At 40.0% G+C, this 72,089-nt stretch overlaps 1 protein-coding gene and 1 non-coding gene across 18 annotated transcripts; both read right to left on the bottom strand.

The window, feature by feature from the left end:
• Window positions 1-16,838: 16,838 nt before the first annotated feature.
• LOC109680839 (protein transport protein Sec24B-like) lies at window positions 16,839-61,345 on the bottom strand. 17 transcript variants are annotated; one of them, XR_012442492.1, is made up of 10 exons: window positions 61,098-61,345; window positions 56,396-56,502; window positions 48,540-48,616; window positions 44,908-45,013; window positions 44,045-44,115; window positions 42,940-43,043; window positions 30,059-30,303; window positions 25,174-25,768; window positions 24,058-24,261; window positions 16,839-21,207 (listed from the first exon to the last, which is right to left on the bottom strand). XR_012442492.1 is itself a non-coding variant. In XM_074057128.1 (8 exons), exons 2-5 carry the CDS (start codon window positions 56,423-56,425, stop codon window positions 48,599-48,601), a joined length of 237 nt encoding a protein of 78 aa, XP_073913229.1. In that variant the 5' UTR covers window positions 56,426-56,502; window positions 61,098-61,342; the 3' UTR covers window positions 41,688-43,046; window positions 44,049-44,115; window positions 44,908-45,013; window positions 48,540-48,598. The 17 variants fall into 17 exon arrangements, 7 of the variants coding, with proteins under 7 accessions (XP_073913229.1, XP_073913228.1, XP_073913224.1 ...); XR_012442491.1 differs by having other exon boundaries at window positions 16,842-21,207; window positions 44,049-44,115; window positions 61,098-61,344; XR_012442486.1 differs by having other exon boundaries at window positions 16,845-21,207; window positions 30,007-30,303; window positions 42,940-43,046; window positions 44,049-44,115; window positions 61,098-61,344.
• Window positions 47,714-47,839, bottom strand: LOC141418392 (U6atac minor spliceosomal RNA). Its single transcript, XR_012443036.1, has one exon. It is a non-coding gene; the product is annotated as a U6atac minor spliceosomal RNA (small nuclear RNA).
• Window positions 61,346-72,089: the final 10,744 nt, after the last annotated feature.

Genomic DNA, 72,089 nt, shown 5'->3' with positions numbered 1-72,089 from the left:
AAAGAGAATGGCTTAGAGCACAGACAGATACAAAAATGAAGGACAGATGCCATGCTTTTCTCCTGCTATTAGTTAATTCATGGGCCCAAGAAGGAGTCAGTGCTTTTCAGCAAAAGCAGTTTGAATGCCTCTTGTAATTCCCCCCTTATGTTTGAACATTCCCCAATCTTAAGGGAATTAGGGTTTCTTGGGCAATGATAAGTTACAAAAGAAGGGGACAGATAGCTGTCACCAAAGTCAAAAGTATTTTTTAAGTCTAAAACTAGAAATGCCATTATAAAGTAGAATATAAAGTAAGTAAAAGTCAGAAAACATTTAATCAAATAAACTGTAGGGGAACTCATTTTAAAATAACTCCATGAGCATAGACTACTTAAAAGATACCTTTGGAGTCAGCAGTCATTTTTGTCTTTACTCAAATAGAAGGCCTTGGCCAAAAATATGAGTTTGCCTTTTGTCAAAGGTGTCTGTATGGGCTTGAATGCCCAGTAGCCATGTGTAAGAGCACTTCTTTAAAACCTCTTAGCTTTAGTAAATTTTGTGAGGTCTGGCACAAGTGACTCCATTTGAATTCTGACAGCTTTCCCTCCTTGTCTCCAAACTGTGTCTGAACAGTCTCCTCTGAAGATTTTGCCAATTAACCATTCTGGTAAAGCTCTTCCTGACCAGGGATAGCTTTTCCTGGTTTTTGGATCAGGTACAATGCTAGAGGGGAAGCAACAGGTAGTTTAGGTGGAAGTCAGTGCCAATAAGACCTGTTTGGCCAAATTATAAGCAACTAAGGTTTAGAAGAAGTGGCCCTTAGGCTGGCAAACATTTTTAATTTTTTCTGTCTTATAGATGATGTCCTCATATCTTAAAAATGCTGCAGAGTGTCACATGAGGTAAGCTAAAATTAGGGAAAGTTTGGGACTCATAAGAAAATATTACATCATAGATTAACCATGCTTTGGCTCAGAAACTGCCCTCACCTGGCCGGGAACCCCGCAGGCCCCTCCCCACTCATTGATTATTGCATGGGAATCACCTGGCCCAAAAAAGAGTCAGTGCTTTTCAGCAAAAGCAGTTTGAAGGCCTCTTCCACCACCGCCATGCCCAGCTTATTATTTCAGGTCTTGCTTTTTCCCACAGGCTGCCCTCAAGCCTTCACTCTGCTGATCTGCCTCCCATGTGTCTGAGATATGACTCACCACACCCAGCTCAGAGTATTAATTTCTAATGACACTTTTCTATGTGTATTTAGTAAGCTAGTTATGTGACTCTCTCTTATAATCACTTCATATTGATACACTCTCGTATGTTGCATTAAAATTACTTAGTATTGTTAGGAGCTGGCATGATTTTAGGCAGATAGGACTGGGGGCCTTTAAAGAAGTGATTAAAGTCAGCAAATATGTTACTGGAAAAGTAGCACTGGTAAACACCTCAGTTCTTGCATCCAGCAGAAGAATTCAAGCAAGATGCAAATATTATAATAAAAATAATAAAATTTATTAGGAAGGAAATACACTTTCAACACACTGGTTGCTTCAAGAGAGATAAGGACAGAATTAGGCTTTAAAGTAGAATGTTTGTTGAAGAAGTTTTAGCTTTGGGTTTATTCAGCCCGAGATGATTTCCTGGATTTGGGTCATTCATTGTCTTGTTAAATGAGAAAGAGATTGCCTGTGTAAACTACCAGTATCTGCTCTAATTGATAGAAGTTTCTGTTTGAAACTCCTAATCTCTGCTCTATCCAGCTCCTATGTCTGGGTCTTTGTTTTGTTAAATAACCTTGTGTAAACTCCCAGTGTGTGCCAGGCCTAGCTGGTGTTTAAGATGTAGATTACTCTTAAGAGTGGATTAAGTCAAGGTACTGGTGGCTCACACATGTAATCCTAGCTACTCAGGAGGCAGAAATCAGAAGGATTTCATGGTTCGAAGCCAGCCCCGGCAAATACTTTGGCAAGACCCTATCTCAAAAAACCCTTGACAAAGCTAGGGCTGGTGGAATGGCTCAAGGTGAAGGCTTGAGCTCAAGTCCCAGTACCAGAAAAAAAAAAAAAAAGAGTGGATTAAACTTTAGGTGAGTAGCTGACTTCAAAGCAGGCCCAGGACAGGGAGAAAGATGAGGACAGCTAAAATTTAAAGACCAGTGACAATCATGTTATCGGCAATTGTTGTTCTCAGAAGATCTTGGTCTTTGTGCTCCAAATGGAAGAATCCAAGCAGAATACATGGATGGGGTGAGGTAGGATAGCTTTATGAGTGTGTGTGGGGGGGGGTTGCGGGGGGAATTCACCCATTCTGTCAGCTGAGGAAAGGAAAGAAGAGGAAGAAGGGCTGGGGTCTCTTGGTAGGTCATTTTTATACCATCTTGAACTTGGAGGTGGGGAGACATGTCATCTCCTGGCTCCTCTCACCTGTGGACAAGGGGGAGGAGCCCTTGAGGCAAGAGGGGGAGCAGTCCCAGACTATGCCTAACCTAGCCTGCCTCAGTTAGGGGGAAGGGAAGAAAAGTGCACAAAACCTGTAAGGAGAAAATCAGGGGTCCACCTATGAGAAAGCTGTACCCAGGGACTTGCAAGTCCTGTCTTAAAAGCAAACCAAAACCTAGATAAAAAGTTTTTACACACAGCTGCCCTGGCTCAGTGTTTCTGAGTCCCACTGTGGGTATTTTTTTTTCTTTACTTCAATAAACTTCTTTTCTGCTTACCACTCACTCACAGTCCATGATTGTCATTCTTCGCCTAACCCTGGACAAGGACACAAAGAACTCAAAACCAATATCAGTATCTTTTTATAGTAACCTTACAGTTTTGTTTTGTTTCTTTGCTTGCTCTGTGTGTGTGTGTGTGTGTGTGTGTGTGTGTGACATCATGGTCTTGCTATGCATCCCAGATGGTCCTCAAACTTGCAAACATCCTGCCTCTGCCACCAAAGTGCTTTGATTATAGACATATGCCATCACACTTGGCTTGATCTAACAGCTTTTCAGAAATTATTGGAATTGCTTCTTGTTTTATAGAACATGTGAGATTAGAACCATATTTTCTTTTCATACTTGTAGACATTTTTCCCTTAAAGAATATGATCTTCTTAGTCACAGAATTGAAATAGCAATTTTGTCATATATGCCTGCAGACAGATCTGTAATGATTATGCTAAAGTTGTATGATTTTAACTCCTTTTGATTGACATTAGGGAACATCTGAGAAGCTGGGACCTATGAGCCTCAGGCGTCAGATAACTTGTGCTCATGTCTGCTTCACAAGCTTTGTGACCTTGCGCATGCTGGCGCCTCACCGTGCTTCCTTGGGGCCGGGTTTCCTGTGAAATGGCCTAGAAGTGTCTGCCACAGAGCTTGTAATGAGATGACTCCAATGCCTGGGAGTAATCTTTCAATAGGTGCTGGCCATCTTTGAGGAAGTAATGTTTCTCCTTTGAAATTAGTTCTTTTTCTGCTCCCTTTGGTTACTTTGTTCAAAGACTAACTGATATGGATGAGAGCTTGATATCTATTATACTTCTGTGTCAGAAGGACAGTCATTATTCAGGTGCAGTATGGGTTTTGGCCCATTGTTTCTCACTCCTGGAGTGTGAATTCTTTCTGTCTGCCTTGTGGTGAGTGGTCCAAGGTCAACATTCCCCACCCTACAGGTAAGCTGTGTTCTCCAGTTGCTCTGTCAGGACCTGTGAATGCAGTCCACTTCAGGGAGACACACAAGGAGAGAGAGCCCACTATGTCCCTAGATCCAAGTAGAGTTCTTAAAACTTTTGTCTTAACAAATAGGTACAGTATTATGTGCTAGTCCATAGTGGACCAGACCTTCAGGGACCAGACCCCTGAAGGACAGACTACAGAAGGTCCCAAAAGGTGATAATTAGCCAGGGAGACACTACTCCATCCCAGGAAACATCTGTTTGCACCAGAGAGACATCTCCACCCTTGGGCAATTAAAAAAAGGCTATAAAAACCCAATTTCCAACCTGACCCACAGGACCACTGGTTTCCAGGTCCTGCTGCATGCCCCTATGCAGCCTTTCTCTCCTCTTCTCTACAAATAAAATCTTTCTGATCTCTGCTGCTTGTGTCCACCTCTGCTTTCAATCTCGGAGCAGACCTAGAACCCCAACACCCAAAAATTCCCATGTGTCATCTGCAAATCATCTGGCAACTACGAAGGGACACTTCTTCACCTGAAGTTGGTACAAGTTGTGCCAAACTGAAGGGGACTGCCTCGGAAGTGGCCGTGATCATCCAGCACTCCAATGGAGTCTGTCCTCCAGGAGAGCACCCCCCTCCCATACACCATAGCTTAGCTACGGTGGATCTCTCAGGTCAACTTTCTCTCACTCTCTCTATCTCTCTCTCTCTCTGTCTCGCTAAGGAGGGTTTCTCCCTGGGGGGAAAAACTCCAAGCCCTCTACAGCTGTTAAGGCAGGTAACCCGAGAAATCAGGGGCCAGCCAGGCACTTATACAGGACTGCCAATGCTACATGGGCAGAGCTAAAACCTCAGTGCACCATGGCTTTATTTCCTCTCAACTCTCAGCTCCCTCCCTTCTTAAACTCTCTCCCTTTCAGATCTGACCAGCTAAACAGGAGGTCCAAAAACAGCTGGTGGAGAGAAGTTTCTCTTCAAGCTATAAAGGGTGCTCTGGCTGGGGCAACTCTCCGGTGAGACCGAAGGCTAAAGATGCAACTTCCTGACACACCCTGAGACTCCAAAGGTGGCTAAGTATAGGAACCCCTCCAGCCATGTCCACAGCAAACAGACAACCAGATCTCTACGCTTTCTTCACAGTTCCAATGGCCCAAGAGTGGAGGTCACCTCACTTCCAGTTCTCCAGTACTGCCTTGGTGGGATCGACTTGGACAGCAGTGATGACTAACAATCCCTCATGTGTTGAGCCTGGAAACTCTCTTTCCCCAAATCCTCAGCTTCTCCTTCTTCTTTCCCAAGTAGATCAGGATGAGTGCCCTCCCCTTTGTCCCAGAAAGAAGTGGGCTTCCTTCTTTAGCTGAGCTTGGGAATGACCCCTATATCCCCCATTCAAAACCTAATCCTTAGACTATGCCCTCAAGATCTCCCATGTCTCTTCTGCAGCACCCACTTCAGTTGAGGACACCAAAAAGTGTCCACAACTTGGGCTTAACTGTTTTTGTTGGGCATCTGGTTGATCTGGTTAAGTAGGTTCCCACAGTCTGCCCTCAGGGGAGAAAGAGTTAAGGGGATAGAGACCTCAAGGTCTTCTCCAGTTCTATCCCTTACTGCAGCAAAAAACAATGCCTTCAGATGCTCCCTCTCTTTTCATAGAAAAAATATGTCTCACAGGATATATATGGGGACAAAAAGTCTACCTCATCAAAAGTCTCCGTTCACACCTCCACAGGGGTTATCCCTCTGGCCATGCAAGCCCTCTTGGTTACTTTAGAGTCCATCACTGATAGAATTGTTTTTAAATTACAAGTCTTCAGCTGGTAGACGAAAACCAGGCACCTGGGTTGCAAGGCAAACAGGCAAAGCAAGACAAACAGGCAAAAAAATTGATCAGGGTCACTTTGGCTGGGTGGCTGCAGCTGGATGAACCTAAATGTCTTCCCTACGACTTTAGCCACAGGTGGCAGTGGTGGAAGAGCATGGGAGAGAGGGAGATCCTCTCCCATGTAGAGTATCTCCTCACCTGGGGATGCCTAGATAAAAGGAGAAAACCCCTGTTAAGGTAACCAATTTTCCCTTGCTTTTCTTTTTAGATGGGGAATTAAGCTTCCAGGAAGCCAGAAGGATCCCCCTTGCCTGCTTACATTGGAAAGACCTTGATCCAGAAAGTCCTCAAAGTGACTCAAGTTTTACTGCACCCAGGCTTGGCCATAATATCCTCAGGGAGATGGGGAAAAATGCCCAAAAGGAGGGAATGTTAATTATAATACTATTCTTCTATACTATTCTTAGATATGTTCTGTAAAAAAGAGGGAAAGTGGACTGAAGTCCTATATTTTCCTAAGAGACCACCCAAAATGGCTGAGCAAATGCAGACTAGATACCCAGACCATGGTGACCCTTTACAAAAAGCCCCCAATCTCCCTTGAGGAACCAGAACCTGAAAAACCACTGAATGCCCAAGGGCCCCCAACAATGTCAAAGGGGGCTTCCCTGGTGACAGAAATCAAATATCCTGGGGAGCCACAGGGGATATATCCCACCCTGAGAAAATTGGTTCATACCCCATCAGCTACCCCTCCACCCCCTTACCCAGCTACCCCACACTCCTGACATTGTCCCACAGGATTCTACCCCCTCCAGTTAATTCCTGAAGGAGATAGGGCTCATGTTCCTTTTAGATTAAATAAGCTTAAAGAAACAAAAAAGGACTTAGGAAATTACACAGAAAACCCAGATCAGTACATCCAGGCATTCAGAGAAGTCAGTCAAAACTTTAAACTGAGCTGGAAGGATATAATACTATTGTTATCTTAGATTCTTACTTCTCTGGAGAAACAGTGAGTATTAGATTAGGCAGCTGCAGATGGAGATGATTATCACTTAGATCTCAGACTGGGCCTTAGAGGAGGAAGAGGGGGAGGGGGAAGAAAGACAGAGACACTGGATGCCTAAAAGGGAATCCCAAATCCCAGTTCCCACAGGAGATCAGGCAGTACCTAGATATGATCCTAAGTGGGACCCTGAAAATGACAAGGATTAATGGGCCCATAACTAATTCATCCACTACATTCTTGAGAGTCTAAGGAGAGCCAAGATAAAACCCTTTAATTACTCCCAACTCATGGCTGTACAGCAAGGACCCTTAGAAACCCCAGTAACTTTCCTACAGAGACCTAAGGATGCTTTACAAAAGCATACCAACATTGTACTGGAGTCACAGGAGGAGGAAATCATCCTAAAAGACAAATTTCTAACACAGCCCCAGATATTCACAGAAAGCTTCAAAAGCTGGTGGCTGAAGGGAGCAGAGATCTAGACCAATTCATCCATGAAGCCACATCCATATACTACAATAGGGACTTAGAAAAAGAAAAGAAGGACATGGAGAGGGAAAAAGAAAGGACAAATGGCAGGAGGCTCTGATCACAGCACTCAGAGAGGTTCCCTCAGGGCAGAGTCCAAACCAGAGGACATGTTTTCAATGTGGACTGGCAGACCATTTTAGGAGGGAGTGCCCCTGGAGGAAGCCACCTCAGGACCCTGCCCCATTTGCCAGGGAAATCACTGGAAGGCACACTGTCCTTAGTTCCCAAGGGAAACCAGGCCAGAGCCTTCCACCCAATGACAGTTCCCAAAGCCTCCCATCCAGGCTCCTGTGAACACCATAAAAGCAGAGAAGCTCCGGGTGATACTTACTGTTGAAAAGTACAAGATCGGCCACCTTATCAATACTGGAGCTATCATTTCAGCTATTCCTTTCTCTTCAAGACTCAGGTCCTCTAAAATAATTCTAGTTCAGGACATATCAGGCCAGCCTGTAGAGTGTTAGCCTCAAGCCTCTAGCCTCTAGCCTCCTCCTGGGGAGATTTCCACCTTTGTCCTCCTTTTTAATTATCTCAGAAACCTCTGTTCCTCTACTAGGGCAAGACTTTCTATCTAAATTAGCGATTCAGCTCCTTTTACCCCCAGGGAAGTACTTTTGCTTGCCTCTAATAGAGGAACAAGTAGACCCCATGGTGTGGATGGATGGACATACCATGGGATGGGCATGAACAGCAGTCCCAGTTCTAATGCATCTCAAGGACCCCCTTCTTAGTTTCTCCATCAAAAACAATATCCTTTAAGACCAGAAGTTAGGGAGGGACTAATTCCCATAATCAAAGACTTAAAGAGACAGGGACTGCTAATAGAATGCTCCATCCCTTATAATATTCCTATTCTTGGTGTCAGGAAGGGACCTAACAAATGGAGGCTAATCCAAGATCTCTGCCTGATCAATGAAGCAGTAGTGCCTCTCTACCCTGTAGTTCCAAATTCCTGTACACTTTTAGCCCAAATACTCCCAGGTACCGATTACCACTCTGTCCTTAAAGGACAGCTTCTTTTGCATTCCCTTCTTTTAGGGTATAACTAAAAGTCAACCTATCTTTGCCTTTGAGGACCCCACATCAAAGGCTGGACAGGTCACCTGGACTGTCCTCCCCCAGGGACTCAGAGACAGCCCCCATCTCTTTGGGTCAGCTCTAACCCAAGACTTGGCAGAGTGGCAATATCCACAAGCTACTCTGCTACAATATGTAGTTGACCTCCTCTGTGGACTGAGCCTGTCATTTCATGAGCCACTGAATCCTTCCTAAACTTCTTAACTGAGAGAGGTTATAAGATCTCTAAAGAAAAGCCCAATTGTGTCAGTCTAGGGTTACATATTTAGGTCTTGTCCTGGAGAAAGAAATGAGGACTCTACGAGAAGCTAGGATCTATCTGATGTTTCCGTTTCCTCTACCCAAGACTCTGAAACAATTGAGGGCATTTTGGGGGGTGACAGGATACTATAGAATTTGGATCCCGGGCCATGCAGACCTAGCCAGTCCCTTATATCAGATCCTTATGGAAGCACAGAAGTATTCTCAGCCTTTTATTGAATGAGATGACAAGTCAGAAAATGCATTCCACCAGTTAAGAAAAGCTCTTATGGCACATGATAAAAGCGAGAGCACACAAGGGAGGGGTGAGGATAGGTAAGACACCTAAAAAATTAGCTAGCATTTGTTGCCCTTAACGCAGAGAAACTAAAGCAGATACCTTAAAAGCAACTGAGGCCAATAGGAAAAGGGGAATAGGTACTAGAGAGAAGGTTAGATCAAAAAGAATTAACCTAGAAGGTAACACCCACGCACAGGAAATCAATGTGAGTCAATGCCCTGTATAGCTATCCTTATCTCAACCAGCAAAAACCCTTGTCCCTTCCTGTTATTGCTTATACTCTCTCAACAACAAAATTAGAAATAAGGGCAAAATAGTTTCTGCTGGGTATTGAGGGGGTGGGGGGAGAGGGAGGGGGCAGAGTGGGTGGTAAGGGAGGGGGTGGGGGTAGGGGGGAGAAATGAACCAAGCCTTGTATGCACATATGAATAATAAAAGAAAAAGGAAAAAAAAAAAAAGAAAAGCTCTTATGATAGCTCCAGACCTGGGTCTCCTGGTACAGGACAAGTTTCAATTATATGTCTATGAAAAGAGAGGATTGGTCCTGGTAGAGGTGACACAGCTCTGGGGCATCACCCCCTGGAATTAGATCAAGTAGCCAAGGGATGGCCAGGATGTCTCCAAGCAGTCACTGCAGTTAGCCTTCTAGTGCCTAAAGCTCAAAAACTTGTCCTAAACCAGCCCCTGATAGTTTACACCCCACATGACCTAGGGAAAATTTCAAACTCAAAAGAGGTTACTGTTAATAGTTTTAGGGGTAACAACATTGATTACAGCCCTACCTAAAATAAGCTATGGGGTGATTGCCAATCATGTAACTGCAAAAACCTAACCAAAGTAGTAGAAGGTACCTCAGACAGGTAGGCCTTGCCATTAAGGAATGCAAAGGTCTTTGTCATCCCTTGCCTGTATGGTCATGGACCACTGCCTGGCCCTAGATTTTCTTTTGGCTAAACAAGGAGGGGTATGTGCCATTGCCTGTTATACATATATAAACACTTCAGTCATTGTAGAGGAACATGCAGACTACATTCTCCAACAGGCTAAGTGGCTCCAAGAACAGTCCCTCAAAACTCAGATATGCACACAGGTATGGTATCAAATAAAATCCTGGCTCCCCTCCAGGACATGGTACCTACCCTTTCTGGGGCCTATAGTTGCATGTTTGGGCCTTGCATTTTAAACTTACTTGTCAAGTTTGTTTCCTCTTGCATAGAATCCATTAAACTACAGATGCCCCTGATGGAGATAAAAATGACCTACTATTGAAGTCCCCCTCATGGTCATCCCTGATGCTGTAGGCCCCTTCATTGCCCCTGTCAGCAGGAAGTAGTCACTGAATAGACTGCATCATCCCTATTCTTAACAGCAGTTAGGGCAATCATTAAGAGGGGGGACTTGAAGGACAGGCTGCAGGAGGTCCCAAAATGTGATAATTAGCCAGGGAGACACTTCTTCCCAGGAAACATCTGTTTGCACCACAGAGACATCTCCACCCTCGGGCAATTAAAAAAAGGTTATAAAAACTCAATTTCCAGCCTGACCCATAGGACAACTGGTTTATGCATCCTGCTGCATGCCCCCATGCAGCCTTTCTCTTCTCTGCTCTACAAATAAAATCTTTCTGACCGCTGCTGCTTTGTCCACCTCTGCTTTCAATCTCAGAGCAGACCAAAAACCCCAACACCCAAAAATTCCTGTGTGTCATCTGTGTCTGTGTGTCATCTGTATATCACCTACTGTGGACACCTGCTACTTCCATCATATTCAATACATATACATAATTATGATGCAGTAGTTTAAATAATAACTACTAGTAAAAGAGAACAATTATGACAATATTCTGTAATAACAAGTATGCAAATGTGCTCTTTCAAAAATATCCCAATTCTCTAGTGTGCTATTGGTTATATTTTAAATCATGGTTAATTGAAACCTCAGAAATTGTAACTATGGCTAAGGGGTGACTATTGTACTGTATTAAAAGTCCTACCTGACTCCACCTATTTTTCAATTGGTTTAGAACATAACCAATTTTATGACTAATTATCCCAAAATATCTAGAGTTATTATGCAGGAAAATTTTTTTTGCTTTCCTAACATTTTTTAAAACCAAGAAGTAAGCTGGGTGCCACTGGCTTATGCCTGTAATCCTAGCTGCTCAGGAGGCAGAGAACAGGAGGATCACGGTTTGAAGCTCACCCGGACAAATCTTGAAAAACCCTTCACAAAAAATTGCTGGCCTGTTGGCTCAAGGTGTAGGCCCTGAGTTCAAGCCCCAGTACCAAAAAACCCGTCAAGAGGTAGCCAATCATGTCTCAAAAGTAAACTTTGACCTGCAGACAAATTAGGCTCAAGAAAGGATTTTTTTCCTTTGATCTTGGGTGGGGATTGAATCCTGTGCATGCTAAGCAAGTGCTCTACCTCTGAGGTACACTCCCAGCGCTGGATTTTTAATATTTTATTGCCTTTTGTAATTGTGAGATTTACTTTCTCCTATATTTGTCAGAGGAACAGGTGTGCTAATGTTTCAAGGAAGGAAGTATAGGCCAGAGAAGTTTTTGCTCCATAACATCAATTTTATGGACCCTAATAAACGACCCTTAATCCAGTACTACAGTCTCTATGGTAGTGTATGCTAACACTGTTCTAACAAGAGAATACTGAAATGGAGAGGTTAAGTGTTTTCCAATCAGATATTTCTCACCCCTGCAGCATATGTAATATTGTGTAGGAAACTGAATCTCATGTTTGGTCTTGTAAGGCAAATGTCTTTCCATTTCTGTCTAACTACTTTTTCTCATTTTATCTGACACAAAACAAAACAACAAAAACAACCTGAAAATTTCAATGATGTTTTGAAACCAAAAGAGGTTACTACCTTGTTCTCATGTTTAAAACCTTGTGTGAAAAAATAATTTTCAGTTTGCCTTATACTGTTTTGGTATCTCAATGAAGAATAAATGTTGGAAAAAAGTTGATAAGCCTGTATGTTTACTTTTCAAAACTGTCATTTTGAATAGGTAATTTATGGTATAAAATTCAAAGGCTATAAAAAGTCTCAAAATAGCTCTTATTATTCTCTATTTCCTGACACCAAGTTACTTGCTCTAAAGCCATCCACTATTTCCAGTTTCTTGTGTCTTAGAGATCTGCTATGCAAGGTTTCATGTACAGTCCTGTGCAAGTGTGCTTTAAGTACAAACATGTAAATTGCAGTACTGTCTCTTTGACCATCTTTGTAGTTTTCAATCTTGAAAAATTCTGCCAAATTGTTCTGTGGCCCTTCATCAAGATTGTCCCATTATATGTTCCTACCCACAGGTGTAATGTCTTACGTCTTTTGGTAACAATTGTCCCAAAATGGTGGTTATCAAACTACTTCGATTTTTGCCAGTAAGGGGGAAAAATACTTTATAGTTTAAAGTTGCATCTCTGTTAGTTTTGCAACAACATAAAATTGACATTGGGTATCTTTTTGAGATGAATTTAAAATTCTCTTTTCAGTTGATCTTTTGACTTGGTTCAAATTTAGTGCCATGAAAACTATTTTAAAATGTGTATCAATTCAGCAGTCAATTCTCCTATGGTTTTAATGTTTCTGTCACTTAAAAAGTCTTCCCCAAGTGGAAGTATAAAACAAAACTTCTCTTAAACACTTAAGGTCTGAACTATATGGAATTGTAGGATAAGTTTAGGAGGTAATCTGGTATTCTCTGAGACATCAATGATGACATATACCATACATATTATCATTTGGAAGAAAGACTTGCTATTACTTTATTTCTCTGTTTTAAGGAAGGTCACTGACAAACGTCACAGAATATTTACTTGCTTGTCTGTAGAAAACTTAGAAACACATTTTTGCAAAGGAAAAGGATCCACAATCCCAGCAACTTATTATGTGTAACTAAATTGTGATCACACTCATACTGTATATTTTTTCACTTGATTAAAACATAAACACAGATTTTTAAAAATATGCTGACTAGTTGCTGGGAGGGGAATTAGAAGTTTCAATTTTAAACTCTAGTACCTTTAAAGGAATTCACCACCTGAGTGTTTAGTCTTCCCTTAGACCTTGCATAATTCTGAAGATCCTTTTCTTTTCTTTCTTTTTTTTTGTGGTACTAGGGCTTGAACTCAGGGCCTTTACCTTGAGCCCCTCCACCAGTCATATTTTTGTGAAGGGTTTTTCAAGATAGGGTCTCTCAAACTATTTGCCCGGGCTGACTTCGAACTGCACTCCTCCTGATCTCTGCCTCCTGAGTAGCTAGGATTATAGGCATGACCCACTAGCACCTGGCTGAAGATCTTTTTCAGTTAGAGAACACCACCCAAACAAGCACCTCATGTTCTGTGGGTCTTAGCTGCATGTTGCCAACAGGGCACAGGCAGCCTGTCTTCTGGCAGAGTGGATTAGGGTTCTGATAGATCCAGTCACTAGTGCCTCACCCTTCTGCTGCATGCACTCCTTTTAATTATGAACACTTTGCCATGAAACCCCTTCAGCAGAGTGTCAGGCCTCTAATTCCCAGTGACATCCCAACTCTGAGGGTAGAATTGGACTCAGAGCACTGAGGACTCATGGCATTCAGACAGTGGTTGGCCCGTCAAGGAAGGGACACAGAAGGTGGAGACACTGTCTCCCTCCTATACCCTTATCATCCTGCATCAGGTTAGGTTAGGGAGACTCTCAGACTGCTCCCCCTCTTGACTCAAGAGCTCCCCCCTCTAGCCCACAGGTCAGAGGAGCCAGGTGATGATGTATTCTCTTCCCACCTCTAAGTTCAAGGTGATATAAAATGACCTACCAAAAGACCCCAGCCCTTTTTTCTCTTCTCTTCCCTCACCTGGCAGAACTGGTGACTCCCCTTCCCTTAATAAAGCTTTTCTACCTCACCCCATCCATGTGTCCTGCTTGGATTCTTGTATGCCAGAATGCAAGGACCAAGATCTTCTGAAAACACCATTTGCCAATAACAATCCTACTGTGGACCATATTGAGGAGTTTTGAACATTCAGTTTGTCATTCACCTAGACACCTGTGTTAATGCCTTGTCACAGCCCTTAAAATTTTTTGGTTTTTAAACTTTGGGATGTGGTCACCATGCTCCCTCCTCATATCTCTTCTCTCATCCAGCCCCACCTGCTCCCACTCTCTATCCAACCTTCCAGAGGTTATCAAAGGTGGGTGCAGAAGGGCACATGAGGCACCCACTTTCTGAAGTGCATCATCAATCCAGTGCCTGGGGAATGCCTGGCCTGCTGGCTAAGAGAGATCTTTCTAGGTTGAGATTGTGGATGGTACCTTTTAGGTGTGGCTGGTGTCTGGCACTGTCCTTCTCCCCCTACATCAGTCTGGCTTAGAGCAAATCTGAGTATTTGCATAAGTGTGACCCTTGTGTCTTTCCATCCAGGCTTGGTGTGTTTCTCCAACAAATGGAGCTAGCAAAATCCTCTGGTCCTATACACGGGATGCAAGTCAAGTGACTTGGGGGAAAAATAATCTTTCTCATTCCTTTGAGTGTTCACAGCCGCAGAAAATTTTTTTTAACTGAGATGACAAGGAAATAACCAACAGTTGTGTATGCTAAATTGCAGACAGGGAGGAGAGAGCTTAAATTTGGTGAATGGATGCCCCAGTAGAGACCTTTGTTTCTTGCCACTAAATCTGCTTAAAGTACTACAGATTTTACAAGCTGCCTGTGATTTTGCCACATTTTGAGCATAAGTATTCTAGCATGAGTAGTCATACTGCTGATTGATACTGTGGATAACTTTTTCATGGAGGATTTTTAGGTGATCATTTTTGGGGGTGGAAAAAGGGTGGAGTTTTTGGATATTAATGTTTATTATCATTCTTACACAATCTACTAGCCTCCAAACTTCATTTATACAACACAAGTTCACCTGACTCTCACCATGCAGAAACCTCTCATTGTTTCTGTCTTAATGGTAATTTGTCTTAATTGTGAGAAACCCACAGTAGTAACTCCAAGTTAAAAATAAATAGAAATCCTGACAACAGGTGTATAAACATATGTTTTGTTTTGTTCTATAGTTGCTAAATGGTAATTGTGAAGTAATTTTGAAAAGCAATTTTTCTTTTTCTTTTGGGTAGCATTCACATTTAAAAATTTTTAATTGTTCATACATTTATTCATATGTGCATACATTATTTGGGCCATCTCTCCACCTTGCCTCCTACTTCCCTTCCCTGCCTCCCCCCAACCTCCTTGCTTCCAGGCAGAACCTGTTCTGCCCTCTTCTCCAATTTTTTGAAGAGAAAACATAAGAGATAATAAGAAAGATGTAACATTTTTGCTAGATTAGACAAAGATGGGTATACAGAGATTCCTAGCATTGCTTCCATGCACATGTGTATTACAACCTGAACTGATTCATCTCTACCAGATCTCTTCACTACTTCCCGGTCACCCTCCCATAGTGGCCTCTGTCAGTTTAAGATTATTTTATTAGCTCCTCTACAGTAGGCTAATCAAACCTTTTCAAGCTTTAGGTTTCCTTCCTTTTCCCTATTTAAAAAAATAAAACTTCTCAACAAAGTGACTTTTTAGGATGTCATGTAAGCAAAAGTCATCTGGAAGTTTACATGAGGTCGGGAGCTAACCACCAAATGTATACTGCCAGTTGCTGAACTTTCTTGTGTAAAGGACATAAGGTTTTGTAATTAGAGGTTCCTTCAGACATCAAAACATATCATCATAAGTTATGGCCCACAGGTCTTATTTTATTTAACATAATTAAAGGCTATTTCTACTTTAAGAAATTTACCTATTTATCCACCAAATGAGCCAGGATATTTTGAAGCTACCTATTGTCACCCCTACCATTTGAAATTTGCACAGAAAAAAGAAAATTTTGATTTTATCTGAAAAGAATTATGTCATAAGATAGGAAACTTTTTAAAAGTAACTCAAAGGAAGGAAACTTACATTTTATCCATTTCAGATCACCTTTGTTTTGCCATTCTCTAGAGCAAAAAGAATATATCAAATGAATATTTTTTAGCATAGATAATTAACTTGAATATGAGAACTAAATATTTCTTTTTAATATATTGTAGCCTTTGCTCTTTTGAATAATCTAAAAGTGTTTACAAATAAAGTGGTGTTGGAAACTTATAACCTGCTGATTTTTCACAGCATTCTGGAAGCTGAGGCAAGGTGTAGTTTTTAAAATCCATGGTAATCAAACAGGCTTTTAAGAGATAAAAGGCCCTCCCAACATTTAAACATCTAGATTTGATATTCTAAAAGTTTGCCTTTTAGTTGTGCAATGAGTTATAAATGTGTAATGAGATTGTTTTTCCTAGTGGAAAGTTTGTGTGCAAGTACAGCTTGTTGTTTTTAAGGGATTGCACTGAGTTTAAACTCAGGTCCTTACATTTTCTAGGCAGATGGTCTACCACTTGAGTCACTCTTCTAGCCCTAAGAATGTTTTCTTAATTAAGGTAATTAAGATTAGATTTAGGTTATAGCATTGGTTGCTTTTTGAGGAAGTAGGGTCGGAGACAGAACTCAGGACATCATGCATGCTGACAGAGCTCTCCAGCACTGAGCTACATCCCCAGCCCAAATGTTTGTTGTTTACATTGACATTGTTTATCATAATATTTCTTCCACTTCTAAGGCAGGACCTTCCTTGAACTGTGTGGTTTACATCAACTTAATTTGATGCATTTGTTACCAAAATTTGGCCTAGCAGACCAGTTTAGTAGATTCAGTTTGTAGAATACACACACTTTTTAAAGTTTTATGCGGACTTTGGGCCACTCAATCTGATTATGGCTTACAGACATTGCTGCAAGGTAAATACGAAGCTCAAGGAAAAGTCTTTTTTCTTAAGATCTGACAAGTAATCACAGCTTGATGTTGGATGTGGAACTAAGGACAACTTTCACCTTTCAAGATTTTTAATAATTCAAAAAAAAGTTGAAAATATTCTTTCTTTTAAAAAGTAACAGTTTTGAAGCTGGCAGTATAGCTCCATAGTAGAACACTTGCCGAGCATGCTTAAAGCCCTATGTTGTATTCCTAACACTGCAAAAACCAAAATGTAACAAATATAGTTTCAGGCCATGTGTGGTTGTTCACACATGGTTATTGTGATCCCAGCAATCAGTAGGCTGAGGCAGGAGAATTGAGAGAATTGCGCCAGCCTGGGCCAAGTAATGAGATTTTGTGTAAAAAAAAAAAAAAAAAAAAAAGGGAAAAAAAGTTTCTTACAGAATTGAGTTCTTAAAATGTCTCGAAAATGTAACAAAAATCTTGTTTTTCACTATAGTGGTGTTTAGGACATACACATGTTTTGTTGTTATATAAAATCATAGTTTATATATTTGTTTTATGAGTGGCTTTTCTTGTGGTTTCTTTGCTTGTTTTGTTTTGAGACAGGGTTTTGCTGTGTAGCCCTGGGTGGCCTCCAACGTGCAGTCTTCCTGTCAATTTTTCATGAGTACTGTTAAATGTGTGTGCCCCATCCCCAGCTTCTGTTTCCTACAGTTTTGATGAAATAGTTTAAGTATGGGTTATTTGATTTCAGTTTGGATTGGTGATGCTCAAATACTTAAAACATCAAAGTGGAAACTGGTAAATTAGGTAAGCCTTTTTATTGCCTGCCTTATGAGAAGCGAAGCCAAATAAGAGAAATTTTTACCTTGCTTTGATCATTGTTCTTTCTGCCCTCATTCTGTCAAGATAATGCTAGGAGACTGAGAAGTAAAATGATTTCTATCCTACATGGGAATTCCAATCTCATTGTACTAGTTATGACTCTTCTCTCTGACCATTTAACAGGATAAAGGAGCAGGAGAAGCAAGGACAAGCAACATATCATTAAGACTGTGTCACTGAGAGTTAGAAAGTATATTTCTATTGGTTTGAACTTAGACCACATTCTTTTATTTAAATAATGTGAATTATTTTTCAATATGCTTGCTAGCAGTTCAAAATTAAGTAGAAAGTACTGCATTTGGGAGGAGGAACTTTAAACAAAAAACTGTATTCAATGGATTACCTAGGGCTAGCTGAAATGGTAGAGTGTCTGCCTAGAAAGCATGAGGCACTGAGTTCAAACCCCAGTACTACAAAAAAATTTTCAATGGATTACCTACGAGACAACGATCCAAAGAAATAAAATATATTTTTATTTGAATTTAATTTAGCAAAATTAAAAACATATTGGTAAGGGAGATTTTCCCCCTTGAGTATCCAACTGTATTAACTATAAATTTAAACAGAGATGGGGACTATTTCTTCTTCCTGGGCTATCTTAAATACGAGTGTGAAGATTTATGGCTATGTGTATTTGAGTACACCCGCTCCTTTTTCCACCTGCCAGTAGCAGGTCTTTTGTTACCCACAGGGCTAGGAAGCTAAAATTAATTTCTTCCTCTCAACTCTTTTTCCCTTTGTTTCAATTTTGAGCATATTTTCCCCCCACTGATTAGCCTGCTGTGGATTTTTATACTTTGTGTCAACCAAAAATGTATCCTCATTTGTCTTCCTAAATAAAATATTAGAACAACTTGTACTGTGTGGACTACTCAAGTTGACTGGAACATTACAGCCTATTGAGTTAATAGTGATATAAAAGTATACTGAATGTTGGACTGGAGAGTGTCTTTTGCTTGTGCTGCTAGATGGGTGATTGTGCTTTGCTTCAGATTTTATCAGTTTTTGTCTCTGATTCAATGTCAGCCACTAAAGGAAAAATATGTATTCATCATGGAAACCTTGAAACATGGACTGACAGAGGACAAAAAATACATGCTTTTTCCGCTGAATATGTATGGTTCCCGCCCTTACATTAATTTAAGTCCCTGCATGTTAGTGAAGAACAGCTTGGGAAGTGTTCCTTTTAAATTCCATTGTAAACATTTTCAACTTTGTATTGAAGTATAATATGCATACAAAAGCTCTATGAGCATGAATGCACAGCTTAATGATTTTTCATACATTTAGCCCCTTTGGGGAAATTATCTCTATCTGCAGATAGTAGCCCTCACAAGAGTCCCCTTGTCCCTTCTTCAGTTGCAGTCTCTGCACACCCCTTCCTAGGTTACTTACAGTCCTGACTATCAACAACATGAAGTGTTATTAGTTTTGAGACCAGGTCTCAATGTATAGCCGAGGCTGTCCATAAATTGGAGAACATTCTTTGTCCACTTCCTGAGTGCTGGGATTATATTCATGTACCATAGTGCCCAGCCTCCTATGAATTATTTTTTCTCTGTTCTTTATGCCTTTTTTTCCTTTTGCAACTACTTGAGGTTATGTTTTGATTAGCACCACTTATTTAAAAATTAACCAAGCGATACATGCTGTATCAAGACTTGTGCTGTAATCCTGATGATTTTTCTATGTGGCTTTTCTGTTTTCTTAGAATTCAGAACATTTAGGAACTATGATACACTTGCCTGGTGGTTTGTCCTCAGCACTTTCTGTCATTAAGGTGTGGTCACCATAGTTCACAACTGTTGGTCTGCTGACCTGAGCTGCTAGTAAGTGGCTGTGTTCAGCCTCCCCTGCCACTCCATTGCCTCAGACAGAAGGGGAAAGGCAGATGCTTATGATACCTGGATACTTTTTCCTGAAATGAAAAGGATTTACTTATTCATAAAGAGCAGTTTCATGTGTTTTATCCAAAAGTTAATCTAGGACTAAAATAACACCCAAAGTGGGAGAGAACAGGGGTCAAGTAAACCACTGTGACTATAGTGTCCCTGGAGAATTCATGGTGTCAAGCAGCAAGGAGAGGACATGCATTCCCTGGGAAGTCAAAGGCCTTAGGAAAAGAGAGAAGAAAGTCCAACAACTGCCATGTGTGGTGGACTTACTGTGGAGGCAGAAGATATTGTAGAGAAAACTGCAGAGGTGGATTGGTCATAGGATGTATATATTATGGGAACAGTGAGAGTCCTAACATTGTGACAGTTTAATTAATGCAATTAAGGAAAAGTGCTGAGGTAAGAAATCAGTTTTTACCTGAATTAATTCCTAGAGCCAAAGTAGAGCAGGTCTGGGGAAAAGCTAGATAAAGTTCTTATTGGGCCATTTATGTGGACCATATATGTTGAGGGCTTTGGAAGGGATTGGTGTATTTGTCATCAAGACAAACCAGAGAGCCCCTTGACTGGTGGATGTTAATATTCTATCTTTGAAATAGATAGTTTCCATAGCAAAGCCAGAGAGGGTATGTCAAGGAGCATTTGTTGTGCTAACTTGAAACTGCTGCTGAGGCCATATGTTGGGAGCAATAAGTGGGAATTATCCCCCACTCTCCTTATCGCATGCATTTTGGGAGGTAGATAGCTAGTGGGGTTTGACCTCAGGGCCTTCTCTTGCTAGGTAGGTACTCTAACACCTGAGCCACACCCCTAGTCCTTTTTGCCTTTGTTAATTTTTCTCATAGGGTCTCATATTTAAGCCCAAGCCAGCCTGGTCTATGATCCTCCTATTTACACTTCCTGCATAGCTGGTATGACATGTGTGACCACTACATGCAGTTTCTATTGGTTGAATTGGAGTCTAGAGAATTTTTGCCTTCCTAGCCTTGAACAGCAATCCTCCTGATGTCATCCTACCTAGTAACTAGGATTATAGGTATGCTCCAGCTGCCTGGCTCCATAACCATTTCCGAGTACAGATCAGTGGTATTAAATACAGTCATGAGTCACTTAATAACATGGATAGTTCTGAGGAATGTGTCAATACGTGATTTTGTCATTCTGTAAACAGGTTTCATCCATATTGAAGATTTGCTTTGGAAAGCAATTTTCTCCTGTAACCAGCTTATCTAGAGTTCACAAAACTTCTTCAATGGCCCTCCCCTCAGTGCTCACAGACTCACCACTAATTTTCACATTATGGAATGAGTAGTGATTCTAGAACTATTTAAACCTCTCAGAGCTAGCAGTAAAGTTCAACATCAGAGTCACGTCCAACTTTATCTTTCAACACCACAGACTTTTTGCTTTGGCTCTGGTAGACGTGATGCTGACAGGGAGACACTTCTGTGTCTACTCATCAATCTGGCTTATTCCAAGTTTCTCCATTGCTTTTTCTCCATGTCTGATTCAGGCCTTTCTCCAATATTTTGGTCTCATACTCTTCAATGCAGCAATAGCCTTCATCACTTTGTTCTTGTTCTTCAGGTTCATACATATGGTGAAATGAGACATGGCTCACAAGCAAGTAATGGTCATTACTGATTTTCCTCCTTTGTAGTCCTTAACTACTTTTACTATCACTTGTAGATCAGTTATTTGGCATGGCCTCTTATGAACCTTTACATGTGATTTTGTATGCTTATGAACAAAACATGACATTAAAACACAAGAGATAATGATGAATTCAAGAGATGCAGTAGCCCGGCACCAACAGCTCACACCGGCAATCCCAGCTACTCAGTAGACTGAGATCAGGTGGATCCCAGTTCAAGGCCAGTCCAGGAAAATGGTTCTTGAGACCTGATCTCCAAAATAACCAGAACAAAATGGTCTGGAGGTATGGCTCAATTCAGTAGAGCACCAGCTTTGCAACAGCAAAATCCTGAGTTCAAACCATAGACCAACAGAGAGAGAGGGGAGAGAAAGAGAAAGAGAGAGAGATACAGTAAACATGTAAAGCTGTCGCCAGTGTACCATGGTCTATTGTTCTACAGCTAAGTTTTTATAAGTAGAAGTACACTCAAAATAGCAGTAAGAACAAAATAGTAAACACATAAACCAGTAGCATAGACATTGTCACATATGTACTATACATAATTGTATGTGCTACACTTTCACATTACTGGCAGCATATTCTGTTTACAGCAGCATCAAGTGCATTTGCACTACACCCTTAGGATGGCTGCCACATCACTTATCAATAGGAAATATTCATCTCAATATAATATATGGGTCCACTATGAGATAAGTGGTCTGTGTTGGCAGAAAAATTGTTGTGAGTACCTTATATTCATAATGTGCAATCATCACCATCTCCACAACTCTTTTTCAAAACTTTTTTTTTCTTAGTGATCAGGCCCAATTCAAGGCCTTATGCATGCTGGGAAAGAACTCTACACTGAGATAGGCCTGCAATCAAGTAAAACTGAAACTTTATACACATTAGATGATCACTCCCCATTCTCCTCTCCCTGCCTCTCTGATAAACACCATTGCTGTTCCCCTCTCCCCAAGGTCCTTGTGCATCCTCACTAATACTCTACCACTGCACCACATCATCAGCCACACCCACCATTCCTTCTGCATTTAGGATGTTGACTACTATACATATCTCAGAAAATTGTGAGGCAGGAGGATAGGGAAGTGTAGGTTGGTAGAGATGGGGTAAAAGGGTGCTAATTCAAGGTCTATCTTAGGACATGCCCCTAGCCCTACTTAGTTCATACCTGCCCCCTTCATGAAGCATCTGGTTTGGAATGTCCAGGAAACTCCCTTTTTGTGGTCAAAACACAAAAATCAGTAGCATTTCTATATACAAACAATGAACAGGCTAAGAAAAAAGTGAGGGAAACAATACCATTTACAATAGCTTCAAAAATATTTTTTGTTTCATTTATTTATTTAGAGACAAGGTCTCAGTGTGTAAGCCAAGCTGGCCATGAACTCTCAAGACTCCTGTCTCAATTTCCCAAGTGCTGGGATCACAAGGGTGTCCTACCATGCCTGGCTATAAAGTATAATTTTAAGCCAGGTGCCGTTGGCTCATGCTGGCAATCCTCTCTACTTGGGTGGCTGAAATGGGGGGGGGGTGGATAGGTGGTTTAGGCCAGCCTGGGATACTAGTTCAGGAGACTCCCCCCCATATCCAAACTAATCAGAGCACAATGGACTAGAGGTGTGGCTCAAGCCGTAGAGCACCTGCTTTCCTAGTGTGAAGCTCTGAGTTCAAACTCTGGTCCCATGAAGTAAGATAAATGATAGATAGATAGAGAGATAGGTACTGTTTAGCAAACTTTTATGGAGGAACCCTAGGCAAAAGTTTCTGGGTCCAAGGAAAGTCATATGTGTTAGATCCTAGTAGTATGGCTGGTGGGCAGGCTGTGAACAATTCTATATAGACTGGAGTTAAAGTAGAGACAAAGTTTTTTATCCACTTTCCAAGACAGGAAAGAGCCTGACACCATTGGCCTCATGAGGTAATTTGAGTGAATCTTTACATGTTTTTGTAAGGAGGGGATTGTAGGAATGCAGGTGGGGAAGTGGACCAGGCAGTTGATTGTCCCTTTCACAGATGGTAGGGTTGCATTCCTGAATAGATCAGCATATTGGCCAGGGTTTGGCTTGGTCCAGAGACATATCTTCAAAGTTTTTGAGTCATTTCTCTGACTAGATCAGGAAAGGGTCTGAAAAGGATAAGAAAGATTAGGTGGGAATTTACACAGAATTGGGACTAGATGCAAAAGGGAGTTATTTAGGTTCATTTGTAAGCCTTACATTTCCCTCTCTCAGACATGGAAGAGATGATTCTTTGGAAGATTACAAGGGGCAACCCCCACCCCAGGTTGTTGATGAGGGAAGATCCATCTTCTATAGCTGCTTCATGCTGAAAAGGGGTACAAATTGTCCCTGAGGAATTAAGGGGTCACTTTTGGGTATGGATTGAAAATGAATAGCCAGGTAGGGCATTTGGGTCTTGGGGTTGTGCAAGTTTTTAATGAATAAAGTTATGTAGTACTGAAGGAAAGATATCATGAAGCAGAGAAGTCATGGGCCAAAAGTGAGCAAAGAAAGGATGGCATCCAAACAGCTGGGAAAAGTGGTGAGCATTTAAAGGTAGACTAGATGTTGCACTTCCAGGAAAACCAGGCCATACCCAAATTTTTAATTTTTATTGGTCATTCCAAATGGGTTTAATTAGTTGGTTAATATTAATAGTAACTATACCTAACTCATTTATGTAGAAACAGCATTTTTTGATGAAATCCCACAGAATGCTTTCCATTGTGAATTTCAAGTTCCTGTGAATTACATGAAAATAGGGGATGTGAGTTGAGGATTTATCCCCTTTCTCTCTCACCAGGGCATCCTCCTCATCCCTTTCTTCTCCAGTGACAACAGCATAATCAAGGAAGACATGGGGGAAAATGGTGTTGTGAAAACTCTAAATTTTGGGGGGGGGGGGCAGTACTGGGGTTTGAATTCAGGGCCTCATGCTTGCCAGACAGGAGCTCTACTACTTGAGTCACATTTGAATTTTTTAGTTAGTTAATTGGTTGGATCATAGCACTAATTTTTTAAATTATGCATCATAAATCCCATGTGTGTTGCATATGTCATTCTGTATGTATTATGTGTATTATGTAGAAACACTTCTGTCTATCCTTCACAAGCATCAATTTTATTTTCAGATACTTGTGAAAAAGAAATTTATAAAAAAATCACCTGTGCTTACCTCCAGAAATATGAAGAAAAAGATAGATGAGCAGGGAACGGAGAAGAGTCCCAGGAAAAAGTCTCCAAGGTTTCCCACAGGTGAGTGGCAAGGGGTTTCTCCTCTCTGGATAGCTATAGGCAACCTTTCAGCTCACCTTCTCCACTCTGCAAAAATGATGCTTTGGAAGACCATTTCAGTGTCAGATACTATTTGACTGGAATCCTGTGGGGAGAGACCCATATCAAACTTTGCCATGCACATGGAAAGATAGTTTGAATGCCTTTTCCTGAACTAGGAAGAGAACTTTTCAGGGTGTTCTGGGCACATGGCAGCATGAACTCCCTCCCTGACCTTCCTGCAGCTGGTTGAGTCTGCACCAGGCTAAAACCCCACACCATGGCATCAGAATCCATGGAGCACAGAGTCTTCTGGCTCTCCATTGTAATGGCATCTTTCTGTTGCCAATGGCTTTCTTTGGGACCACTTTGTTATTGAACTGAAGATGTGACTTTTCTGCCAGCATACAACAATAGACTGAGCATAGAGGCCACAATCTCCTTGTTACCCCTTCTAGCCCAAACAATTGTCATTGGTAGAGACTGTGGTCACATGGTGAGATTGCCCACTGGTAAGGATGTATTCATCTGAGGGCATACCCTAAGAGAACATGCCACTCTCCCCAAGAGACAATCTTCCCAGGAGACAGGGAGCCATAGGACTAGGCTGGGGGACTATGCTGAGGATGGGAGTCCTTCTCAGCAGGTGCAAAGGGTAATGTTAGGCAGGCTGGTTCTTCTTCTGACCCTCTGCCCTGACTTCTTAACATTAGAAAAGGTGAAGTTGTGAAGGGCAACCCTAGCTCTCCTTGGGTGGAAAACAAAGGTGGAAGGATCTGTAGGGGATGGGCAAGGCATATCTGGATACTCAGGAGAATTAATGTGGATGGTGCAGCTAAACCCCTGGCATGACTGCTGTCTCACCATGAGGAATGTTTCCATTACCTCATTGAATTTTCTGTTTAATAAAAACTCATCTATCTCATGTGATTTGTTACCTGGGTAAGACATGGCTGCCAGGATTGTAGGGTTTGAGTATTTAGGCAGTGTGTCAACAGGACTCAGTGATCTTCCTTACCTTGGCTGAGCCATAGGTTCCCCACCATGTTCCCCAGGGCAGTCTTCTCGCTAGGCTTGAGGGTGAGTAATTGAATGATGATGTTTTGTAGTTCTATAGAAAGGTAAGATTGTATATCATACCCTGGATGTAGGACCTGCTGCTGCATCTACAAAAAATGTCTTCCCTTTAAATGGGAAGGTAGCTGGGATCATGCAATACAGGGGGACACCCAGGCCATAGTTCTTGTAGTGCAGGAAGATTTTGATGGCACAGAATGCAAAAACACCACACAACTCTATCAGGATCTGACGCTAAAGCCAGTCACTCATCTTGATGGGTCCTTAAGCATGCAGCAGGATGTTAGATTCCACATCTCTGTGTGCAAGGCCTTTTTGTGTCTCAGTATTTGATGGCACACACAAATCTGCTTGTGTACTCCTTGGTCTCATTCTCATGAAGGCAGTTGGTTTATTGGATATACTGGAGGAGTTCCACCCTGTGTCATCTTCCACTACGATGTAGACATGGTCCACTGTTTCTATCACCTGGAACAGTTTGATGATGTTTGGGTGGTACAGTGTCTGCTGCTGATCACATTTGGGTGGTGCAGAGACTGTTGAGAGTGAGAGAGGGGATGCCTTTGATGATGCTGAAACAAAAGGCATAAACTATCCACCCAGTTCTCCTGGGCACTGATAAAAAGCATTTTCATGGCCTGGAGCATGGCACAAATGGCAGAATACTTGCCAGTGAAGCTCAATACCCTGGTTTCAATCCCCAGATTGCAGGAAAGAAAACAGCATTTCATTTCTCATAACTGCTTCAGATACAGGCAGGCCTCTTTGTTTCTATATGGATTCAACCTGACATGTTGCAGCTATCTTGAGTGGTAACCGCCATGATGGCCCCAGAGAAAAACCTGTCAGATTTTTCCTCCACGGTTTTCCCAGCAGAATGTAATTAGATAAAAAACCATTAGAGTAGTGTGTGGAGATTTTGAACTAGACTCTGGTGCCTGAATATGCCTGACTCTTTGATAGTAGCTTAGGATACTCCAGATACATTCTGGCTTAGATAAAGTCACTTTGTCCTAACACTTCTCCTTCTGACCCAAACTGTGGGGATTCACATGGTCTTCCTGCTGCCCCAAATCACATTTCCATCACTAAGTTCCCCAAGAAATTGTACTCTGTCCCATTCTGGATGTGTCTGTTTCTCTTTCTTCATCTCAAGGATGTTTTTGGGTTGATTCTCATGCACTGAGTCTGAACCCAATTCAGTTGCATTTAAAAATTTTTATTATGAGTTTTTTCCTTTATACTCAATGAGAATTTTATAGAGATGATATTGGATAGGGTCAACCAAAATGTACAGGAGACACTCAAGAAATTCCAAGACAACAAAAATAGAGAATTTCAAAAAGCAAAAGAAGAAATAAAGGAAACCATAGAAGCACTGTATAAACACCAAAGTGAAACAGAGAACATGATGAATAAACAGATAAATGAACTCAGGACAAAAATAGACAACATTAAAGAGGAAACCACCCAGGATATGGAAAACCTCAGAAAAAAGAACAAAACAGAATTGCAAAACAAAACGGAAGGCCAATCCAGCAGAATAGAACAAACAGAAAACAGAATCTCAGAACTTGAAGATGAAATGGTAATTAAAGGAAAAACCAAAGAACTATTAATTAAACAACTCAGGACCCGTGAAAAGAAAATGCAAGAACTCACCGACTCCATCAAAAGACCAAAATTGAGAATCATGGGCACGAAGAAGGAGAAGAGGTGCAAGCGAAGGGAATGCATAATATATTCAACAAAATAATAACGGAAAATTTCCCAAATCTAGAGAAAGATATTCCCATACAGATGCAAGAGGCCTCCAGGACACCAAACAGACCAGATCAAAATAGAACTACCCCACAACATATCATCATTAAAACAACAAGTTCAGAAACTAGGGAAAGAATATTGAAGGCTGTAAGAGAGAAAAAACAAGTAACATACAAAGGTAAACCCATCAAAATCACAGCAGACTTCTCAACAGAAACATTAAAAGCAAGAAGAGCGTGGGGTGAGATCTTCCAGGAACTGAATGAAAATAACTTCAACCCCAGGATACTCTACCCAGCAAAACAATCATTCAAAATAAATGGAGCAATAAAAGTCTTCCATGACAAGCAGAAACTAAAACAATATGTGACCACAAAACCACCACTACAAAAGATTCTTCAAGGGATTCTGCACACAGAAAGTGAAACCCAACTTAACCATGAAAAGACAGGCAGCACCAAACCACAGGAAAAGAAAAAGCAAGACAGTAGAGAGTAACCTCAACTTAGGTACACACAACCAAACCTTCAAACAACTAAGACAACTAAATGACAGGAATCACCACATACCTATCAGTACTAACACTTAATGTTAACAGACTTAATTCACCCATCAAAAGGCACCGCTTGAAGAAATGGATTAAAAGGGAAGATCCAACAATTTGTTGCTTACAGGAGACCCATCTCACCGACAGAAATAAGCATAGGCTTAGGATGAAAGGCTGGAAGAAGATTTACCAAGCCAATGGCCCCCGAAAACAGGCAGGAGTAGCAATACTTATCTCTGACAAAGTATACTTCAAACCTACATTGATCAAATGAGATAAAGAAGGACATTCCATACTAATAAAAGGGGAAATAGACCAAAAGGAAATAACAATCATCAACCTGTATGCACCCAATGTCAACGCACCCAATTTCATCAAACATACCCAGAAAGACCTAAAAGCATATATTAACTCCAACACAGTGGTTGTGGGAGACTTTAACACCCCATTAACATTAATAAGTAGGTCATCCAAACAAAAAATCAATAAGGAAATTCAAGATCTAAAATATACAATAGATCAAATGGACCTAGTTGATGTCTACAGAACATTTCATCCAACCTCTGCACAATATACATTCTTCTCAGCAGCCCATGGAACCTTCTCCAAAATAGATCATATCCTAGGGCACAAAGCAAGTCTCAGCAAATATAAGAAAACAGAAATTATACCATGCATTCTATCTGATCACAATGCAGTAAAAGTAGAACTCAACACCAAAAGTACCATGCAAACAGCTGGAAACTAAATAACTCATTACTTAATGAAGAATGGATCATCAATGAAATAAAAGAGGAAATTAAAAAGTTCCTGGAAGTCAATGAAAATGAAAACACAACCTACCAGAACCTATGGGACACAGCAAAGGCAGTCTTGCGAGGAAAGTTTATAGCCATGAGTGCATATATTAAAAAGACTGAAAGATTCCAAATCAATGACCTAATGATACACCTTAAACTCCTAGAAAAACAAGAACAAGCAAATCCCAAAACAAATAGAAGGAGAGAAATAATAAAAATAAGAGCTGAAATCAATGAAATAGAAACCAAAAAACCATACAAAGAATTAATGAAACAAAAAGTTGGTTTTTGAAAAAATAAACAAGATCGATAGACCCCTGGCAAACCTGACTAAAATGAGGAGAGAAAAAACCCAAATTAGTAGAATCAGGAGTGCAAAAGGGGAGATAACAACAAACACCATGGAAGTCCAGGAAATCATCAGACTACTTCAAGAACCTATATTCAAATAAATTTGAAAATCTTAAAGAAATGGACAGATTTCTAGGTACATATGATCATACAAAACTGAACCAAGAGGAAATTAATCACCTGAATAGATCTATAACACAAAATGAAATTGAAGCAGCAATCAAGAGTCTCCCCAAAAAGAAAAGTCCAGGACCTGATGGATTCTCTGCTGAATTCTATCAGACCTTTAAAGAAAAACTGATACCAACCCTCCTTAAACTGTTCCACAAGATAGAAAGGGAAGGAAAACTGCCAAACACATTTTATGAAGCCAGTATTACACTTATCCCAAAACCAGGCAAAGACACCTCCAAAAAGGAGAACTATAGGCCAATCTCCTTAATGATCATTGACGCAAAAATCCTCAACAAAATAATGGCAAACTGAATTCAAGAACACATCAAAAAGATCACTCATTCACCACGACTAAGTAGGCTTCATCCTAGGGATGCAGGGGTGGTTCAACATTCGAAAATCAATAAACGTAATGAACCACATTAACAGGAACAAAGACAAAAACCACTTGATCATCTCAATAGATGCAGAAAAAGCCTTTGATAAGATCAACACCATTTCATGATAAAAGCTCTAAGAAAACTTGGAGCTGCCTTCTTGTCATTGGAGGACAAGGTGAAGGTGTAAGAAAGGCAAGGTGCACTGGCTCTCCTCCTTGGGGAAGAGCAAAGGTGGAAGGATCTGCAGGGGATGCGGTGGGCACAATCTCTGGGCGCACTGGGGGCTTAATGTGGTCATTGAATGTAATCCCCTGGCACACCTGTTCTCTCAACATGAGGTAGGTGGCCATCGCCTCATCAAATTGTCTCTGCAGTAGAGACTGGCAAATATCCTCTGGGTTGTAACCCAGGTCACACATGGCTACCACGATTGCAGGGTCCAGGTGTTCGGGCAGAGACTCCACATCAGGAGTAAGTGACCATTCCTCCCCTTGGCTTAGCCAAGGGTGCCCCAAAATGTCCTCCACAGTGGGCCTCTCACTAGGAGTTTTTATGAGCATCTGAACAATATTTCTCAGGCTCATAGAAAGGTATCAAGGTATGTCATAACTTAATTCCAGGACTGCCTGCTGCACCTTCAAAACCGTCTTCCCTATAAAGGGCAACGTTCCTGTCACCACATAGTAGAGGATGACTCCCAGGCTCCAGACATCCACCTTTTGGCCAACATGGGGTAGGCGCAGGAAGAGTTCAGGTACCTGGTGTGTAAAAGCACCAAACCAATCTGTCAGCTCCTCTCCAATCCAGTACCTGGTGCCAAGGCCAAAGTCGATGACTTTCACGTTGCCTTGAGTATCAAGCAGGATGTTGTCAGCTTTCAGGTCTCTGTGTACAATGCCTCTGTCATGGCAATATCTGACTGCACCCACGATCTGCTTGAATATGCTTCCAGCCTCACCCTCACACAGGCGCTGGTAGTATATGATATGGTGCAGGAGCTGCCATCCACTCACGTACTCCATAACCATGTAGACACAGTCCACTGTTTCGATCACCTGAAACACCATGATATGGGAGTGGTACAGTGTCTTCAATACAGATATTTTGGATGCAATGTAGGAGCTTGTCTCCTACTTCTGCTGTAGTTTTACTGCAACCTGGGTTCCCATAAGGTGGTGGTAGGCAAGTTTCACATAGCCAAAGAAGACTTTGCCTGTGGTCCTCAGGACACAATACTGAATCTTCAGGATCTCCTCAGTGGACCTGGCACTGTCAGGGGCTGTGCTGTCAGCACCTGATCCTTCTCATCACACAATGACCCTGGCACTGTTACTGAATTTTTAAAAAGAAACAAAAAGCCAAAAAGAAAAAAGATGAATTAAAAATAACCAAGAATAGAAACAATGCTACCTGAGGAAAAAAAGGAAGGTAAAAAGTAACAAAATAAAAAACAAAAGAAAAAAATCAAAAAGTAAATAAAAATGAAATATATAAGCAAAAACAGAAAACAATAAACAAAGACCCAAAAGCAAAATCCAAACAACTGTTAACCAAGCTTTATAGTAGTCCAGTGGGTCACCACCCAAGAGCTTCCTGCACTATATGGACAAAAATCCAGCCCAGGCAAACTCCTTTATACCTACTGAATGGCAGTTGGCCTTACTAACAATGGCTCTTTGATGAGGTCATAGGACAAAAGGACCAATCACAGCTGGGCACAAGCCACAGAGCTTGTCTCATTGGTCCAAAAACCATTCCAACTTAAAAAAAAAATAACGTACTCCAATAGTTTTTCATGGAGACTGGTATTTACTCCTGAGAAGCTGAAGCCAGTAGGATGCTTCAATGGCCTCTTCATTTGGAGTCTGAAAATCTGTGCTAACTTTTGGCTTTTAAAGACCTCATCCTATCTATACTCAAGGTATTCAATTCCTTTATCTTTACACCTGGAGTGATCGATGTCAAATTAACCCTTTGGTAGTAGTTTTCAAACACTGCCATAAAAGAACTATTCCCTAAAGCACTATGGGGCATTTTATTAACATCTATGGCATCTATGGAGAAGAAAAAGGGGGAGGGGGGTGGAGAGAGGGGAAGGAAGAGAGAGGAGAGAAGAAGAGAGGAGAGTGGAGAGAGCATTTCACTATAAAATCCCTCATCAGATTTCTTATCAGAAGCCTTGGAAGTCAGAAATCAGTGGATTAGTATTTTCAAAGTGATGAAGGATTAAACCATTGGCCAAAAATAATAGCCAGAGAAAGAAGTGGCCTCAAGCTTGCTAAGCAGGTGCTCTACCACTTGAGCCACAAAGCCAGCCCCTTGGATATAATTATTTTTTTAAATTCATTTATTCATATGTGCATACATTATTTGGGCCATTTCTCCCACCAGCCTCCCACCCTATACCCTTCCCCCACCCCCTTGCTTCCAGTCAGAACCTGTTCTGCCCTCTTTTCCAATTTTGTTGAAGAGAAGACATAAGTAATGATAAGAAAGACATAGCGTTTTTGCTAGTTGGAGATAAAGATAGTTTTACAGAGAGATTCCTAGCATTACTTCCATGCACATGTATATTACAACCCGTATTGATTCATCTCTACCAGACCTCTTCACTACTTCCTAGTTACTTTCCCATAGTGACCTCTGTCACTTCAAGGTGACTGTATTAGCTCCTCTGCAGTGGGGACAACAAACACTTTCAAGTTTTTGGTTTCCTACCTTTCCCTATTCCTCCTGTATATGTCCTCCCCTTAGCGTGTGACCCGTCTAATAATATTATTGAATTTGTTTTACATCTAAAGTCTGCAAGTGAGGGAGAACATATGATTTTTGGCTTTCTAAACCTGGCTAACTTTACCTAAGATGATGTTCTCCAGTTCCATCTATTTACTTGCGAATGATAAGATTTAATTCTTTTTCATGGCTGAATAAAATTCCATTGTGTATAAATACCACATTTTCTTAATCCATTCATCAGTAGTGAGGCATCTTTGCTGTTTCCATAACTTAGCTATGGTGAAAACCACTGCAATAAACATGGATGTGCAGGTGCCTCTGGAGTAACTTGAGTCGCATTCCTTTGGGTATATCCCTAGCAGTGGGATTGCTGGATCATATGGCAGATCTATGTTTAGTTTGTTAAGAAGCCTCCATATTGCTTTTCAGAGTGGTTGCACTAGCTTATATTCCTACCAGCAGTGTATGAGGGCTCCTTTTACCCCATATCCTCGCCAACACCTGTTGTTGGTGGTGTTTTTGATGATAGCTATTCTAACAGGGGTGAGGTGGAATCTTAGTGTGGTTTTGATTTGCATTTCCTTTATGGCCAGAGATGATGAGCATTTTTTCATGTGCTTTTTGGCCATTTGAATTTCTTCTTTTGAAAAAGTTCTGTTTAGTTCAGTTTCCCATTTCTTTCTTGGTTCATTGATTTTGGGGGAGTTTAGATTTTTGAGTTCCCTGTATATTCTGGTTATCAGTCCTTTGTCTGATGTATACCTAGCAAATATTTTCTCCCATTCTGTGGGTGTTCTCTTCAGTTTAGAGACCATTTCTTTTGTTGTGCAGAAGATTTTTAATTTCTTATAGTCACATTTGTCCATCCTTTCTCCTAGTTACTGAGCTGCTGGGGTTCTATTGAGGAAGTCCTTGCCTATACCTACTACTTCCAGAATATTCCCTGCTCTTTTCTGTACTAGCTTGAGTTTCAGGTCTGATATTGAGATCCTTGATCCATTTTGAGTTGATACTAGTACAGGGTGATAAACATGGATCTAGTTTCAGTTTTCTGCAAGGCAGATATCCGCTTTTCCCAGCAACATTTGTTGAAGAGGCTGTCAATTTTCCATTATATGTTTTTGGCGCATTTGTCAAAAATGAGATGGGCATAGCTATGTGGATTCATATCCAGGTCCTCTATTCTGTCCCACTGATCATCATATCTGGTTTTGTGCCAGTACCATGCTGTTTTTATTGCTATTGCTTTGTAATATAGTTTGAAGTCAGGTATTGTGATACCTCCAGCATTGCTCTTTTTGCTGATTATTGCCTTGGCTATTTGTGGTCTCTTGTGTTTGCAAATGAACTTTAGGGTAGATTTTTCAGTCTCTGATAAATGTCATTGGGATTTTGATGGGAATTGCATTGAACACGTAGATTCCTTTTGGTAGTATAGCCAGTTTTACCATGTTGATTCTACCAATCCATGAGCATGAGTGATCTTCCCACCTGCTGTAGTCTTCCTCAGTCTCTTTCTTCAGAGGTTTGTAGTTCTCTTTGTAGAGAGCATTCACATACTTTGTGAAGTTTACTCCTAGGTATTTGATTTTTTTGAGGCTATTGTAAATGGAATTGTTTCCACACATTCCTTCTCTGTTTGTTGTTGGTGTACAGAAAACCTAATGATTTTTGTAAGTTGATTTTGCATCCTGCTACCTTGCTATAGCTGTTTATGGTGTCTAGGAGTTTTTGGGTAGAGTTTTTTGGGTCTTTAAGGTATAGGATCATATCGTCTGCAAATAGGGATAGTTTGATAGTTTCTTTACCTGTTTGTATTCCTTTTATTTCTTCTTCTTGCTTAACTGCACTGGCTAGGAATTCCAGTACTATGTTGAATAGGAGTGGGGATAGTGGGCATCTTGTCTTGTTCCTGATTTTAGGGGAAATGGTTTCAGTTTTTCACTGTTAAGTATGATGTTGGCTGTAGGTTTGTCATATGTAGCCTTTACAATGTTGAGGTACATTCCTTCTTTAGTGTTATAGATCTATTTAGGTGGTTAATATCCTCTTGGTTCAAGTTTTGATGGTCATGAGTATCTAGAAATTTGTTCATTTCTTCAAGATTTTCAAATTTATTGGAATATCAGTTGTCAAAGTAGTCTCTGACGATTCCCTGGATTTCTGTGGTGTTTGTTGTTATCTCCCCTTTTGCATTTCTTATTTTACTGATTTGGGTTTTTTCTGTCCCCATTTTAGTCAGATTTGCCAGGCGTCTGTCAATCTTGTTTATTTTTTAAAAGCACCAGCTTTTTGTTTCGTTGATTCTTTGTATGGTTTTTTTTGTCTCTATTTCATTAGTTTCAGGCCTTATTTTTATTATTTCTCTCCTTCTGCTTGATTTGCGTTTTGCTTCTTCTTGTTTTTCTTGGAGTTTGAGATGTAGCATTAGGTCATTGATTTCAGATCTTTCTGACCTTTTAATATATGCACTCATGGCTATAAACTTTCCTCTTTGGACTGCCTTTGCTGTGTCCCCTAGGTTGTGTAGGTCGTGTTTTCATTTTCATTAACTTCCAGGAACCTTTTAATTTCCTCTTTTATTTCATCAGTGACCCACTGATCATTGAGGAATGTGTTGTTCAGCTTCCAATTGTTTGTCTATATTCTGCTATCAATTTTGTTGTTGAGTTCTAGTTTTAATTCATTGTGGTCAGATAGAATGCACAGATTATTTCTATTTTTGTATATTTGCTGAGGCTTGCTTTATTCCCTAAGATATGATCAGTTTTGGAGAAAGTTCCATGTGCTGCTGACAAGAATGTATATTGTGCAGATGTTGGATGAAATATTCTGTAGATATCAGCTAGGTCCATTTGATCTACGGTGTGATTTAGTTCTATAATTTATTGACTTTTTTGTTTTGATGACCTATCTATTGGTGATAGGGCAGTATTAAAGTCTAGCGCTACCACTGTGTTGGAATCTATATATGCTTTTCAGACCTTTAGAGTATGTTTGATGAAATTGGGTGCACTGATGTTGGGTGTATATAGGTTTATAATAGTTATTTCCTTTTGATGTATTTCTCCTCTTATTAGTATGGAGTGCCCTTCTTTATTTCATTCGATCAATGTAAGTTTGAAGTCTACTTTTCTGATACAAGTATTGCTACTCCTGCCTGTTTTGGGGGGCCATTGGCTTAATAAATCTTCCAGTCTTTCGCCCTAAGCCAGTGTAGTGTATGTTTCTGTCAATGAGATGGGTCTCCTGTAAACCATAGATTGTTGGATCTTCCTTTTTAATCCAGTTTCCCTGTTGATTCCATTGACATTCAGTGTTAATACTGATAGGTACATGGTGATTCCTGTCATTTAGTTGCTTTTGTTGTTTAAGGGTTTGATTGTGTGCAGCTGAATCACTGTTACTCTCCAATTTCTTGTCTTTTCCTCTCCTGTGGTTTGATACTGCCTGTCCTCTCGTGGTTTTGTTTGCTTTCCTTTTCTTTGTGCAGAATTCCCTGGAGAATCTTTTGTAGTGGTGGTTTGGTGGTCATATATTGTTTTAGCTTCTGCTTATCACAGAAGACTTTTTATTGCCCCATCAATTTTGAATGATAGTTTTGCTGGGTAGAATATCCTAGGGTTGAAGTTATTTTCATTCAGTGCTCAGAATACCTCACTCCATGCCCTTCTTGCTTTTAAAGTTTCCACTGAGAAATCTGATGTGATTTTGATGAGTTTACCTTTGTATGTTATGTTTTTTCTCTTTTACCGCCTTCAGTATTCTTTCTCTATTCTCTGTGCTTGTTGTTTTAACGATAATATGCTGTGGGTAGGTTCTATTTTGGTCATCTGTTTGGTGTCCTGGAGGCTTCCTGTACCTGAATGGGCTTAACTTTCTCTAGATTTGGGAAATTTTCTGTTATTATTTTATTGAATATATTATGAATCCCTTTTTTGGGTCCTCTTCTCCTTCTTCAATGCCCATGATTCTCAGGTTTGGTCTTTTGATGGAGTCGGGGATTTCTTGCATTTTCCTTTTGCAGATGTTGAGTTGTTTAACTAACAGTTCTTCAGTTTTTCCTTTAATTTCCATTTTGTCTTCAAGTTCTGAGATTCTGTCTTCCACTTGCCCTAGTCTGCTTGAGTTGCCTTTCGCTGTGCTTTGTTTTTCGGCTTCATTCTTTTTTTTTCTGAGGTTTTTCATATCATGGGTCTCTTCCTCTTTAATATTTCTATTTTTGTTTTTAATTCATTTATCTCTCTATTTGTAGTATTCTCTGTTTCACTTTGGTGTTTATTTAGGGCTCCTCTGAGTTCATTTATTTGTTTCTGTGTCTTCTCGTATTCTTTATTTTTGGTGTTTTGACATTTCTTGATTGCCTCTTGTATGTCTAGTATCATCTCCATGAAATTCTCAGTGATTACTTACAGGATTTCTTTTTGAGTTTTTTTTGTGGACATTGTTAGGTTTCTTGGTGTCATTTATCTTTGTTTTGTTGGAGTTCAGAATTGGGTATTCATTTTTTTCATTTACCTCTGAATTCTATATTAAATTATTTTTTGGGAGAGAATGGTTTCCATTCCCTTTTCTTGTTCCTATCACTGCACTTGGTACTGTGCAACTATATTCTTGATATGCTAGTTGGTGGTTTCTGTGACCTGTTTTCCTTCATTTAATTTTTTTTTTTGTGGCTGTCTCGGGATTTTAGCTAGGTTGGTGTGCTATCTGATCTGTCTCTGGTCTGGGTGTAATTTAGTATTAACTAATTCACAGTTTAATACCTGACCAGTAGTTTAGGTGTTATATAGAAGACCCTTTGGTGGTAATATCTATAAGCAGTGGGAGTTGGGGGGGCTAACGTTTGTAATTCTAGCTTCAGAAATTTGGGGAGTTGGATAGGGTGGCACTAAAGGGGAGAGATCAGAAGTGGGGTTAGTGAGTGGGGATAGCAGTGTTGGGGCTCCTGTTTTTGTGGTGCTTGTGTTTGCATGTATTTCTGTTTTTGTAGAAGAGGGTGTTTGTGTTAGGGATTGCAGGGGTTTGGGGTTGTGTAGAATTGGTACAGAAGAGTGATCAGTGGGTGATGAGTGTGAAGGAAGGAGGGGTAATCTGGTGACAGGTTGGGGGAGAATGGGAGGGGAAGGTGAGGGCTGGGGGAAGAGTGTTGGTGAGAAGGGGCAGAACAAGTTGTTGGAGAGGGGAGCAATGGGTTTTAGCACAGGTGAAGGAGGGAGAGTGAAGGAGGTGATAGTAAGGATGAGAGGATGATGATTATAAAGTTGATATTAAAGAAAGAGTAAAAAAGATAATAGCAGTAAAAATAAAAATAGAAAACTCTCAATAACAAAACTGACAACAAGAACAACAAACCAAAGAAATCAATGGGGAGAAATGAATAAACAAATAAGCAAAACTCTCCAGGTTCAGGAACAATAGAACTTCAGTCTTAGTTTAAGTTCTGGAGTTACTACTCTAGCATCCAGTCCTGGTATTGACATATAAGCAGAAGCTCTATTGTGTTCTTTCTTGGTGATTGGCTTGTGAGTAGTTTTTCGTTCTTCTGTCTTTCAGCTGAAACTGCTTGGTTGGCTCCTCCCCCAGTGAGCTGTGGCAGTTTAAGTTTGCATGCTGTCCTCAAGTTCAGGAGATCAACTCTGTAGTCCACTAGTTATCCTGCTTTGGAGGTGGCTTTTCACTGTGCTTGTTTAGTGGGATTTCCATGCTGGGGGCTTATTTCTTTGCCCCACCGCCTTTGTCTGGGGCAGGGTCCATGTTCCATCATCCCCCCTGCTGTCAGTGTTGTGATGGTTTGCTGTTTGTTTTTCAATTTTGCAGGGCAGTTTGACTTTGGGTGCTGCTGAGTGGTTCAGGAGATGAGCTTTGTGATCTGCTACCTGCCCTGCTTCAGGGAGTGGCTTCACCCGCCTGCTCTCAGCCTTCCTGCCTTTCCAGTGTTTGTTTACTGATACTTCTGCTGAGATTAGCTCCTTGCCCCTTCCCCTTTCTCTGATACACTTTCAGTGATCCTGCCCCTTCCACTGTGTGCTAAATTACAGTTCACTGTTTATTGTTCAGTTTTTTTTGGGTGGGGGAGTCAGTCTGCCCAGGAAGCTGTGCTGGTTTATCCCAGGGGTAGCTGGAGGAATTCTGCATGACACGTGGCACTCACCTGTTTGGTCTGCTGAATGTCTCACAGGCAAGTTTGGAGCTAGGGGTGGCAGCAGTGGCAGCTGCAGTGGCAGTGGCAGCCCACAAGTTTTCTCAGTGTAATGTGGCATGAAGAAGCTTTCCCTGGGCTAGGGGTTCAAGGTGTCAACGTTTTGATCTCATTGGTGCTTTATTTCTGCCAAGTGTGGCTCCAGTGTCTCAGCAAGGTTTTGGAGTCACAGAGCTCATGCTGTCTACTTCCACACCCTAGTCGCCATCTTGAATCCTCCTCTGGATGTAATTCTTAAGTCGTTTCTTCTTTCCCACTTGTTTATTGACCTTTTATACAGCCAGCTTACTGAATCCTTGAATTTCATGCAGTCGTGTGACCCTGCACATAAAAGTACAATTTCTCCTCCATTGTAGTTTTTAAGTCATTTGTTTTTCTCCTCTTACCATGGTGTCCAAGACATCTAGTATAAGGTAGAATGTTACTGGTGATAGGAAGCAGAGTTCTCTCCTGTCTGATTTTAATAGAAATGTCTCAAATATTTCACTTGTAAGGATAAGGTTTGCTATAGGTATTTGGTAGATATCCTTTATCAGGAAGTTTCCTCCAATTCTAAGTTGGTCAAGAGTTTTTACAAGGAGTGGTATTAAAATTTTATCTTATGCTAGTCAGACACTAGTGGCTCATGCCTGTGATACTAGCTACTTGGGAAACTAAGATTGGGAGGATCATAGTTCAAATCTGGCCTGGACAAATAGTTTGGGAGAACCCATGCCCAAAATAACCAAAGTGGACTGGAGGTGTGGCTCAAATTGTAGAGTGGTAGCTTGCAAGGGCAAAGCCCTGAGTTCAAGATCAGTGCCAACAACAAAAAATTATAAAATGCTTCACGTGTTGGCATCCATTGAGATATCTGAGTTTCTTCTACATTGTTAGTTTGATAAATTACATTGGATTTTACTTAGTGAGGGGGATTTTTATGGTCACAACACACTTGGCTATTCTAGTAACAGTGCCCCTCCTCCATGAATCCTTATCCCTGTCCTTCCTATTTGCCACCTCTCCCACATTGATCCAGTAAGTTGTTTTGGTGAAGATTTGCTGTGATTTGGCCAATGAGACATCAGCAAATGTGACACAAGCAGAGGCTTGAAAAGCACTTGTGCACTGGGCTTGCCCTATTCTGCTTACTGGCAATCCTTGTGCCAACAGAAGGCTGAGGTGACCTGACACAGAAGTGACTCAGCTGACAGCCAGCTCCACTGACAGACATGTGAGGGAGGCTGTGCCATCAGATGGTTGTCACTGCCCGAGGACTCAGGTGAGACCAGCAGAGCTGTCCAGGTGTGCCTGCCTGCACTGCCAACCACAGAATCACAAGCATAGAGAACAGGTGGTCAGACACTGCGTTTTGGGTGATTTGTTAATCAGGAATAGATAACTGATACAGGGGACATAGAAATATGTCTGTAACTTCTCAAATAGGCATTGGACATTTACATGTGCAGTAATTATCCATTGTTTTGAAATTTCATACTTACTTGAAAAGAGTTGCTTGTAGTAATTCTCATGGTTTTAAAAATCTCTACAGTGTGCAAAAATCTTATTACACACTTTTTAACATCTAGTGTGATGTTCCTTTTTTCTTTTGTTGCCAGAGGCTTGTCTTGATCTTTTTTTGTTTTCTTTTTGGTTCTATGTTTTGTACTCCAGGCCTTCTGGTTGCTAGGCAGACACTACCACTTGAGTAATGGCACCAGCTGGATTTGCTTTAGTTATTTTTCAAAAAGAGTCTTCCATTTTTGCCTGGCCTGGCTGGATATTTGATACTCCTATTTATGTCTCCTACTTTGTTGGAACCATAGACGTGCCCCATCTACATGTTAATTGAGATGGGGTGTCAATGTCATTTCACCTGGGCCAGCCTTGAGGCCAGATACTCTGAATCTCTGCCTATTGAGTAGTTGGGATCACAGGCATGAACTGCTATACCTGGCTTCTTTTTCTAATTCTTAAGATGGATACTCAGCTTATTATTTTCAGTCTTTTCCTTTCTTGAATATATTAACAAATTATCTTAATTTTTTCTTCATGAATGTACATGTCTCTCTAGTCACTGCTGTAGCTAATTCTCAAAAATTGTCTTACATAATGTTCCAATGCCCTTCCACTTTTGTTCTGGTGGTGGTGGTGGTGGTGGGGCCTGAGGATGAAACCCACGACCTCCTGCATACTAGCCAACTGCTGTACTTTCCAGTACTAATTTCTAAATATTTAGCAATTTATTTTTCTTATGAATTCTTTAGACGTGCTTTGAAATGTAGTGGGATCACTTTGTCTATCTCTTTGGACTGACCTGTAATTTTATGAAAATAAGTCAAAATAATAGCTATTCATAACTTGTTTTATGTTCTGGTTTAGGTGTCACCCAAAATTTTCTGTAAAGGACCAGGTAGTAAATGTTTTTCACTTTGCACTGTCTGTTGCACCCATTCAACTCTGCTACCCTATTTTGAGTACAGCTACAGACAGCACATTAACAAGTGAGTCTACAAATGTGTGAATCACATTTATTTTGTGATTTTTAACATGTTTATACCTGCTAAATTCATTTGTGTACTAGCTCAGCTGCTTTTGCAAAGATCTTAAACTTAAAATAGCTTAAACAAGATAGAAATTTTCTCTCTCCCATAAAAGTTCTATCTGGAGTAATCTCTCCCCATAAGAGGGGTTAAATCTCCTTTCTAATTGCTGTCATCCTACATGCAAGCTTGTGGTATGATAGATGACCTAGCTCCTGCCATTGCATCTAAGCATCAGCCAAGCAGAAGAAGAAGAGGAAGAAAAGAAAATTTCCTCTCCTACTTCAGCTACTCTGCCAGTCCTTTCTTTACTGGTTATTTTGAGATGGGGTCTTGTTTCATGTCTAGGCTGGCCTGGACCAGCTCCCCACTAGCCTCAGAGGCTTTCATTATGGTCCAAAGAGAAAAACAAGTTGAGGCACAGCATGTGGTGGGCAGTTGGTTACCCAGAAAAGCTTGATCCTGTGGGCTTTGTCAAGAGGTCCTGGGTTTCAGGCCTAACCAAAACATTTGACAAGACAGCCTTGCCAGTCAGACCTCTGGACCTGTCCCCAAGGCCTCCAAGATGGATGTCAGTTACAGCACCCACCTCCAGTAGAGGGAGGGTCCAGGATAACTTTGTTTTGATACTTGTCTCCTTAGGGTGGAATAACACCTTTAGGTAAGTGGAGGCAGAGCAGGCAACACCCTGAGGCAATAATTCTCAGTCAGATCCCTGAATCAGCAGCCTACCCTGGGAACTTGCTAGAAATACAAGTTCTCAGATCTCACCCCAGAAACCTCAATCAAAAACTCCAAAGGTTTGGCCCAGCAATCTGTAACCTTAAAAAGTTCCTCAGAGCTCAAAGGCACATGTCTGCAATCCTAGCATTCTGGACGCTGAGGCAGAAGGATTCAAAGCTTGGGCTACATATCAAGATCCTATCTCAAAAAAAAAAAAAAAGAAAGAAAAGAAAAAAAGATTGCCAGTCACTGTATGTAAGCTTTTAATTAATTTATTGGAAAGCCAAATCTGTAAGTTAGCATAGACCAAAGGATTGTTTGCATGGGTTAGAAATGACTTTTTTTTATAGGAATAAAACAGTGGAAATTACAAACTATAAAAAGGAAGACAAACCTTATCTTTAACATTTCAGAGAAGCAAGATTTCACATAGTACATTGAAGATCAATAGATACTTCATTTTGAGAACAAGAATTCAATGTTACAATATTATACACTACTTCATAAAATCAAAATTTCTACATAAGAATTGTATTTGTAATAGTTAACAAAATCTTGAAATCACATTTGGTGGTCCCCTAGATAATGGCTGTTATACATCCTTGATTAGAAGAATAAGTCTGTTAGTCTAATTATTGCAAGACAGTCTATCAGACTCAATACCTTAAAGACAATGAAAATACATGCAAATTAAAATAAATGGCAGATATATTTTGATTTGAAAAATACAGCATTTCAGAGGTGCATGTTTGATTCTCTGCGGTGGTCCTTTGTTTGCTATAGTTTGTTGAAATCACAGTGAAAACATCTCAATTATCACATTTAAGTCACAAACTTAAATAGAAAAGGAAGGTCCAACATGTTCCCAAGAATTCTGCATTGTTGTGATTTCCTTAACAATAGTAAGTCTGATTTCTTCATTTTCACTTGCTGTATATGCAAAAGGAATTCATAATATGACAAAGCAGATTCTGTTCTGTCTTCTACGATGTTTTGAAGGATGTTTGCTTTCATTGGACTCTTATCCATTAGGATTAAAATGTAATTTTATCCCTTGGATAAAATGCAATGGTAAAAGAAACAGTGGCTCTGGGACTGGAGGTGTGGCTCAAGTAACAGAAGCCCTGAGTTCAAACCTCAGTACCGCCAAAAAAAAAAAAGGAAACAGATTTTTAACCTCTTGTGATAACTATCATATTTACCATCCAAATAGCTACATCTAGAGGTTTTCTCTGAGAAGTTTTGGTTGATTATGTAAACATAATGCTGTTTAAGAGGAAGTGTATAGTAGAATTAGGAGAAACTGTGAAGCTTTTTCATAGCAAGTAATTCCAGTAATTGTTTACAAAACACAATTTAGTACTATATATTGAAAATAATTATTTTTTCTTCTTCTTTTTTAATATACTCACATAATTTGTTTAAGCATTAGTTCACATATATCTGATTCAAAACAGGTTCTTGGCAAGACCAAACAAAGTGTGTTACAAATGAAAAACTTGACTTACCTTATTACTTAAGGTTGTGGGGAAAATGGTCTCTGCTCTCTAAGCCAGGAGATAAAAGCTATTACTCTGTCAGATTCTAGTGTATCAAGTTCTGGAAGGTGTGTCTGCTAAAAAAAAAAAAACCCATCAATATCCAATTAGCTTTAATTATGTGTCTATGATATGGACTCTAACACTCCTCAAACTTTACTGTGCTTATGAATCAATCACCTGGTGGTTTTGTGGTCCAGATAGTGAATACTTTAAGCTTGGAGGTCATTTCATATCTGTTGCAAAAATCTGCCATTGTAACACTAAAGTGGCCATAGACAATATATAAGTGAATGGGCATGGGTGTGTTCCAATAACACGTGAATTACAAAACAGGTGGCCAGCCTCCTTGATCTAGGAGAATGTCCTAACCCTTCTCTGCATTTTTTTATGAACTTTAGAATGAATGGATTCATTTACGTGGTTATTAACAAATATGACATTTTATTTCCTCATTACTTAAAATACCTGCTCACTGAGTCCAGTAATTTTACTCAAGGCCTGAAAGCCAGTAATTATCCTAGCTATAATCTTGACACACCAGTCTTTAAATAGCTGAATCCTCTAATGAGTTCCATGAATGCAGACATAGAGCCCATCACTTGCAACCTGTCAATATGGAAAAGTGATGAAAGGAAACATATTCCAGAGGTGGATAGAAACAGGTGTTAAAAAATAAAACACTAAGTAAAATTGTCTACTACTGATTTTACCTTTACAATTCAAAACTATCCAAATGCTATAGATTCCTCATGGACTATTTCAATTATTCCTTCGTAAGCAAGAACGTTCTTACTTTACAAGACTATTTGTAGTGACTTGTCCAAGACTACATGGCTAGTGATACACAAAGGTCCATTATTCTTTCTTAAGTAACCAATGTTAATCCAACTGACAATGACCACCTATCATCTGCAAGGTTAAACCAGAGAGTCAGATAGTTTAGTTCTTACTCCAAAACAGCCAAAGACTGGAGGTATCGCTCAAATGGTAGAGTGCCTGCTTTGCAAGTGTAAAGCCCTGAGTTCAAAACCCAGTCATACCAAAAAAAAAAAAAAAAGACGCTGCTAAGCACCTGCCTGGCAAGTAAGAGGTCCTGGGTTCAGTCTGCAAGTTCCAGGCCAGTCTGGGCTATACATGATGATGCTGTCTCAAAGAAAGACAAAGGGAGAAAAAAAAAAGAATGACATTAAAATATAGTATCAGTCAGGCATGGTGGCAAGCCCGTGTAGCCCCAAGTACTTGGGAGGCTGACACAGGAGGATCACTTAAGTTCATGAGGTCATAGACCAAAGAATCTTGTTTAACACAGCAAGATTCAATGTGGAGACACACACACACACACACACACACATACACACACACAAACACCATGAGGTTTTTTTCATTTGGAAGAGCAACAGCTATGAGACATTTTCTTTTTGGGAGAAATTTATAGCGCTGATTTCTGACTTCAAAATGTGATATTCATGTTTTTGCCACATTTGAAATGTCCCTTAAGTCTTCTATAATCACTGAAGTAAAAGTCTTAACATAGACTGTGGAATTGCAGAGAAAACTCTGTGCACAATTTTTCCCAACCCAAAGCATCAGTGTTTGTGGACAGAAATAAAATTATTTTAGAGGACACCTCATAGGAAGTGTTGGCACCACACCTCTGGGAGAATTTTAAGAGATCAGAAGGATGTGTGTATTTACAGTACAGATTGGAGCAGGACTAAAAATAACTAGTATTTACCAGGATGGAGATCATGTGATTAGTATTTGCCACAATGACACATGGCATGGAACAAGGCTGTGGTGGGAGAAAATGGCTGACACAAATATATGTAGAGCAGAGAGTACAAATCTGTTCAAGATGAGAGATACTATGGGGAAGGAAACCAAATGCTAAAAAGGACCAGAGGTACAGTGAGGTCAGGAAGTCACACTACTCACAGAGCCTGCATCCAGGAGGAAAGCACCATCTCTGCTCTGCTTCTCCAGGGAAAGCTGAAGAATAGAGGGGCTGAGGGATGGTTCTGTCATTGATGCTGAGGGCCCCCTGAGGAAGTAAGGAAGTGATTAAAGCTGCTAGACACAGGTAGGAGTCAAAGTGAAGAACAAAAGCAAGTAAAGAAGTGTTACCTCCAAGAGTTTGGGCCTTATTCACTTAAGCCAATCACAGTTATTCATAATATGAAAAAGATAAAGTTAAAACAAAACTACTGTAAATTCTAAGAAATCCAAATTAACTTCTGATCCTAAGTATTATTTCAAAAGCAAATGCAATACATACACACAATGTTGTATAATGTGAACAAATGCTATTAATGAAGTCCAAATAACATCTGGAATTTAGTTAATAATGTAGCAATCAATTTGAGTTTACTGAATTTTACAAATGTATAATGGTTTTGTAATTTTATTTTACTTTATTTTGACATATTTATTTGAGATAAGGTCACACGATGTAGTTCAGAATGGCCTTAAACTCACCATCCTCAGCCACCATGCCAGTACAAAACATTTTTAAATTTTGTATATGTATATATGTATATATATATATATATATTTTTTATTTTTATTTTTATTTTTTTTTGACATAGGGTATCTCTGTTGCCTAGGCTGGTCTCAAACTTGTGGCTTCAAGTGATCCTCTTTCCTCACCTTCCCAAGTAGATGGGATGACAGGTATAGGCCAGCATACACATTAGGTTAAAATGGATGAGGGGTGTGTGAGAAATTTCTGTATTATATTTTAAATCTAAAATTCCAAATTGGTGGTGGGGGAGAGGAAGGGAGAGAGAGAAATGATGAGAAACTCTTTCAAACATCAAGCAGAAATCTCCCCATTGGCTCTAGTTGGACCTGGTTGCTTGACTTGGGCTATATATACATCCTGAGAGGAAAAAAAGAAGTCTAATGTAAATGATTTTTTTTTTTTTGCAGTACTGGGACTTGAACTCAGGGCCTTCACCTTGAGCCCTACACCAGCCTTATTTTTATGAAGGGTTTTTTGAGATAGGGTCTCACCAAACTATTTGCCCCACTGGCTTCAAACCATGATCCTCCTAATATCTGCCTCCTGGGTAGCTAGGATTATAGGCTTGAGCTACTACTGGTGCCCAGCTGTAAATGAAATCTAATAATGCTTTTCAACTTCACATTTATCAAAGCTAGAAATACAAGTTTCTCATTTATAATTGACTCATGCTGCTATCTGAAAACATACATGGGCAAACCTGTCAATATTTATACTTATCTATTTTGACCAAAAATATATTCAACTACCTAACCTAGATAAATCAATCTTATTCACAATGATGGTTAAAACTGAAAACAGTGTTTATGTCTAAGAATAGAATGGTTTAATTTATGAAGTCATGAAAATATATGCTTCAAATGTGTGAATGCTTATATACATATAAATATCACCCCCAACACAAGTGCTAGGAATCAATTCCAGGGTTTCATACTAGCAAGGCAAGTATTCACCACTGAGCTATACCCCCAACCTCTAAATTTGCTTAATTATGACAATGATTGTGGCAATGGTGGTGATGGTAATAGCTATGTATGACTTATATGGTATCTATTACAGCCAGGCATTGTCCTAAGAATTTTACATATATTGATTCATTTAATGTTCAAAACCACAAAAGCCTCAGAATCCAAAAACTAAAGAGAACAGAACTCAGGAGGAAAGTTGAGCTACAAAAGTCATTTAGTGCTTGGTGTTTTCAGCACCCAGTTTCCTGTTGTTTGGGAGACCTGTTCTTTTCACTTCTATGATGAGTCTGGGGCTATTAATCACAGTAGACATGGGGAACAGAAGAGACAACCAGACAAATACAGCTGATGAGGCATGTCCTCAGGTTTCCATTGTGAATAAAAAAGAGCTTCGTCCATCTCAGATGGTGAGAAAGAGAAGATAGCCGTGGCTGTTTTCTACTCTGATAGAGAAAACTGATCAGAAAGAAGGAAACTGATGGAGAATTTACTAGGTTGTGAGTATAGTCTGTCCTTGCCACCACTCCTGTGGTTTGTTTTCTTGTGATCTTTTAAATTCATATTTTGGCAGTGCTGACGATCACCTCAGGGGGCTCATGCACAAGGGCTCTGCCACTGAGCTATACACCCCTGCTCCGCCCCCTACCCCAGCTCCCTTATGGTTTGTTTCTGAGAACTGTTTTCCCTTTTCTTGTCTGAACTTCTTGGGAGTCAATGTGTCCTGATGATTCATCACTGTTGTGTTAATACTGTTCATCTTAGAAAGTTTTATGAGTGCTTTACTTCTCTCTTGTTATTTTTACTGGTATTAAACTAAGGGCTTCATGACTTTCTAAGCAGGGGCTCTACTGCCTGAGCCACACCTTCAGCCCTTCTTTCTTTCTGATAGTTACTATACTATAGACATAAAATTAACACTTAAAAATTTATGTTAATTTGTTACACTGCTATTTTTTAGTGTGAGAAAAAAATAAGACCGAGCCAGGTATGATGGCCTAGGCTTATAATTCTAGCACTCAGGAGGTTGAGGAGGATCTAGAATTCAAGGCTAGCCTGGGCTGCATAGTTAAGACCCAATCTCAAAAAAAAATTAAATAAATAAGAGAGAGAAAGGTAAGTTAATTGAACTTATCAGTTAAAATTATTTTTGTAATACAAATTAATAATGTTATGAACAGTTTTCATTTATAAAATATTACCTCTTATTTTTCCTTTATGTGATGGTTAATCTTAACTATCATCTTTTAAAATTTTTTAATGATGGTTAGATGCTATGAAGCAGGTGGCAATGTCTTAACCGTGTGCATGTTGTCAGGATCGAGAGTCTCTTCCATCCTTGACAAGGGGAGTGCTGACCCTCTTTCCTGTCATATTACAACTTAAATGTCACCTTGATTGAACTGAGAAGCAAATAGGAGACTAGTGAACACACCTGTGGGATGTCTGTGATGGTGTTTGCAGAGAAGATTACATCATGAGGATTCTGAACTACTGAATGGATTAACTCCTTAATGGATTCATAATTTGATGTCATTACTGGGGGGAGGTGAAGGTGGGCAGTGGGGCCTGGTTGGAGGAACTAGGTCACTGGGGGCGTGTCCTTGAAGGGACTATCTTGCCTTGGCTGATTCCTGTATTCCCTTTCTCTGCTCCTGGCTGCATGATGTGAACTGCTGTGATCGACAACACCCTCCTCATGATGGACTGACACCTCTGAAACTGTGATGTGGAATAAATCTTTCTTCCCTTAGGTCGTTTTTGTTAGATATTTTGTGACAGAGATGATAAAAATAATGAATATTCAAAGTATCTTAAATTTTTTTAAATTCTGAAAGCTTTTAACCAAACCATTACTCCCCATCTGTATACATATAAACTTGATCACAATTTTACAAAGATTATGACTGAACATTTTTATGCTTATGACTTTATATATATAAATAATAATGAATAATATAACTTTAACAAATTTCCTATCAAAAGCAAAATATTACAACTCAGATAAATATTTTTACTTTAATTCAAAGACATACTACATTGAACATTGACCTAAAGTGCTCAGATGTGATTTCACTCACCATATATCTTCCAGATCAATTTATGTAAACAGGTTGCTTTAGTCAACTTGACATTCTCCTTATTTCTTACACCTATTCTAGAGAGGAATGAAGATGATTAACATTAGAAACCTTCAAGAAAAGCCACTAAAAAAAAAAAAAAGAATCAATATTACCTCATCTGAGAGATTGTCAACTCTACACAAACTGGAATGAGGACTAGTTTTTCACATGACACATAGCAAGAATATGTTCATCTACATGCATGTCTGTTCCAGTCTGGAATGATTTTTGTAATGCAAAGCAAGCCCCATGCCTACTAAAAGACATTTAAAAAGAAGATATTTAAAAAATTTTGTAAATGTCAGAATTACCAAATTTACTGTGAATCATTGTTTCAAAAAACATTCTAAGAAGTCATACACATGTATTAAATAGTGGCTACAGCCTCACTTAAAAGTCAGCAGAAATTAATGAATTGACCATGGCAAAGGTATTTGATCTCCCTGGTGTCTGTTTCCTAATCAATAAAATAGGTCTACTATCTACCATGACATACAGTGACAGTGATGTAACAATCTAAGCAGCATCACAGAAAGGATGTCAGTCCGTAGCAGACAACAAAGGCTCACATGAAGAGCTTTGGTATCCTCAAAGTATTCTACTAATGCTGTGTGATAATGAGTGGTGGCTATTACTGTTTCTCCCACACTTACAGAAATTAAACAACATACCAAGGCTTACAAATCAATGATGAAAAGCAGTAATACAAATGGTGACTGCAGGGTAGAAGAGAGTTCGTAAGTAACAGTGACATTTACCTGGTATATTAGCATCATGGAGAATGATGAAGTATCTTGGTAAAGTTTCAAGTATTCCAGTGGATGGAAAAGAGTAAGAGAGGCAGAGAGAACAGCAGTGAGATGCGCACTAAAGCAAGTGCACTGACTACATCATAGAGGATGAGAAAGCCCTGGGGGAAGTACAGTTTGTGAGGGACAAGAGAGCACTGCTGATGTGTCATAGTGACACACCTCAGCTTTAACCGCCACTCTGACCAACATGGACCTGTCATGTGTCCTGGCGGTGCCCTTGCTGGGTCACTGTCCTCAGAACCAGCGGGGCTTCTGATGCCCAGGAGCACCTGCACTTGTGCAGCCGCCTACTTCCCAGGGCTGCAGAGCATCAGTGCTGTGGGGACAGGGCCTGGGCACTGACAGGCCTGTTGCACACTCTCTGCCTGACTAAAGTTTCTTCCTTTTCTCTTTTCCTTCCTTTTTAACTTCCTTTCTTCCCTCTTTTTCTTTCTTCCTAGTACTGGGGTTTGAACTCAGGATCATGCACTTGCTAAGCAGGTGCTCTACCACTTGAGCTACGCCACCTGTTCTGTTCTGCTTTAGATGGGGTCTTGCAGTATTTTGCCCCAGCTGGACTTGACACCAGTCCTCCTAACTATGCCTCATGCACAGCTGGGATCACAGGTGCATTTCACCATGCCCGGCTTGTGTACTGAGATGGGGTCTTGCCAACTTTTTCCCAGCTAGCCTCAAACTTTGATCTTCCTGATCTCTGCCTCCGCCTTTGATTACAGGCATGCACGACCATGCCATGCCCCAGCCTGCCCCACTAAACTTTCTCCTGGACATATCTGTTCCCTTTCTTGTAAAATCCAGTTTTAGCAAGAACCCTACTAAGTCAGTTTAACAAGAACCCCACCCCCCTACCCTCAATATCTGATCACCCTCTACAACTGCTCAGGTTCATCATTCTCCATCATCCCCCAGATGATGTCTGATCACCTGGACTGTCTTCATAAATCTTGTTAAATCTTTAAAGAGTAAAGAATTCCCTTTACTCTTTTTCTCTCTGTTCCTTTGAGACAGTGTCTCAATAGGTAGGCCAGGTTGGCCATGATCGCATGATCCTCCTAACTCAACAGCCATGATGGGATCACAGGTGTGTGGCAACAGGCCTGGCTTAATCTCAATGGTACCTCTAATATTTTTGACTATGAAACTATTTTTACTAAATAGGTAACATGGATTATATTTAAATGGTAATATGCTAGCATTTTCTTTTCCATTTCTGTCTCTCCCTCCCTCCCTCCTTCTTTCCCTACTTTCCTTTCTTTTTTGAGAGGACTCACTATGTAGCAGAGGCTGGCCCAGCTGCCTGAGTGTTGGAATTATAGGTATCTATGACCACACCTGGCAGCATGCTAGTATGCATTATTGCCTGTTTTAAGCTCAGAAAATTTTTATTTTATTATTTATTTATTTTATTTGCAGTACTGGAGTTTGAACTCAGGGTCTCACACTTGCTATGCAAGAGCTCTACCAGTTAAGCAATGCTTCTAGCTCTAATTTTACTCTTTTTTAAACACAGAAGAAAAACAAAAAGATTAATATTCACAATGCCTTTTTGATAATTACCTATAACAACTATCAATAAATCAAAGAAATAAAACAAAAACTTTAAAAATATCTATCTATCTATCTACCCATCCATCCATCTCCTTACATATCTCCCTATCTATCTCCCTATCTATCTGCCTCCCTATCTATGCTGAGGGATTGGACCTTATCTATGTTAAGCTCACCTGGGACGTGAATAAACAAAGTAGCCACAGCAGGAAAGTACTCAGGAAAGAAAGGAACAGTTACTAAATGATGCAGCATGTGGATGCATCTCAAGTACACAACGCTAAGTAAAGGCAGCTAGACTCAAAAGTCTATACACTGCAGGTTGAGCAACCCAAACCCCAATATCCAAAGTCTGAAATGCTCCAAACCCTGAAACCTTTCGAGCACCAATATATGTCACTAGTGGAAAATCCCACACATTACATGTGAGGGGTACGGTAACAGTCAAAACAAAGGCACACTTAAATATTGTATAAAATGACCTTTTGGCTACATCTATAAGGTGTATATGAAACACAAATGAACTTTGTGTTAAGACCTGATCTCATTCCCAAGATATCTCATAATGTACATGCAAATACTCAGATATGAAAAAAATTCAAAACTGAAAACTCTTTAGTGCCCAGCCTTGTTTTGTTTTGTCAAATAAAACATGTGGTCTAGCTAGGCACAGGAGGCTCATGCCTGTAATCCTAGCAGAGGCAGAGATCAGAAGGTTGAGGCTCAAGACCAGCCCAGGGAAAATGAAAAACGAGACCCTATCTCAAAAATACTCAGCACAAAAAAGGGCTGGTGGAGTGGATCAAGTGGCAGAGTGCCTGCCTAGCAAGTGTTAAGCCTAGAATTCAAATGCCAGTACTACCAAAAATAAATAAATAAATAAATTGAACATGCCTTCACATCACCTTAGGACAAAACATAAATTACATGTTAACTGGGAATGAACAAGTCCTACCTTTAACTATCTGTCTCCAGCATAAGCCGTTTCAAAACTTACCTCAAATGTCCCCTTGCCAAGGTCCTTCCCTGGCTACTCATCTTAAAATAGCAATCCAAGCACTTCCTATGTCCTTTACCTGCTGTACTTTTCTTCTTAATTAAGTCTCACATTTCTTTGTGTAAAACTTTTCAAACAGATCTGTTTTTCATAGCCAAAAATTAAAAATCACCATCAGTGATTATGAATAGAAAAATCGCTAATTCATGATTTGCTCATTTTAGTGAAATAAAGTAGAAATTAAATAGAATGAGATAGATTTTAAAAAGTAAAATGAGTGGACTTCAAGATGTATTAGGTGAACATGTCTTATTTATGCAAATCCACCACACTATATATTTTGCATGGCGTACCTAAGTATAGAAATGTACAGAAAATCATGATGCATACTAAAGTGGTTACAGTAAATACAGTAGGATGTAGTTTGTGTGCATATATTCGAGCTGATCCAGGATGCATTTAGTTTTTGCAATAATGTGTATAACTATATCTAGTTTTAAAGAAAAACAAATGCATATATTGTGAAATAAAAACTACCTTTAAAACAGTAATCAGAAAAGAAAAGTATAGTTCTGTACATACAAAAATAGATGTCAGAGTCATGGTTAAAAAAAAAAAAAACAATACATGTAAGAGGGCAGAACAGGTTCTGCCTAGAAGTGAGGTGGGTGGGAGGAAGAGGGAGCAGGTGGAGGGCAGTGGGGAAGAGATGGCCCAAACAATGTATGCACATATGAATAAGTGAATAAATAAACCAAACCAAACCAAACAAAACATGTTTGTTAGATCTGTTAGGGTGAATAAAAAGAAGCCACCTTAGGATTGGATCCCTCCACACCCTTCCAGGCAGCTTACTGACATCCCACCACTCACTGGAAGGACCACATGTAGTCTCAAGGAAATGACAAGCCACCATCTAGCCAGGAGGCGGAGCTGAGCAACTTATCTACCTAGTTACCATTTATGTCCTCTAGCTTCCCCTAGCAATGGCTGACTCCACTGGGGAAGAATTTTCCCACCCCGCAGGGCTCCCCTCCAGACTGCTCCCTCATATCTACTCCAAGTCTATAAAAGGCTGTGGGCTCCAGCTCTCTTGTGGGGTCCCCCTCCACAGGGCTCCTTCCAGAACGGTAAATCCTGCACTGGTGTTTGAGCATCTCTCTGCCTCTTCCATGCACCTTTCATTTCTAACAAGATCCTCAATTGTTACTTCAAATTAAAACTAAAGTATATGCTTACCTATATCTGGGGAAACTTGAAGGGAATGCAAGCAGCCACAGAATGACAAATAATGCATTGTTTGATTTTTTTTTTACATGTTTTAGTAAAACATCTTTTTTTTCCCTCTGTGGTGGTGGGGATTGAACCAGGGCCTCAGACATGCTAAACGTGTGCTCTAATGAAATTTATCCTAGAAAAAGAAAGAACTAAGCAAGTTAACCACATAGTTTTGTTAAGTTATGCACTAAAGGCTAGTTTGTTGGCATGTTCCCAAGCTCATTCAACTTTTTTGGGCAATACTGGGATTTGAACTTAGGGCCTTGCACTTGCTAGGCAGGCACTTAAGCCACACTCTTAGCCTTGTTCCCAGGCTTTTTCTTTTTACTTTGTCAAGTCTTTTTTTTTCATTTTTATATTCATTGTACAGGGGAATTTATTATGACAATTCTGAATAGCCTTACATTGTATACTGGTTAGATGGTCCCAGGCTCTTTATGGAAAAATAAAAAAAGTCTTAAGCACTTTTAAGATGTACACTTCCCTTAAGTAATAGCCAATATCTGCAGAAATAAACATTTCTGAAGTCTGTGAATCTTGAATGAATAAATGGGGTCCAAAAAATGTGCCTTTAAAAACACAGACATAGTGAGGCTTGGTGTGTAGCTCAGTGGTACAGCACACGCTCAGAGTCTATGAGGCCCTGGGTTCAATCTCCAGTGCCACCCCTCCAAAAATATGAAACTGAAAAATCATTAGATTGAAAAAATGAATTGAATGAGTTCATATTATTATAGTGAGGGGTAATAGAGAACAAACGTCATACAGGCAAATAGTTTGACCAACAGATTTCAAAATACATTGACAACATTAGTGGATCCTTCTCTTTTTTTCTGTATGTTTCATGTAATGTTTTACCTTAAAAATGATTACCAAATGAATTAAAACTTAGAACCAGGTTAACAATGTGGAAAAAATGAAAAAACAAGGAGAGCAGAAATTAAAAGATGTCCTTCTGGAGATGCATATAATAATGAGGGCACTTGAGCTATGCAATTAAAAATGATTAGGAGGGTTGGAGGCCTAGGTCATGTGGCAGAGCATCTTCCTGACAAGCACAGGCACTGAATTCAAATCTTAGTACAACCAATAAAAAAGAAAAAGTTAAGGGGTAGAGGTGTAGCTCAGTGGTAGGCAGAGTGCCTGCCTGGTAAGTGCAAGGCCCTGACTTGAAACCCTCATGCAATCAAAGAAAAAAGGAAAGTTAGAGAGCTGAGGTGTTAGCTCAGTTGCAGACTATGTACAGGTGTGTGAGTACTGGGTTCAATTCCCACCATAGGAAAAAAACTCAAAAGCACACAGAAGACTGAGGCAGTAGAATCATGAGTTTGAGGCTAGCCTGGGCTACATAGTGAGACCCTACCTCAAAAAAAAAAAAAAACCAAAACAATTAATTAATTAATTTAAAAAGGTTTATATGATCAATTTATATTATCAATATTTTACCATGATTTGAAAAAATAAATAATTGCTTCATTACAACAAAAAGAGGGCTAGAAGCATGGCTCAGGTGGTATAGCAACTGCCTAGCAAGCACAAGGCCCTGGGTTCAAAATCTACTACCAAAACAAAATAAAAAATGTCAGGCATGGTGGCACACCTGTAGTCCCAGCTCCTCTGGAGGGTGAGGCAAGTCTGATAGCACAAAGACCATATACCATCACTTCATATCAAAAAAATAAAAGAAAGAAGATCTAATACTAGTGTTCAGTAAGCTGAATTTAAAAAACATCAGTTAACATAGTTTTATTTTCCTTTGAGACATGGTCTCCTTTGTTTAAAAAACTGAGATAATTCACATATAATATTCACCATTTTAAAATGTATAGCTCAGTATTTTTTAATATAGTAATATGAGACTCAAAGTGTTTCTTCTCACTTCTTAATTGCATATTCTGTAATTGCATATTAGAAAATCAACAATGAATCTAAGCAGGATAAATACATTAAGACAAGATTATGTGAAAACATGTATATTTACTGATATTAAAAAAACAGTATTTATTCCTGCATGGCAAAAAAAAAATAGTGTGCCCACCTTTGGTCACCATCCTAACTGCCTCAAAGCCAATTTTCGGAGTGAGGTACCTCCGCAGTTCCTTCTGTAATTTCTGTACTTGGACTGGATTGTGCTGATGATGGTTAAGATGGATAGTAACAGACGCTACCTGCTGAGTACCGAGAAATACAACCTGGAAGACAACACACACTACTGATAAATTTTTAATATTCTTCTTTTGAGACAGTGTCTCACTTCATAGCTCAGGCTAGCCTTAAACTTGTGATCCTCCTGCCTCAGTCCCAGGCACATGATCCTTTTTCTGTGTTTGTTTTCATTTTTCTCTGTATTTCTGTATTTATTTCTATCCAGGCTCATACTGAGTGCTGTGTTTCTTACTGTGCAGTATGAACGTGCAGTGCTGTCTCACCAGCTGAGATGTTAAGAGTAATAAGTGAGTATTTTTCATTTTTTTCCTGCCTTTTTTTCCTAGCTTATATTAATTATACAAAGGGTTTTGATGTGATATTTCTAAACATCCATATAGTGTATTTTTGATCAATTTGCCACCATTACTAATCCTTCTTGCACCCTTCCTCCACTTTTAAACAATTTTTAAAGGGTCTGATTATTCTAGTTTCAGACATGTGCACAAATACTTTGATCTTATTCATCGCGCTCCACCTTCCCCACAGCTGCTGGTTCTCACCCCCAACACTTCCCCTCTCAAATAATGCTGTTAACTACTATTACTACACCAAAGTAACTGCAGGCATTTCACTCCGTTTTCCTCTACTTTCTCAAGGTCCTGTCAAAAATAATAACACATTCTTTTATACAATGATACAGAAACTTCTCTATTTCTCTTTTACTAAATTAGAATAGACAACTATAAGGTTTACAATAGATAAAACTGATAGGCAGGTGATGGTGCACATGTGCAGCCCCCACCTACTTTGAAGGCTGGTGGGGGGCACTTGAGTCCAAGAATTTGAGACCAGCACAGGCAATGCAGCTAAACTCCATTTCACAAAATAAAAACAAGACAAAAAAAACCAAAACCTGACTGATTTACTCTCCAAAGGGAATAAATTCTTTTATATTGCCTTCTACTTAGAATAACATTATATAAATGAAATTTTGTCACTGACTTAAAGAAAAATAATCATGAAGAACTTACCCAGAGAAGCGAAATCAGAATACTGTCCATTGAGAAACTACCTGCTGACCAGAACAGTCCAAGGCTAATTCCTCATAGAAGTCAGTGGATGGAGTCAGGGGTATGTTCTATGAATAATAAATAGAGAAACCATAAATCTTTAAATGATCAAAAAAGGTAAAATCACATGTACATATATGCATAACAATTAAAATACAAAATCCACCATTACATATGCTAATAGCAATTATGCCTAGGGCATTCTATGCAATCCTTTTGCTTTGTTACACTATTTGATTTTTTTCATTAAGAAGCATGTACTGGCCAGGCATAGTGACCTATGCCTGAGGGCCCAGCACTTGGGATGCTGAGTTGAAGGCCAGACTGGGATACATAAACAGGTGCTATCTCAAAAGAACCTTTTAGGGCTAGGGATATAGCTTGATGGTAGAGTGCTTGCCTAGCATAAGCAAGCCTTGGAGTTGATTTCCAGAAGCACTGAAAACAATAAATAAAAGGAAGGAAGGAAAAGAAAGATACAAAAAAAAATATTTTCTGAGTGTTTTTTGTTTTTTACTATCTACTTATGCTTCTTTGGATTTTTAGGGTTTTTTGATGTGATTTATAGTCCGGGCTTTACTCTTGCTAGGTAGGCCTTCTACAACTTGAGAAACACACCCAGGCCTACATAGGTTCATAACAATTATCTCTGGGATATTCAATGCAATCCTTTTGCATTTTTATACTGTTTTATTTTTCATAAAAAGCATGCACTGTCCAGGTGTGGTAGCACATGTTTATAGGCCCAGCAACTGGGAGGCTAAGGAAGGACAGCGAGTTCAAAGGCCAGTCTGGGCTACTTAATGAGTCCCTATCTCAACAGACCAAAAAAGAAGACACATGTGCTGCATAAGAATGGAAAAATGTGCTGATATTCAAGGAATGGGAGGGTGTGGATAAAGGAGAATGATGAAGGGCATAAATTCAACTATGATATACTGTGAGATCTTTTGTAAATGTTATAATGTACCCCAAGTACAATAATAAAAAAATAAATTTTTAAATGCTCTGCTTAAGAATTTTCTATGAGAAAAAAAATTTTTTTCTATGAGCTAGACATGTAGTTAAATGGTAGAACCATTACCTAGCATGAATAAGGCTTTGGGTTTGATCCCAGCAGCACTGAAAAATTTTAAAAAGAAAATTTTTTTAAAAAGAAGAGACAAAAGCATTTTCTATGAGTATTTTTTATTGTCAAAAAATAAATGTCAGCCAGGCGCTGGTGGCTCACACCTGTCATCCTAGCTACTCAGGAAGCAGGGATCAGCCAGCCCTGGCAAATAGTTTGTGAGACCCTATTTCAAAAAAACCCATCACAAAAACAGGACTGGTGGAGTGGCTCATCGTATAGGCAGAGTTCAAGCTCCAGTACCACAAAAAAAAAAAAAATCAATAAATGAAATAAATAAGTAAATAAAATAAAGATTTATTTAGTAATAGACAAAGATAATTATTATTGTAACTAACATCTATCAAATGCTCAGTATGCTGGTAGCTATTCCAAACAAACCACAGATAACATCTGCTTACTCCCTTCAACTACCCTAAGAGGTGGGTGCTCTCGTATTTCTACTTCATACAGAAACAGAGAAGCTAATAAATTAGGTATTCAGGTATCCACATCTAATAAGCAGTAGAACATTAGGCAGTCTGTCTCTAGGAGTAACATCATTAACAGGATATTGGCCTCTCTCTCATCTTTTGGGAAATGTGTGTCTCAAACTCTTAAGGTCATAACACAAGTTGCTGAAAAGCAATTAGTACAGCAAATTATGGCCACGGCTAACTGGTCATCCAGGTTCTACCTTGTCCCTAGCAAGTCTAATTCCTTAGTTTCCCAGACTTTCTTATCAAAGCCAGGCTAGATTACAGTGGCCTGCTAAAGAAATGAGAAATAAGGCATGGGCATATCAGGTAGAGTGCATCCCTGCTCCACCTTCACCATGTAAGATCACCCTCCGTAACCTGAGTACCCTCCCTCGGCAGGACTCCACTTCCCAGGAAACAACAGGGGACCAAGAATGGTGGGACAACAGCCCTGCTCTAGTCACACCTCCAGAAGCTGACTAGTCAACACATGGCAAAAGCTTGAGGAATCAACTCTCCACTGGGACAACTGGACTGTTTTTACACCAGTTGTCTCACTGTGATGCATTGTCACCCTTTGTTTGTTGCTGTAATTCTCACCATAATCTTTGCCATAGGTTTGGCAGGAACTGCCCACGCTGATTGGACTCACAGCCTCAGAGCCCTCCTCTTGTGACCTATGTATGCATACTACTTCGGCAGAAAATGTTGTCAGTAGGACTTTGCTGTTCCATACTTACTATTCTTGTGCAGGCACTGTCATCGGGTCATGCACTCACAACCATTCCATCTATTCAGTGTTCCCATGGTAATCAGCATATCTGCTTCAACCCCACTTACTGCCCTCGGGAGCAATGGTTAGAGATCAGGAGCGTCTACAATCCTGGGAACCTCATCAGCCGCACCCAGGTGTTTAGCCATGATAAGCCAGTGTCAATGCTCTTTGATGCATGTGTAGCCATAGACAAAGGTGGGTGTGAAGGTACAGGCTGTGAGGGCCTAGCTCGGGAAAGAGCCTATATTTCAAATGATAAATATAAGTGCCAGGGAGACAACTCTTGGCCATGTGATGATGTGGGTTCTTATTATTGTCCTTATTGGAGTTGTGTTTCATGGGCCACATGGCAGAGGGGTAAGCATGAAGCCTCCTTCACAAAGGGAAAGCTGCCCGACTGTACCCATAGCACCTGTAACCCTATAAATTTCACTGTGCTTAAGCCATCGGATTGCACACGGGGACCTAATTGGCATGAGGATAAATGGAAAAGGTCTTGACCCTGGAAATCTGATGCACCTCAAATTAGTAACTGTTACCCATGAGTTCCTCATACCAAGTTTTTCACTCCTTTTATGGGGGTTTTTCACTCATTTTATGAGGCGATGAGGAATGAATTTTCCATCTCTGCCAAAACTAAAAACTTGTTCCTCTCGCTGGCTGAGGTTATAGCCCAGACACTGATTGTCACTTCATGCTATGTTTGTGGGGAGACCAAATGGGAGAGCATTTGCCTTGGGAAGCAAGGGAGCTAGACCAACGGGAACCTTTTAACGACACTGCTTTTCCAAAGCACAAGAAAAGGCATCTGGCTCCTAAAAACTTCCATCATCGGAAATTATTGTGCCTCCTGCCCAGAAGGCCAATTCTCCACCTCAGTGGGGGATTTAACTTGCTTTGGACAGAAGTTTTATAACGAAACTGCAAGAGCTCTCAAATTGCTGGCAAAACAAAGCACGAAAATGTGCAATGCCATCTATCAGAACTGCCTGGCTTTAGACGATTTGCTGGCCTCTGAGGGAAGAGTTTGTGGAAAATTTAACCTAAGCAACTGCTGCTTACAGATTGATGATGAAGGAAAAGTCATAAAATAGATCTCAGACAAAATGAGAAAGCTTGCCCATGTCCCTGTCCAGACTTGGAGAGGATGGGATCCCAGTGACCTGTTTGGAGGGTGGTTTTGCCTTAGGTGGATTCAAAACCCTGATAGGGGCAATAGGCCTAATCCTAGGAGCATGCTTAATATTGCCCCATCTGGCTCCCCTGGTGCTATGGTCTATCAGGACTATTATGGAGACCATTACAGAAAGAAAAACCGCCTGCATGTAATGATGCTATGGAAATACAAACCCCTAGATCAAAGAGATGCTCTTTGACCCTGGGTGGGTCCAAGCATCAAAAGGGGAAATAATGTAGCAAGAAAGGGAGGCCAGAAAAGAAATACAAGCTGTGTTCAAACAACCAGACAGGGGGAGGGGATGGCAAAGCAGAGAGATAAAACTTAAAGAATTGAAAGATGAAGATCACATATCACTGGGCAAATGAAATAGCCAATGAAGTCACATGTAGCCATATGTGGATTGAGCTTTGCTTTTTGCTTCTGTAACCTGCTTGCAAGGGTATGTAAGGTGGGACTTCTTCATTCTTGGGGCTCAGCCTATGGACACGAGTCCGTTGGGTCCATGCCAGCAAAATATACGTTGCTTCCTGCTAATCTGCCCCAGTGACCCTCTCTCAACTCATAATGCCCCGCAACATCACAGGACTCCAAGAGCACACCCTGAGCAGCGGCTCTAGTCTATCTTCCCAACAATTTTTTCTCTACGTCAAGCTTTATCCACCCAATTTCTCTGCCTCCTTACAAAACAAACAATTTCCATGGTTTTGAAGAAAACCCTTTCAGAAATGGCAATTGGTGGCTTCCCCATGCCCAGCAGGGACCGGGTGCACAAAAGTAAGAGCTGGTTGTAGTCCTGGCTCTGGCATGGGGAGCCCACCACCTCGCTCCCGCCACAGCGCCGCCCTCCTCCCCGAGGAGGACCGTGTTTCCCACGCGTGACCGCGGCGCTCCAACCCGGCAGCGCGTGCAGGGAACCGCCGTGACGGAGCTCAGGAAGCAGGAGACTGGGCTGGGCCGAACCGGGACCAAGGACGACCGCACACGTCCAGGCGGCGTCGCGGACGGCTGGCGGGGCAGTCGAGAGCCCGCAAAAGCCTCTCAGCTGTTCCCGGGCGCTTCCCCGCCCGCATCCCCTGTGGCCCGGACCCGCCTCGCGCAATCCCCGCCCCGCCGCCGCTTACCTCGCCGGGCTGGTGGGGGGGGGGGGTCCCCTGGGCCCGGCCCCAGCTGTCGTGCTCCGCAACCGCGAGGCTCCGGAAATAGGCGGTGGGAAAGCAGCCTGGCTTTCAAGCTCTGTCGGAACAACCTCAGCCCCCTACCCACACTCCGGCCAGACGCGAGGCGGCTATAAAAGTACGAGAGGGGCATGAGGGGCGGATCTGAGTCCCAGGGTCGCGCGGCCGCTATCTCCCCTGGGAAATGTAGTCCACATGAGGATCAAGGCCTTCTGGGACGTGTAGTTTCTCGCATTTGTTCCCGGGGGCGAGGCGGATCACTTTGTTAGGCAACAGCAAGGCTCTTGAAGCTCTTCTGAGTTGGTCCCTGTCCCTCCTCAGCTGTGGAGTCTTGGGTTCCAGTCAGTAAAGGTAGATTGACCGAGGCCTTTATCATTGCTGTGCACCAGTGTGACTGACGGTGAGGGCAGTCATTGAGCTAATGGTCACTCACGTCCCCTGCAGTTATCATCAAAGGGCTGGTGAGCACCTACTAGCTGCAGGCACCATGGAAATCCGTTCTAAATAAGTTAACGGACAAAACGAACACCATTGCTCTAGGTGGGAGAAGGTTTTATAAGGCAGGAAGCAGACAAGAAATCACAAACATAAATCCACAGCACTTTAGAGGATTCCTGTTACCGGGAAAAGCAAAGGAAGCGCATGATTGGGGTTTCTGGGGACAATTTGGGAATGTGAGCTGGGCGGCCTGTCACGTGAGAAGGAGCAAAGGTTCCCTGGCAGCTCAGGAAGTCGGGGTCTGGGGAGGCGCATTCCAGGTGCTGGGAACCAACAGACAATTTGTTTTTAAGTAAATACTTTGTTTCAAGAAAAACAGAAGGTTTGGCAAATACCAAAGCGGTAAAAGAAAATAGTGCCATTAAGCAGATAATTAGTGATAAATTTATATTAACTCTTTGTAACAGTCTTTTGAATTCTGAATTAATTTCAGTCACTGTCACTCTCATTTTAACATAATAGAATATTGCAGATAGCATTTGTCACCTATCCTATTTTTCCCCCACTGAAAAAATATGCCTTTGACATTTGAATTTGCCACTCAATATTCTCTCAGTAGTGTTTCTAAAAGCTTCAGTGTATTCAGTGCATTTAATGTTTTAATAAGCATTTAGGCTAAAGCTTATTCAATATATTTTACCAAAGCACTGTTGCTAGTTATTTATATTATTTTAAGATTCTTTTTTGCGCTGTTAATATCCTTGCACCTATATCTTTGAAGATTATTTTCTTAAGCTCCTTGAACTTGAATTGCTGGACCAAGGATTGGTACAACTCTTATACATTTGAGTTCACTGCCGGATTTTCTTCCTAAAAGGTTTTACAATTGATGCTTCCATTAGCAATTGCTGATAATACATAACTAGTGCTCCCACCCACTCTGTATTTTCTTTTATTACTTTCTACGTAATAGAGCAAATTTTGTCTGAATGTGTAAATTTAAGATTTGTGAAACTGGATATAATAAAAATATTATTTTGTTTTATATATAATTTTAGTTACTTGTAAAATTAAATGTGTTATATATTTCTTCATCATTTAGATACTTTTTTATTTATTATATCTTTTTTTACTATCATATCATTGTTGTACTGGAGGTACATTGTGACATTTAGCTCATTCTTAGGTCTCAGTTTTGGAGGTTCCTGTCTATGATAAACTGTCTTCATTGCTTTGGGGCCTCCTACATGGTAGGGAGCTTATGATGGAAGAAGCTGTTCAAATCATGCCTGGGATGCAAGAGAAAGAGACCATGGTCCTTCTATTCTCTTCCAGCACACACCCACAATGATGGGAAGACCTCCAGCTAGGCTCTATCCATTAAAATTGCCAACACCTTCCAATAGTGCCTGAGGTTGGGGACCAGGTCTTTAACAAGAGCCTTTGGTTCAATATTGGATGGGCATATGTGTCTAGAAATTTCTCCACTTTGTCTAGATTTTCAAATTTATTTGAATATAGATTTTCTAAGTAATCCCTAATGACTCCCTGGATTTCTTTGGTGTTTGTTGTGATTTCCTCTTTTTGTTTCTAATTTTATTAATTTGGGTGTTTTCCCTCCTCATTTTAGTCAGATTTGCTAGGGGTTTATCAATCTTATTTATCTTTTCAAAGAACCAACCTTTTTTTTTGTTATTATAACCTTCTTTACAATATAAGCCACATCATAGGAAAAGACTCAAAACAGGAAGATATTCATGGATTGTAATGCACTCACCCTAGTGACCCCACTCTCACCTCTTCTCTCCAGCAGCCCTCATTTAGTGTTCATCAAACAGTAATGGCCCATTTAACGCTTGCAATCATTCCTAAGTTCAGTGTCTCTAGGTATTATGTAGAATCAAGTCTGTTCCCATGAAAGAGAATAGTATTACCCAGGTTTCTTTGACTTCTAAAATTCAGGTGCTTTATACCTGCCAGTTTGACCAGTTCATGATACCCATATCTTTCCTTAATATTGTCAGTGAACTGCTCTCTCTCTCTCTCTCTCTCTCTCTCCTCACCAGGATGTAGGGCTTCTCTCTAATGGAGAGAACATTCTACATTTCATGTTCTTGTATGGCATTTGCTATTTTATTCTAGTGAATTTTCCTTACTTTCAATGCCCAGGATTTTACTAAATATTACTTGCTCTTGTTCTTCATCTGCCAATGGGAAGTAGTTTCTTCCTGTTCTTGACTGTTGTCCATTCATTTCTGTGATTAATGGTGCCCTTTGGAGCTTGTGCTGTTTTTCTTTTTTGTTGTTGTTGAATTTGTTGAAGAAAAAGCATAAAAGATAATAAGAAAAACATGGCGTTTTGCTAGTTTGAGATTAAGATAGCTATACAAGGAGATTCCTCCTGTTGTTTCCGTGCATATGTGTATTACAACCCAAATTGGTTCATCTCTATTGCTTCCTAGTCCCCTTCCTATAGGGGCCTCAGCCAGCTTAAGATAACTATATTCGCTCCTCTACAGTGAGCATATCAACCACATTCAAGTTTTTGGTTTCCTTCCCTTTCCCTATTCCTACCATGTGTGTGAACCATATCCAATAATATTACTGCATTTGTTTTAGGTCTATAGTCCCCACTTGAGGGAGAACATGTGAGTTTCGGCCTTCAGGCCTGACTTGCTTTGCTTAAGATGATGTTCTCAGATTCCATGCATTTACTTATGAATGACAAAATTTCATTCTTTTTGGCTGAATAAAATTCCATTGTGTATAAATATCACATTTTCTTAATCAATTTGTGGGTAGTGGGGCATCTTGGCTGTTTCCATAACTTAGCTATTGTGAATAGTGCTGCAATAAACATGGGTATGCAGGTGCCTTTGTAGTAACCTGAGTCACATTCCTTTGGGTATATCTCTAGGAGTGATATTGCTGGATCATATGGCAGATCTGTTTAGTTTTTTAAGAAGCCTCCATATTGTTTTCCAAAGTGGTTATACTAGCTTACATTCCCACCAGCTGTGTGTGACAATTCCATTTTCCCACATCCTCACTTACATTTGTTTGTGGTGTTCTGGATGGTATCAATTCTAACAGGAGTGAGATGGAATCTTAGTGTGATTTTGATTTGTGTCTTTTTGGCCATTTGGATTTCTTCCTTTGAAAAAGTTCTGTTTAGTTCAGTTGCCTACTTCTTTCTTGGTTCATTGATTTTTGGGGAGTTTAGTTTTTTGAGTTCCCCTTATATTCTGGTTAATAAATAGTCCCTTGTTTGATGTATGGCTAGCAAAGTTTTTCTCCCATTCTGTGAGTGATATCTTCAATTTAGAGACCATGTCTTTTGTTGTGCAGAAGCTTTTTAACTTCATGTAGTCCCATTTATCAATCCTTTCTCTTAGTTGCTGAGCCACTTGGGTTCTACTGAGGAAGTCCTTGCCTATACCTATTGCTTCCAGAGTATTCCCTGCTCTTTCCTATACTAACTTCAAGGTTTTGGGTCTGATATTAAGGTTCTTAATGTACTTTGAGTTGATACTAGTGCAGGAATGGGTCTAGTTTCAGTTTTCTGCAGAGAGATAAACCACTTTTCCCAGCAACATTTGTTGAAGAGGCTGTCTTTTCACCATTGTGTGGTTTTGGCACCTTTGTGAAATATTAGGTGGGCATAGATGCATGAATTCATATCCGGGTCCTCTATTCTGTTCCACCGGTCTTCATATCTGTTTTTGTGCCAGTACCATGTAGTTTTTATTGCTATAGCTCTGTAGTATAGTTCGAAGTTGGGTATTGTGATACCTCCAGCATTGCTCTTTTTGTACAGTATTGCCTTGGCTATTTGCAGTCTTTTGTGTTTCCAAATGAACTTTTGGGTAGATTTTTTCAATCTCTGTAATAATGAATGTCATTGGGATTTTGATGAGAATTGCACTGAACATGTAGAATGCTTTTGGTAGTACAACCATTTTTACTGTGTTGATTCTGCCAATCCATGAGCATGGGAGGTCTTTCCACATTCTGTAGTCTTCTTCCATCTCTTTCTTCAATAGTCTGTAGTTCTCCTTCTAGAGGTCATTTACATCCTTTGTTAAGTTTATTTCTAGTTTTTTTTGAGGCTGTTTTAAATGGAATTGTTTTCCTATATTCTTTGTCAATCTGTTCATTGTTGGTGTATAGAGATGCTACTGATTTTTGTAAGTTTATTTTGTATCCTACTACTTTGCTGAAAATGTTTATGGTGTCTAGGAGTTTTTGGGTGGAGTTTATCAGGTCTTTAAGGTATAAGATCATGTCGTCTGTGCATAGGGATAGTTTGACTACTTCTTTACCTATTTGTGCTCCTTTTATTTCTTCTTGCCTTATTGCTCTGGCTAGGAGTTCCAGGCCTATGTTGAATAGGAGTGGGGAGAGTGGGCACCCTTGTCTTCTTCCTGACTTTAGGGGAAATGGTTTCAGTTTTTCCTTATTAAGTATAATGTTGGTTATAGGTTTGTCATATATAGCCTTCTATTCTTAGCTTCCTTGGAGCTTTTATAGTGAAATGGTGTTGAATCCCATTCCCCACCCCCTTCCAAGCAGAGCCTATTCTACCCTATTGTTCTCCAATTTTGTTGAAGGGAAAACATAAGACATAATAAGAAAGACATAGCATTTTTGCTAGTTGGAGATAGAGATAGCTATACAGAGAGACTCCTAGCATTGCTTCCATGCACATGTATATTACAACCCACATTGGTTCATCTCTAACAGACCTCTTCACTTCTTCCTGGTCACCTTCCCATAGTGGCCTTTGCCAGTTTAAGATTACTATATTTGCATGCCTACAGTGGGCACATCAGCTACCTTCAAGTTTTGGTTTCCTTCCTTTTCCCTGTTCTTCCTGTACACACTCTCCCTTAGTGTGTGACTCATGTCCAATAATATTACTGCCTTTTTTTAGGTCTAAAGTCTGCATATGAGGGAGAACATATGATTTTTGGCCTTCGGAACCTGGCTAACTTTGCTTAAGATGATGTTCTCCAGTTCTATCCATTTACTTGTGAATGACAAAATTTCATTCTTTATGCTGAATAGAATTCCACTGAGTATAAATACCACATTTTCTCAGTTTGTTGGCAGTAGGGCATCTTGGCTGTTTCCATAGTTTGCTATTGTGAATAGTGCTGCAATGAAAATGGCTGTGCATGCACCTTTATAATAACCTGACTAGCATTCCTTTGGGTATATCTCTAGGAGTGGTATTGCTGGATCATATGGCAGATCTATGTTTAGTTTTTTTAAGAAGCCTCCATATTGTTTTTCAAAGTGTTTTCCATGTACTAGCTTACATTCCAACCATCAGTGCTTAAGGGTTTTTTTCAACACATTCTTGCCAACATTGGTGGTTATTAGTGTTCTTCTAACAGGAGTAAGGTGGAATGTTAGTGTGGTTTTGATTTATATTTCCTTTATGGCCAGAGATGGTGAGCATTTTTTCATGTGTTTTTGGGCCATTTCGATTTCTTCCCTAGAAAAAGTTCTGTTTAGTTCAGTTGCCCACTTCTTTATTGGCTCATTGATTTTTGGGATAGTTTAGATTTTAAGCACTCTGTATATTCTGGTTATCAGTCCTTTGTTTGATGTATAGCTAGCAAATATTCTCCCACTCTGTGGGTGGTCTCTTCAGGTTAGAGACCATGTCTTTTGTTGTGCAGAAGCTTTTTAATTTCATGTAGTCCCATTTGTCCATCTTTTCTCTTAGTTACTGGGCTACTGGAGTTCTACTGAGGAAGTCCTTGCCTATACCTATTGCTTCCAGAGTATTCCTTGCTCTTTCCTGTACTAAGTTCAAGGTTTTGGGTCTGATATTAAGGTCCTTAATCCACTTTGAGTTGATACTAATGCAGGGTGATAGGCATGGATCTAGTTTCAGTATTCTGCAGGCAGATAGCCACTTTTCCCAGAAACATTTGTTTGAAGAGGCTGTCTCTTCTCCAGTGTATGTTTTTGGCAGCTTTGTCAAATATTAGGTGGGCATAGCTGCATGGATTCCTATCCGGCTCCTCTATTGTGTTCCACCAGTCTTCATATCTATTTTTGTGCCAGTACCATGCAGTTTTTATTGCTATAGCTATGTAGTATAGTTTGAAGTTGGGTATTGTGATACCTTCAGCATTGCTCTTTTGCACAGTATTGCCTTGGCTATTTGCAGTCTTTTGTGTTTCTAAGTGAACTTTAGGGTAGATTTTTTTCAATCTCTGTGATAAATATCATTGGGATTTTGATAAGAATGTGTTGAACATATAGATTGCTTTTGGTAGTATAGACATTTTGACTATGTTGATTCTACCAATCCATGAGCACAGGACATCTTTCCACTTCTGGAGCATTCCTCAATCTCCTTCTTCAGGGGTTTGTAGTTCTCCTTGTGGAGGTCATTTACATCCTTTGTTAAGTTTACTTATAGGTATTTGATTTTTCTTGAGGCTATTGTAATGGAATTGTTTTCTTATACTCTTTCTCAGTTTTTTCATTGTTGGTTTATAGAAAGCTTACTGATTTTGTATCCTGCTACATTGCTCAAGCTGTTTATGGTGAGTAGGAGTTTTTAGGTAGAGATTTAGGTCTTTGAGGTATAGGAATATATCATCTGCAAATAGGGATACTTCGACTATTTCTTTACCTATTTGTATTCCTTTTATTTCTTCTTCTTGCATTATTGCTCTGGCTAGGAATTCCAAGACTATGTGGAATAGGAGTGGACTGAGTGCCCACTCAGTCTCCCTCCTGAGAAGGAAGACACCCTTGTCTTCTTCCTGACTTTAGGGGAAATGGTTTCAGTTTTTTTCCCATTAAGTATGATGTTGGCTATAGGATTGTCATATATAGCCTTAATAATGTTGAGATACATTCGTTCTATTCCCAGTTTTCTTAAAGCTTTTATTATGAAGTGGTGTTGAATCTTATCAAATGCTTTTTCTGCATCTATTGAGATGGTCAAGTGGTTTTTGTCTTTGCTTCTATTAATGTGCTGTATTACATTTGTTGATTTGTGTATGTTGAACCATCCCTACATCCGTGGGATACAGCCGACTTGGTCATGGTGAATGATATTTCTGATATGTTGCTGGATTCAGTTTGACATTATTTTATCAAGTATTTTTGCATCAATGTTCACTAAGGAGATTGGCCTATAGTTCTCCTTTTCAGATGAGTCTTTGTCCAGTTTTGGGATGAGTGTAATACTGGCTTCATAGAATATGTTAGGCAGTATTTGTTCCCTTTCTATTTTGTGGAACAGTTTAAGGAGAGTTTGTATTAGTTCTTTAAAGATCTGATAGATTTCAGCAGAGAATGCATCAGGTCTTGGACTTTTCTTTTTGGGGAGACTCTTTATTGCTACTTCAATTTCATTTTGTGTTATAGATCTGTTTAGGTGGTTAATGTCTTCTTAGTTCAGTTTTGGATGGTCATAGTATCTAGAAGTTTGTCCATTTCTTTAAGATTTTTAAATTTACTGGAATATAGGTTCTCAAAGTAGTCTCTGATGATTTCCTGGATTTCCTTGGTGTTTGTTTTTATCTCCCCTTTTTTGTTTCTGATTTTACTGATTTTGGTCTTTTCTCTCCTCATTTTAGTCAGATTTGCCAGGGGCTTCACAATGTTATTTTTTTCAAAGAACCAGCTTTTTCTTTTGTTGATTCTTTGTATGGTTTTTTTGGTCTCTATTTCATTAATTTTGGCCTTTATTTTTGTTATTTCTCTCCTCTGTTTGATTTGGGTTTTGCTTGTTCTTCTTATTCTATTAGTTTGATATGTAGCATTATGTCATTTGAGATCTTTCTGTCATTTTAATATACACACTTGTGGCTATAAACTTTCTTTTTAGGACTGCCTTTGCTGTGGCCCATAGGTTCTGTTAGGTGGTTTTTTCATTTTCATTAATTTCCTCTCTTATTTCATCTATGACCCACTGATCATTGACCAATATGTTGTTCAGCTTCCAATTGTTTCTGTATTTTCTGCTATTGTTTTTGTTGTTGAGTTCTAGTTTTAATGTATTTTGATCAGGTAGGCTGCAGGGGATCATTTCTGTTTTCTTATATTTGCTGAGGCTTGCTTTGTGCCCTAAGATATGATCAGTTTTGGAGAAAGTTGGTACTATAGGCTAGTCAGCATGTGGTGAGTGTTAGGAGGGAGGAATAATGTGGTAACACATTGGGGCCCAGGATGAGAGGTGGAGGTGAAGACAGGGGGAGAGAGTGGAGGATATGGAGCAGAAAGAGTAGTTGGGAGGGAGAACAATGGATTGTAGCACAGGGGAAGAGGAGAGAGTAGAGTGGGTAAGAATAGGAATGAGAAGATAGTGAAGGTGAAGTTAATAATACAGAAAGAAAATAGAAATAAAAATAAAATACAATGTAATATTTTGTTGTGGGGGTAAGAAACCCCACAATAATAGAACAACAACAACAAAAAGAACAAAACAAAACAAAAAAACAATTTAAAAAAACCACTAGGTTAAGGAACAGTAGAATTTCAGTCTTTGGTTTAAGTTCCTGAGTTATTCCTCTGGCATCTAGTCCTGGTATCGGAATAAAAGCAGAAGTGCTGATGTGGTCTCACCAGGTGATTGGCTTGTGAGTAGTGTTTGGTTCTTCTGTCCACCAGTTTAATTGAAATTGTGAGGTGAGGTAAGTTTGCCAGACCTGAAGGGAGGTCAGAGATGTTGTTTTCACTAACCAGCAGTTGTTTTATCCTTCAGCTGTAGTTCTGTTTGGTCCTCTCTTCCCCCAGAAAGGTGGAGAAGTTTGGTTTTTATGCTGCCCTCTGACTAAGATCAGTTCTGGGATCCACTACCTGCCCTGCTTTGGGGGTGGCTTGTTGCTCCACCTTGATCTCAGCCTTTGCTGCCTGTCCTGTGTTTGTTTATTGAGAGTTCAGTGCTGAAAATTTATCTCCTTGCCTGCTCCATTTCTCCAGGGTAGGTTCAGTGTTTCACCTCCCCTCCACTGTTGGTGTTAGATTACAGTTTACTGTTTATGTGTTTCAGTTTTGTTGGGAGGACAGTTTCAGTCTACCCAGGGGCTCCACTAGTTTATGTTCTCCAGGGCTGGGAAGGGGATTCACATATGGTCCATGATGCTCACCTGTTTGTCTGCTAATTTATATGTGGGCAGATTTTGAGCAGCGTGGCATGAGGAGGTTTTCCATGGGCTAGGGGTTCTGGTTGTGGCAGAGTTTGATTCTGATCGATGCTCTGTCTTTAGCTTGATGGAAGAGGGAGAAGACAGGAAAGAAAAAAAAATCCAGGAGAAATGGTTAGGGTCAGGAGGCGGGGGTTTCCAGGGCTGGACCCACCTTGCTGGCTATGCTGCAGATCACAGCTGTTACGTGCAATTAAAGACTGATTTAAAGTTCAGTCTTTGAATTTTTTTCCTGTACCTAATGTGATGGCACTTATTATTTTGCTAGAAGCAATCAGAATTACTCAAGTGTAGCTTAGGTATCTCAGGGAGGTTTCTGGAGTCATGGAGCTTAGGCCTTTAGCTTCCATACCCTAGCTGCCATCTTGGATGCCCCAGTGTTGAATCTTATTGAAGGCTTTTTCTGCATTTATTGAGATGATCATGTGGTTTTTCTCTTTGCTTTTATTTATGTGCTGTATTACCTTTAATGAATTGCATTTGTTGAATCACTCCTGCATCCCTGGGATGAAGCTGACTTTTGCATGGTGAATGATCTTTCTGATATGTTGTTGGATTCAGTTTGACATTATTTTATTGAGTATTTTTGCATCAATGTTCATTAAGGAGATTGGTGTGTAGTTCTCCTTTTTGGATGTGTCCTTGTCTGGTTTGTGGATGAGTGTAATACAGGTTTCATAGAATGAGTTAGGCAGTATTCCTTCCCTTTCTATTTTGTGGAACAGTTTAAGGAGAGTTGGTATTAGTTCTTCTTTAAAGGTTTGATTGATTTCAGCAGAGAATGCATCAGGTCTTGAACTTTTCTTTTTGGGGAGGCTCTTTATTGCTACTTCAATTTTATTTCATGTTATTTATCTGTTTATGTGGTTAATCTCTTGGTTGAGTTTTGGATGGTCATAAGTATCTAGAAATTTGTCCATTTCTTCAAGATTTTCCAATTCATTTTAATATATGTTCTCAAAGTACTCTCTGAAGATTCCCTGAATTTTCTTGGTGTTTGTTGTTATCTCCCCTTTTTCATTCCTAGTTTTACTAATTTGGGTCTTTTTCCCTCCTCATTTTAGTCAGATTTGCCGGGGGCTTGTCAATCTTGTTAATTTTTTCAAAGAAGCAGGTTTTTGTTTCATTTATTCTTTGTTTCTTTGTATGGTGGAGTTTTTTTTGGTGTATATTTCATTAATTTTGACCCTTTTAAAAATTATTTTTCTCCTGCTTATTTTGCATTTTGCTTGTTCTTATTTTTCTAACCATTTGAGATGTAGCATTAACTTGTTTATTTGAGATCTTTCTGTCCTTTTAATATATGCACTTGTGGCTATAA

This window comes from Castor canadensis, chromosome 16 (genome assembly GCF_047511655.1).
Source record: "Castor canadensis chromosome 16, mCasCan1.hap1v2, whole genome shotgun sequence".
Taxonomy (NCBI): domain Eukaryota; kingdom Metazoa; phylum Chordata; class Mammalia; order Rodentia; family Castoridae; genus Castor; species Castor canadensis.
The sequence above is the reverse complement of the archived record's forward strand: the minus strand, read 5'-3'. Positions and strand labels throughout refer to the sequence as shown.

Bases quoted from the DNA above. Each gene is read 5' to 3' on its own strand.
- LOC109680839 (XM_074057126.1), bottom strand. From the start codon at position 56,425: ATGGACAGTATTCTGATTTCGCTTCTCTGG. The intron at 55,409-56,395 runs GTAAGTTCTTCA...GTTGTCTTCCAG, and splicing joins TTCTGATTTCGCTTCTCTGG to GTTGTATTTCTCGGTACTCA. The intron at 45,014-48,539 runs GTGAGTGAAATC...TTACTTCCTCAG, and splicing joins ATTGATCTGGAAGATATATG to GGGGCCCTCAGCATCAATGA.